The 72,089-nt window shown below is 37.3% G+C and overlaps 1 protein-coding gene across 1 annotated transcript; it reads right to left on the bottom strand.

Annotated features, from left to right (window-relative positions):
* Positions 1 to 29,352: 29,352 nt before the first annotated feature.
* LOC143631487 (uncharacterized) lies at positions 29,353 to 30,465 on the bottom strand. Its single transcript, XM_077100249.1, has one exon. It carries the CDS (start codon positions 30,463 to 30,465, stop codon positions 29,353 to 29,355), a length of 1,113 nt encoding a protein of 370 aa, XP_076956364.1.
* Between the last annotated feature and the right edge of the window lie 41,624 nt (positions 30,466 to 72,089).

The raw sequence follows: 72,089 nt of genomic DNA, 5'->3' as shown, positions 1-72,089 counted from the left end.
TCAACCACTACAAATCACACACTACCAAAACCAAACCGAAATCCAATCAAATCATCATCCAGTTAACATCTTAACATTCTAATCTAATAAAAAATGATAAAAAGAGACTCGATTCTATAATTAACAAATCAAACTATGAATAATTAATCAATTCATGATCAATACCTTAACATAAACACAATCTAACCCTGGTAAGCTCTGATACCACTTGAAAAACACCTTTAGGAGCTTCAATCGATTGGATCACTCATATTGATTAAACATGGGATCTAGTTATATGATATATGTATATGTATATTATGCTTGATAATGTTAACGAGGTGTTGAGTGGATAATCAAGTAGAGTAATGGCAAGAGAGAAAATACTTTATAAACACTTAAATTAATCTGAGGCTGAGCAGACTATATACAGAAGACGATACCATTCGTTACACATTCCGTAACGAATGGCCTTCATTCGTCTTCATTACATAAATAACCAAACTGGTATAGCGAATAACACATTCGTTATACCCCATTCGTCAACATTCCATGAAGAATGGATACATATTAATAACTATTAAGGTTCATTTGTTAAACATCCTTAACGAATGAACAATAATAAACACAATTGGTCTCATTCATTAAACATCCTTAAAGAATGCGCCATAACATAACGAATGGGACTTATAATTACTAAATTGCCTTACATTAAAATATTAATAAATTACATAGCGATTACAAAGACTCAAGACGACCAAAACCGTGCACTAACAACTTCTTCCAGAATCTTGAAGTAAAACGAGTATCTCTATCATACACGATCAACTGCGGTACTTCATGCTTAGCCACAACCTCTTTTATGAACACACTTGCTAACGTTTCTGACGAAATGACCTCTTATATAGGCAGAAAGTGAGCACTTTTCACTAGACGCTCCACTATCACCCAAATGATATCATGATGTTTAGCTATACGCGGTAGCTTAGTTATGAGATCCATGGTGATATGATCCTATTTCCATTCTGGTATTTATAAAGGCTGCATCTTCCCATAAGGTTTCGGGTGCTCTGCTATGACTTGTAAGCAAGTTAAGCACTTACTGACATACTCCACCACATCATTCTTCATACCCGGCAACCAGTAGTCTCTCTTCAGATCCTAATACATCTTGGTGGACCCGGATGAATCGAGTATCTCGACTTGTGTGTTTCATCTAAGATTCAACCCCTAAAATTTCCATGGCGTGGAATCCACATACGACCAAACCTAGTCTTCACACCATGAGTGTTATCTATCAGCTCATCTTGCTGCCTAAAAATTCTTTCCTTTTTCATTAACCCTTCATCTGTAAGCACCTCAGACTACACCTTGATGATTTCTTCGAAGATATCTGAGTTAATGATCAACTTATAAGACTTCACTGTTGCATTGACTTCTTCATTCTTACGGCTTAGCGCGCCAACAACCACATTAGCCTTACCAAGATAGTATTTGATATCACAGTCGTAGTCCTATATCAACTCTAACCATCTCTTCTGTCTCATGTTAAACTCTTTCTGCTCGAAGAAGTAAATTAAACTCTTATGATCTATATAAATAGTACACCTAGTACCATGCAGATAATGTATCAATATCTTGAGAGCATGCACTACTGTTGCTAGCTCTAAATCATGTATCAGGTAGGTACTCTCATGAACCTTCAACTGTCTGGACACATAAGATATAACATTTCCTCGTTGCATTAACACGCAACCTAACCCACGATGTGAGGCATCAGTACAAACAACGAAATCCTCGTCACCGTCGGGTAGAAAAAGGATTAGAGCTTTCGTGAGTCTTTTCTTCAATTCCCCAAAAGCCTCATCCTGAAACTTACCTCAAATGAATACTATAGACTTTCGGGTCATGCTGGTCAACGATGTGGCTATCTTGGAGAAGCCTTCTATGAATCTTCTATAATATCCAGCCAACCCTAAGAAACTTAGTATATCTATCAGGTTATGCGTAGTTTTCCAATTTATTATCACCTCTACCTTAGCTGGGTCCACGGTAATCCCTTCTGGATTGATTACATGACCTAGAAACTGCACTTCGCGCAACCAGAATGCGCACTTCGAAAACTAAACATACAATTTCTATTTCTTCAAGATCTCTAATACTTCTCTTAGATGTTCAGCATGGTCAGACTCGCTCTTTCAATAAATCAATATATCATCAATGAAAACGATGACTGACTTATCCAACATCGGCCGACATACCCTATTCATCATGTCCATAAATGTTGCTGGAGTATTCATTAGACCGAACGACACGAAGAGGAACTCGTAGTGTCCATAACATGTCCGAAACATTGTCTTAGGGATATCTACCTCTTTCAACTTCAGCTGATGATAGACTGATCTAAGATCTATTCGTGAGAACCAACTCGAACCTTGAAGTTAGTCAAACAAATCATCAATCTGTGGCAATGGATATCTGTTCTTCACCATAAGCCTATTCAACTCACGATAGTCTATACACATTCTCATACTTCTGTCCTTCTTAACAAACAACACCGGTGAGCCCCACGGGGTAACACTTGGCCTTATAAAGCGTTTATCGAGGAGTTCTTGTTGTTGGGACACCAGTTCTTTCATCTCAGATGATGCCATGTGGTAAGGTGCTTTCGCGATGGACTGTGCTCATGGTACTAAATCTATCTGGAATTCTACCTGGCAAACTCGGAAGGTCCTTAGGGAACACTTCTGGATAGTCGCGCACCACATGAGCATCATTCACTTATTTCGTCTCGGCCGTAGCTTTGACAACATACGCCAGGTAGGCACCTCACCCTCGCCATAACAAACCTTTGGCTTTTATCATCTAAATGAAATTAAGCTCTGAACTTTCTTTATCACCATAAACCGTCACCGTATCTCCATCCAAGGGCTTTAACCTTATTAACCTACTCTCACACACTATCTGAGACTCAAAATCAAATAGCCAGTCCATTCCCAGAATCACGCGAACCCTCCTAAGGTCATAACATACAGTGTAACAGGGAACTCACGTCCCTCTAACTCTATCCTATAATCCTTAACCATTCTCATTATCCTAACCGGGGTTTAACTAGCGGTTTCTTCTATGAAAGTTTCAGGCACACGACAACATTTTATTTTTGTTAACTTACTAAATGGTTTAGCTACAAAACTTCTATTGGCACCTAAATTAAACAATACGGAACCAGAAATACCATTTACTAGAAATGTACATGTCACAACATCATGATCTACTTGGCATGTTCCTGCTTCAGCATGTAGGCCCAGGTCCTTGGCCTTGGTGGTTCAGTATCCTTCTTTCCGATTTGTGACAAACATTTGTGACAAACATCAGTTCCAACACCCCACTTGAATTCGCCATCGTGCATCTTTCCACATGTCTTGCATGACTTTTTTCCCACACTTTCAGTCTCTTATCCTTAGAGTTCCACAACTGCGTACCGGGTCATTTAGCAGGAGCAACCCATTTCCTCTCTTTCTTCTCTTCCAACACCACATCTTCCACCGCCAGATCATCGTAAACCATCTCTGCGAGTTCAACCGCAGAGTCGAAAGTAGCAGGTTTACTTGCCCTACATAAATTTCGGACGTTATGTGGAAGTCCTCTGATGTAACACTTGATTCGTTTGCTTCAATCTTCACCATGTCGGGCACTAACCTATACATGCGGTTGAATTCGGTGGTGTACTTGCGGTGTGTCATCTTAACCGCCTTCAGATCCAAAAATTTCATATCAGCCTTCTCAACCTAAGCATCAGCACAAAACCGCTTCATCACCAATTCCTTCAGGTCATCCCACCTCATAGCCTTAATCTCTTATCGGGTCTTTCTCTGTTCCACAGTTTCCTACCAAAACATAGCGTAATCCCCAAACAACTGAGTAGCATAACCCACCGCTTGATCGGGTCATTTAGCAGGAGCAACCCATTTCCTCTCTTTCTTCTCTTCCAACACCCACATCTGCCTCTCTTTCTTTCATCAGCTTTCACAGATCGAACTTCACTCCAGTAACCTTCCTCATTCTCATCAAATTTCTTGCCATTCTCCCATGTCCTCTCAGCGGTCCTTTCATGGCTTTCCACAGACTTACCAGGATGTAGATTCTTCACTTCGGCAGCTACAGCTTGAGCAATGGTGGCTTGAACATCATGATCAAGTTGATACCCTTCATTGTTACTCCGGTCCTGCCTAGTTTCGCTTCCTTCTTCTATCGTGTTAGCAATTGGTTCTTCAGAAGGTTATCGGGTAATACGTGGCCTGCCATGATGCCCCGTACGACCTCCTTGAACGACAAACTTTCTTGCTCCAGCCATTCGTATTCTATTAGGAAACACAAACGTCATCACTCAATGAGCTATTTAGTACAAGTATTGTAAGGCTAACAGGTAATAACAGTGGCCAGCTGTGATTAGCTGATCACGTTACTTTCCGTGTCCTAAACAACCTTTGTGAGTCCACTTGTGCTAGTTCTACTTTTAACAATTAGAAAATCAAACAGTTCATATAATCATATACTTCTATCCCTAGAATTTAAGCTAACTTCCTTACATTACACATGTAATCGATCATGTACCTTACCCTTACTTAGTTTGCTTGAGAGATACATGGCTTTCTTGAACTGGCATCTTCATTCTTTTCTTACTTAAGTCACATTCTCTGTTCGAGTCTAAGCATGTAGGATGCTTATTTCTCTCAAACATATGCTATGATACCAACTTGTATGGCCCCGATCCGAGTGCCCTACTTTGGCATTGGATTTAGTCATAAACACGGTTCTAAATATCAGAGTTAATTAAAATTTTTCGCGGAATATTAAAAGTCAGCCATTTCTTACAAACCATAGAATACTTGTCTTAAAACATCATAAATTATCTCATCATAAAACATAAAATAAAATATCATGTCTTCCATCTTTAGATGCTAGCCATTCAATCCATCCCATGTGCCAGCCTCATGCTAGCTCTTTTAACCTATTTATCTGCATGCATACTAAAAGTCAGCTATGCTGTGTGAGTTCTACTTAATCAGGCAACATATCAGTTATACACTTACTTATATATACGCATCCGAAGATACATACTATATACTTTACATGCTTACCTTTCTTTCGTACATACATTCATTCATACATACATTCTTTCATACTTACATACATACTTATTTATGTTATAAAGAACATTTCACCCCATAACCTTCGCAAATATATTTAGGGTCTGCAACCATGTAACCTTCTTAGATATTATTAGGGTCTGCAACCCTTTAAGCATATAACCATACCACCATACGCTACCTTCTTTATATTTATATTTATATACTTTCATACATACTCTTAATCTTTGTTATATCATTCATATGTCATTCACACATCATTCATAAAACAAACACACATCATACACTTACCACTTAAGGTAAGTGCATTAACTATCACATCGAGTATGCACAGAGCCCCGAAAACATAACAAGGAAATAGGGCTAGAAACTCACATGGATTATGTTACGTTCGGAGCTAATCGTAATTCCATTTCTTAGTTATGCATGACTGACTGTAATAAGGCATATAAGTTAACTACTACTCTAGTGCTCGTTTGTGTCCTTGGCCCTTATTTCTAGGTCTTTCTCGTTGTAAACATTACCTTTCATTATTAATTAGTTCCTTGTTCTTAGCGTATACACCGTATAAGTCCAAACTCTTTGTTCGGATCCATATACATCATACATACATACACGTTATACATACATATGCATCGTACATACATACACGTTATATTTATATATTCGGTATACATACATACAAGGCATGCATACATACACAGCAAATGGACATATATGGCATACATACATACATACTCGTACTATATACATACACGGCGCACATACATACACGAAATACATACATACACGTTATATATGCATATACGGTGTACATACTTACACGGCATACATACATACACGAAATACGTATGCATACATACACACATATACATACACGACATGCATATATATACGTCCTTTACATATACGACGTCCTATACATATACGGCCATATACATTCATACTTATACACATACGGCGATATACATACATATACGCCTTTTATTTATACAGTATACACAAGTTCTATAATTTTTTTAATATTTTTTTTGATTTTTTATGGGGTTTTTTTTCTACTACAAAAATAATGTGATGTAGGTGATTGAGAGTGCATCATAAGGATGTGAGGAATTGATCAATGGTTGGGAAGGGAGTTCCGTTCCCCACTTTTTGGAGTTCTCTTTTGAACCTAACTATATATATATATATATATATATGGGTGGGATCTAGAGAGATCTCCTTTTAAAGAGAGAAGTAGAGAACTAATAAAGAACTATTTTTAACTTTTTTTAAAAATAATATTTCACGATTTTTTTTTCTTTTCTCCTTCTAATAAGATGATATTATTCCTAAAAAACCGTCGATGTAATGCATATGTGCATTAATGTGTATTACGTATATAAAATAGTGTTTTATTGCATATAACACAATACAAATACATTATCTAATACACACTATTGAATATATACAAATGCAATACTAATAATTGTATGCAAAACACACTATCTCATATACGTAATACAAACTAATGCACATAACTTTTTTTTTTATTTTTGTATATAATATAACACTATTGAAAATATACAACAGACAATACAAAAAACTGTATATATGGTATTCAACACTATTTTAAATATCAAAATGCACACTATTGCACATATGCATTGTAAAAAAGTTGATTTATTGCATATATGCATTACGAGCTTTTTTTAAATTTTTTTAATTTCTTTTAATTTTTATATTTTTTATGGTGAAGAATAACAACATATAAGGATGAAAGAAAAAAGAATTAAAATATTTTTTTATTAATTAAAAATACTTCATTACTAATTCTCTAGTTTTCTCTCTAAAGAGGTATATAATATAATATATTATTTAAGTCGGAAGAATTAACTGAGTTAGTTGAGTAATAATAATAATAATAATAATAATAATAATAATAATAATAATAATATAATAATAATAATAATAAGGATAAAAGATGGTAGGCTTTAAAGATGGAATTAATTATGAACTAAAAAAGAAAGATGGGCTTGAGGTCCATGGGCTTAAGGGAGTATAAATAACCCTTAAACCCTAATCCTTTTCATTTCCATCCATCTCTACACCATAGCCTACACCTTTAAAAACACAAACTCAAGCCAAACACTCTCTACACTAATCCTTTCAAGGATCTGAGACCAACCAAAGGTAGGAAATGATTTATCTCAACTGTAACAACATATTAGAACCCGACACCGTACCCCGTGATGCCGTATGAGCCGTTTGGATCTAGACCTAGCTTTATTCGGGCGTTTAATCAACCAAAAACGAGCTTAAGGACCACCTTAGCTCAAATCTGGACACCCCGAAGCTACCTAGGCATATATGATCAAACCTCGATCAACCATGGTGGTTAACGGCGGCTGACGGTACCGGAATCGAAGAAAAACCCTCAAAACGCGTAAAGAAAAAGCTGGTCTGCGCGTATGGGCGTATAAGTGTACGGTCGTGTAAGTATGGCCGTATAAGTGTATGCCAGTTCGTGTCCGTATAAGTGTATTTGCGTATATGTTGTCCGTATAAGTGTCTACGCGTGTATGTTTGCCCGTATAAGTTTATATGCGTATATGTACTGTGTACATGCGTATAAGTGTATATGTGTATATGTTTGTCCGCGTATATGTACATGCGTATAAGTGTATATGCATGTATGAATACCCGTGTAAGTGTGTATGTATGGAGAAAGGTCGTATATGTATTTATATGTATAGCGTGTACGTATGCAGTTTATACATGAGTAGCGTATACATGTGTGTATACCCTAGAACCCCGCTGCCAGGGGTGCTGCCTCCGGACCCCCGTTTGTTGAGGGTTGCAATAACTTACGAGTATGGAATAGCAAGAAGTAGTTAATTGATACTATGACTGATACACAGTTAGCCGTCCAGCTCAAGAATGGTATAACCGTATATTCAGAAAAGAATTGCTTACAGGTGAGTTTCTAGCCCCACTTCTATGATATGTTTTCGGGGTTGTGTGCATACTCGATGTGATTAGTTAATACACTTACCTTTAATGGTAAGTGTATGTCATATATGATTTATGTGATAGTTATTATGTTGAGGATATAAATGAATGCTTGTCGGTGCGTGAACGATCTCCGGATATTGCACATATCGCCAAGGAAGGTGATGGTTAGAATATTAATTTGAGGGATGCCTAGTGTGTCCTTATGTTATATTGTAATTTGCTATACGTGGGTACGTTATATATGTATATTTATTATACATGTGGTACGTGTAAGCATGTGTATGTACAGTATGCGGGCTCTACGTCTGACAAAGTAAGTTAGGAAGGCAAATCATTCTAACTTCTGTTGGACACAGACGTGATATGTGATGGCGTAGTTAAGGACTGTGGGTTTTATACGTGTTATAGATGATAGACGTCAACGTAGATAAGGATTGTGGACCTTATACGTATTGTAAATAGGAGTCGGCATAGGAAAGGACTACAGACCTAATACGTGTTGTAAATGTAATAGCATAGGGGTGGACTGCAGACCTCGTACGTGCTATGGAATAGGTGGCAACATAGGGAAGGACTGCGGACCTTGTACGTGTTGTTAATGTAGGATAGAATAGGGAAGGACTCCGGACCTTGTACGTATCATGACTGGTGAACATAGGTAAGGACTGCGGACCTTTTTCGTGTTCACGACCTCAAGTATAGGTATAAACGACGGAATATGAATATACTCTCGGTTGACTGAGGTTAAGTATGAATATGTATCTTCTTATACGTATATATGTATGGTATGTGAATGTATTGTATGTTGCCTGATTAACTAGAACTCACTCAGCGTAGCTAATATTTAGTATGCACGCTGGTAAATAGATTGAAGCATCTAGCTCGAGGGAGGCACATGGCAGAATCTGACGGGACTGACATCCAAAGAAGATTTGTCCTGATGTTTTAATACACTACTTTATGATATGTTTAAAAGACAAGTTTGAATGTTTTGTAATGAATGATTGAAGTTTAAATATTTCACGAAAGTTTTAATTAACTCTGACATTTAGGACTGTGTTTATGAGTAAATCTAACACCAATGTAGGGCACCGGGATCGGGGCCTTACAATATATATAAATATATATATATACACACACACACACATATACACACACACACACACATAAACATCCAAAACATAAAATTAATGTTTTCATGAAGAGCGGGTTGAAAATCTGGAGATGTTTTGCTTACCTAGGCTTGGGTTTTACCACATCCCGAGTTTTATAGACCTAATAAATGTATTTTGAAATATTTAATTTTTTTTATTTTAATTTGGTTAATTACTTTTTGTTTTTTTTGGGGGGGGGGGGGTTTACGCTTGAGTTTAACCAACGTCGTTTATACCATTACGAAAGAAATAGATATTGACCGAATTCGCGTCGTGACTCTTGGTATTTACCTGCTAGGCTATACTTACTCCCGTATTTCTATGCACAGGTTTCACCCACGCCCGGGTCTTACCAACCGAATAAATGATGTTATAAACATTTTAATTTTCTTATATGTTAAGTTTTTTATTTCGCCGAATGTATTTTTGGTTTAACTATGGTACCAACCGAACCCACGTTAATGCTCCGCCGCAACGCAACGTACCGGATAAAACACTAGTTGATTTTTAAACTTCAAAATTTTGGCATTAAAGTAAAACTACCTAAATAGTTTAAGTTAATACATAAAGACGTTTAAGAAAAAAAATTAATCATTGAGTTAAACGAGTCAATATGTGAACCTGGCTGGTTCAACACCATCAAGATTGTTTTGTTATAATATTTGCAAGTTCAACCCCAAATTGGACCTGAACCTCCTCTAGATTTTAGATTTGGACCCAAATGTGCAAGTTTTGTGTCGTGTTTGAAATTCACATTCTTTAAATCTACTTTCATCTTTCTAATAAATCTACACTCAAAATTAAAAGTACTTGAGGATATTTATTTCGTACAGCTTGTTGCAAACCGTAGAACTAGTTAGTCATGTTTTATGTTTCTTGATCCATTATACCGAATTAATGAGTATTTATATCTAGAGCTAATTTAATTAGTTTAATTTTAATTATAATGTAACCAATTACTTGTCCCGACACAAAAAACGTCTTTAAAATATTTAAAAAATAAATGGTTCAGCCCCCGAATATGTTGGATTGACACGTACACTATGCATTTAGCTAAAGAGATTCACGAGTTCACACCTCTAATACCTTTTGAGTAAGATGCGGTCCATTAACGAGCCAACCGTACCCATAGTTTATTGTGATTAATATCTTTTAGTCATTAATGCAACTAATGAGTATTAATTTCAAAATTAATTTGTTTGGTTTTATTTTAATTATGAGGTGAATATCTCGCTATAAATTGTCTACATTTTACCCCATTTTATTCTTACAAGAAGAATCTGGCCCAAATCTCATTTGCATATAACAAAGGTTTGTCAGAAGTATCAAGCAGGACACAATGACTGAAGAATGGTATGATATATCCCTTAATTTAATTCATGCATCGTTAAACTACCAGTTGCGTTTTCTTTTTTTAAAATCGATCATTTACCTTAAAACTGATTATGGAAAAAGATATTAGAAGTAAATCTAGTTTATGAGTTTTGTGCAAATTCAATGATAACGAATTAACGATATGTTTATGTTGTAAAATTGCTCGAGTTCTTTAGCCAAATTTGGGATATCCCCGTAAAAACTTTCTTTTTATTTATTTGAGAAAAAAATAGCTTTTCGAATAAATTATAATTTTTATTTGGGTTTTAAATTAGTTAGGATTTGTGTCACGTGATCATGGTCGTTTTAATCCTTTTTGCATTTTATTATTTTGATAAATTTAAATACATTTCTCATTGTTTTAGTGGATAGTAGTGTCATTCATTTGTTTTATTTAATATTTTATTTGTTAGTGAAATTTTGTTTTGCGGGATTCATAAGTTATTTATTTATTTTATTTATATTTTTTTGCAAAAGAAATCAAGGACGATAAGAGTAGAAAAGTTTTCAAATTTGTGTGCTTTCATTACGCTTTGCTATTTTTTATGTTTGATTCATTTAATCTGGTTTCTAATTATATACATTGATCTTTGGTAGTTTATCATGATAAGATCATAACATGTTGATGGTTCATAGCACTTCGGCCTCTGTTGAGAAGGTAATCGTTCTTCTTATTCCAGTTAAGAGAAAAAGAAGCACTCAACTATAGACCTCTGCACCAACCTAGAGAAAATGCGTTGACATTGAGACTTGGGACTATTAAGAGCCTTAGTCATTATCTCTATCCTCTCCTTAGTCTTGTCCTTCTTATAGTGACCCTCATGTGACCAGCATAACTTTGTGACGTTTCAAAGACCCTTCCGCATCTATCGTATGGGCCATTTTTAGGATTTTCCTTACTCAATCCAACAAAACATTGGTTCTAATTTGATTGGATTTACGTTTGATCAAGTTGATGGATGTTCTAGTTCAACCTTGAGGAAGGTTGTGATCGAAGAATTTGGCCTAATCTGAATGTTGGATGTAACCAGTTGGGGTATATGTGGGATAAAGATTTATGGAGTGAGACCATTCAATCGTCAATAAGCTAAAGTACTATGTGTAGCATATTTAGTGCTAATCATAACCCTGCAATGACTACGTTTGTTAGGGAATGTAAACATGGCAAAAGAATATTAGCAACTTTTTACAAGAAACAAGAGATTATGTAGGTGAATTGTGTAGTATCCAAGGATTTTCGTCTACATTTTTGTATCTATTACACTAATGTATATCGTTTACAATTTTCCATTTGCTTATGTAACAACTATTATCCTCTAATGCGAGTTGAAAACTGAATTTTCTTCCACGAATTTATTTATACAAATTTCTAAAAGTTTATATATACCATTTTGTATTTATTTGGTTTGAAGTAGTTTATATTAAATTTTGTTTAAATTTTATATACATATCAAACTATAGGGACCAAACCTGCCATTAATCCAAACCCCACCGTCCTTTCCTATTTCCTTGTTCTTTCATTAACCCCTTTCCTATCCGGCATTAACAAATTATACCTAAAATCGATTACATTTAACTTAATTACTCATTTAATTGTTAATCTAAAACGTTTCTACAAGATTCCCCATCATTAATACATATCAATTTGAATTAAAATGGGTCAATTAACATCAAATTAGAGCTTAAGACCGGCGTCAACATTTAATCAAAGTGATATAATAATTAAACAAATTTATATATACACACACACACATATATATCTATAGGATTGATTTCTTTTGATAACCGTTTTGAGTTTTAAGAACTTGAAAGAACTCAAGGTAACAGCTTTTTTTTTGAATTTTTTTTATACATGTGTAATACGTAAGTGTAAGTAATGTACAAAAAGTTACAGTTATTTTTTTACACACCGAATCGACTTATTACACATGTGTAACTAACGTTTAAACTTGTGTAATAATCAAAAATACTTATTCTCTCTCCTGATTTATTTTTTAATCAGATTTAATCTCAGCCACATATTTCATACCATTTAATTAAATGTGTGGTGAGTTCTTAAAGTTCTTACAACTCATCAAGGTTCTCAAAATATCTCTCCCCTATATATATATATATATATATACATATACATACATATAGGGAAAGGATCAAGAGAGAACTCATTGTTATGGAGAGAACTAGATAACTCTTAAGTATAAGGATATAATTGTAAAAATGCTTCCCAATACGTCTCAAACGTACCCACGCTTTCCCTTTCTGCAATTGAATCACCATAAACCATATATAGTGTTGGTTTATGAACCCTAATTATCAAAACAACACTTACAAATCGAGACGCATCAATGATTTAGAACCCTAATTGTTGAGTATATTGAAGATCGATTCATGTTTGCTGCCATAGATACGCCTGCAGGAAAAAAGACGATGAATCTGAAGATCGATTCCCTTCAATTAGAATGAAAATCGAAGATCGATCTTTCCTAACAATGCGCAATTAGCATTAGAGTTCCTCTTTGGGTTCGGGTCGGGTATTGAACCGGGTCTTCAATAACGAGGTATTTGAATACCCTATTTTCGGGTATTAAAAAACCCGTTGCATGGGTTTTGAATACCCTATTTTTGGGTATTAAAAAACTATTTTTCTACAACTTTCTTCTGTCAACTGGCCTGCTTCATTTTGTTATCGTAACTCCATTTTTTTTTGCATACAAACTTTAAAGTTCATTCAAACATAAATAAATAACTAAACAATGATATAAAAAGCATATATTTTATATGCTTTCGGTTGTTGTTTGGTATATCAAAAGGTGTTGCTCTAAACAAGTATTTATATCATACATGTGCTCCAAAAAAGATTCGTTGGAGAACGACTATAGATATGTGGGCAACCACACAACAACATGTGCACAAACACTAATAACCGGGTATGCAAAAAACCCGGTTTAGGTATGCAAAAAACCAGGGTTTCGGGTATAACTAAAACCGGGTTTCGGGTATAACTTAAAGCGAGTTTCGGGTATACCTAGAACTAGAGGTGCACAAAAAACCGAACCCGGAATCGGACCCGAAATAAAAACCCGGAACCGGTTTTTTTTAATACCCGGGTTATTAATACCTGAACTAGTACCCGACCCTACTCGTAGGGTACGGATAGGGTATGCATTTCGGTACTAAAACCCGAACCTGAACTGAACCGGACTTTTACCCGAAAACCCGAACCGGTTCCATACCCGGAACCGGGTTTTTCCAATACTCGAAACCGGGGTACTTCAAATTCCCGATGTACACCCGAAAAATACCTTAAAATACCCGAAAAATACCCCTAAAAAGTGCAACATTTTAAAAAAATTAATCTATACCCGAAAACACAGAAAAAGCCCCAAAAATCCCACAAATAGGGTTTTTTCAATACATAAAAATAGGGTATTCAAATAGCCGGTTTTAGAATACCCGGTTAAATACCCGACCCGAATCCGATGCATAGGGTATGGTTTTTAGAGGCAATACACAGACCTGGACCCGAACCCGACCCGGTTATTACCAATACCGATTTTCCAATACCCGATCATACCTGAACCCGGTTCTATACCCGAACCCGTGTATTTGAAAAACCCGATTTGTGCACCTCTACCTAGAATCGGGTTTCGGGTATTATCGGGTTTAGATCGGGTACGAGTTTAGATTGGGTACGGGTTCGGGTTCGGGTACACTACCGGTAGGGTCGGGTTCGGGTATTAAAAACCCGGGTTTAAAAAAAACATTTCCGGTTTTTTTACGGGTTCGGGTTTTTTATGCAGCTCTAGAAGAGATACCAAGCTTGAGATTTTTTTTATGCTTTACAAGGTGAGTACTTTGGGGATTTTTTAATGAAATGAACATCAAAATGGGAAATCATGATTCTCGTTTTAAAATTTGTTTTAAAACATTTACCGGACGCGGGATGGATTTGGTGTTGGATGACACGAGACCCAATTATCCGCAACATTCATACTCGTTTATCGAAACATACTCGTAAACACTTTTTTCTATTAATTGTTATTCGGAAATAGAGCAATCTACTAATTCACTGATTTGTATAGTTTTTGTATTTATAATGCTAGATTAATGTCGATCATGTTGCTTGCCTAATGTCTGAGTTGTGATTCGTGAGCTCTCGTGACTTGACCCTGTTCCAGTGGTCTGAGTCTTCTTCGAATGACCAGCTTTTGTTCAGTTTCAATTTCACATCTTAGTACCCAAACAAAAACTATTCTTCTTTGGTTGTCGGATCATGGTTGGTAGTGTGAACTTATTATTAGTTTTTTTTAAGCATTTGGGTTTAGACTTTTTTGTTTTAAAAAAAAATTTGGCTTACGAGGCTTTCTTACATTTATTAGGTAAACGGTTTCTTGTTCTTGAGCTTTAAGTAGATTTATTTAAAAAAAAATTCAAGTGTAGGTCGGACACAAATATATATGGATGGGTTGTACTCAATACGCATAATTCTTTTTTATTTTTTGGAAAAAAAAATTACCTACTAAGTGAAAAAGCGACCAAGGCCTGCCTTAGTCCCTAATAAGGTCCGCTCGTGGGTACAACACAACACAACACAACACAACACATGTGCATGACTAGGGCAACTCATAGCTAAAAAAAGAATAAACCCTAAAAGGGTGCTTGTATCTGATTCTAAGAACACGTTTACCTTGCTTGTCGATCATATTGCATTTCTTGAGTTCATATATAGGGTATGTTTGGCAAAACTAGCTGGTAGCTGTAGCTGTTGGCTGTTAGCTGGAAGCTGGTGGCTGGAAGCTGTAGCTGGTAGCTGTAGCTCTTTAGATATATTTAGATGTTTGGCAGAGTAGCTGGAGCTTTTAATAAAACGTATAAAATTACTAAAATGGGCATAACTAAAATCAATAATAGTAAATGTATTTATTTTGGAAGGTTATTTAAGTAAATTATCATACTAAAAGATTGTAGCTCTTTCTAAACGCTACTAGTAGAAGCTTTAAGCTTTAAGTTTTTTCTTCTGACCTAAAAGCTTCAAGTTCCTTAAACCAAACAGAGCTTTTAATTGAGTATGAACTTTTTCTTAAAAGCTTGAAGCTTTTAGCTCCTAAAAGCTTCACGCCAAACATACCCATAGTCCAAAGTCCTAATAAAAAAGTTTTTCTTTAGGGTGAGAAGGGCACCATTGATAACCCACGATTGGGTATGTACCTGAAATCAGGATTGTTGCCGCCGACACTTTTTATCAATTTCGTGTAGCGATTTAAATTTTGGCTTATACTAGCCAATGAAAGAATATTACGTTGTGGCTTATACTATGAGTTCGGGTTAATCGATATCGTCTAACTAATACCCAACCCTAGCCAAAAAATTGGTTTAGGGATTGCTTCTTGAAATTGCTTATGGCTTTTTGGAGAGGTAAAATGTCCAAAATGCCCCTCCAAAAGCACCTAAAAGCTCCAATAGCTTTTAGGTGCTTTTGGAGGGGCATTTTGGACATTTTACCTCTCCAAAAAGCCATAAGCAATTTCAAGAAGCAACCCAAACATGCTCTTAATATGTTTTGGGGTTTTTGCATAACCAGTTTGTTCGAGTTAAGTGAAATTGGGTATGGGTGATACTAGGTTGAGCGAGTTAATCGAGTACGAGAAACATTGACGACACATCCAATTGCCTTGTGTTTGTAAGACCAACTGTAGCGGTGTCATGTTTTGGGAGCAAAACTAGCTCCAAAACTAGGTGAACACCAATGTTCCTTTTAGTTTTGGATGAGTTCGTTGTATATATAATGGTGGTGGGGGAATGCCTTGTCCAATAATATTTTTTATTCTTTTTAATTTATATTTATATTTTCATAAAAAAAAAACAAATAATAATTATGTAATGATTGTAAGGGGGTTTTGAGGTTTTTTACCACTACACTTCTGCAAAACTAGTCATTGCTTAATGGAACGTCACGTGACGCACAACACACTATGTGCTTAGTTACCACAACGTGTGATCTAATGGTTATTAACTCGTTAACTTCCCAAAGTTCTAACACCAACAAAAAGATACACATACCAAGTTTATTCAGCGCTTACTAAGTTTAATGGTGGAAGAATGCCACTATATATGGGGTTTATTCAACCTTTACTAAGCTTCAAATTAACCATAAAAATATATAGCTATCGATCGCTCTAACTTCTTATTCACACATTTGATTCTTGAACCCAATATTATTTACAAATTTAGCCTCATTTTTATATGATAAAAACGAATAAATAGGGACACGTCACAAAAGGTTGTTTACTATTGTTTTAAAAAATTCAATTTATTTGATCGAAAAATCAAGATGTTACACCTACATGAAACAATTAGTTTTGAATTATTTTACTTACGAAAATTGTTATACTATTTCTTTATTGCATTCTCACGTATTTGCTTAGCCTGGCAACTCAAATGGTATAAATTTTAATTAAGAAACATAAGCTCTAGATAAGAGAAGTCATTTGAGGATCATGTTAATTTTGGTATATTTCTTGACATAAGCTACTTAAATCCCGTCTCCATTACAGGCTGCATACCGGCCAGTGTAATATATCTGTATGGTACGCATGATGTAAGAACAAGGTCTTGTATAGTTGTATGACATGATGTAAGAATAAGATGATAAACAACGTTTTTACGTTAAACACAGTCAAATAGTGTGAATAATTTATTTTCCTCTTGACTCTTGAGTCTTGATGATCGTTCCAATCCCCCAAATAAATGCTAATGCATCTACTTCATAAACGTTTAAAATACAACAATAAAAAGGAGAAATAGAAGATAAAAAGTACAAGTAGATGTATATAATAACGAGTTAATTATTACACACATGAAAAAGTATAAATAGGGCATTCAATAAAAAGTAAAAGTAGACTCAAATGATGTTGGTCTACTGGTACGATATCCTTTTACATTGTAAGATTACGACTTTAGATTACTTCAAATGCAAGGTGAAAAGTTAGAACTTTGTTAAGAAGAAAGAAAATAATCAAATTATATTGATCAGTTTGTCTCTTATTCTAATCTATGGTATTGCACGTCGTCTCAATTCCGCAAATAAGTGTAAAGGTCTCGTTGGAACCGATTAACAACAAAAAGCTTTGTATGTAGATCTCTATAAAGAAACAACAAAAACTTTGTATGGAAGTCTCGTTAAGAACCGAAAGAAACCATGAATGTTAAGAAAAAAATGTAAGGTCAACTTTGAAGAATTACTATGGGTTAAGCTCAATGAAGCTTCATTAAGTTTGTTAACTGAAATTACGGGTTTACAACCGAAAAGTGAATGCAATGTCGACCCGTGCTTAAATCTCTGATTATATTTGAAAATTTTGAAATGTATGGATCTAAGATTATTTATGGGTGAGTGCAGGTTGGCAAGTCAACCTAGGGGTGTTGATCGAGTTTGGTGTTTTAGGTTAGGCAATTCAGGTTATTTGGGTTATTGAGGTTTAAACGTCTAACAGAAACCTAAACCAAATAAAAATCGGTTTAATCACCATTAGTGTATTCAGGTAAAAGATTTGTTCGGGTCAGTTAAATCGGGCACAAGTGGTATCGGGTCGAGCAACTGGTTAACCGGGTACGGGTAAAATCCACAGACATATCACAATATTAACATGTGTATGTAAAGGTTATTAACTTGTTAACCTCCCAAACAAGTGTATTTCTAAGACTACAAATCAGTGTAATTGGGATAAATTTACTTCACTTGGCTCTCTACACCACCATCAATATAATCGATACAGTGACACACACACACATAAGAACACACGAGAATTGCTACTGATTTAGACGGAAAAAATGTGACTATGATGGAGTTTAGAGTCAGCCATTATTACTAAGTATCAAACTAACCATATTAATAATATCAGCTACCAATTATTTTATGAAACTAAGGGGCTTAATATATATCCAGTGGCGGATCCAGGATTTTTTTCTGGTGGGTTCACTATTTGGGTCAGTTTTGGTTGGTCTGAAGGTTCAGGTTACTTTAACGATTCGGTTCGGTTAAGGTTTATCACATAATAAAAATACGATACAATAACAAAAAAATATATAATAATAATCCTATCAAAAGTCAAAACACCAAATTAACAAAAAAACACTTCAACAAATTTCAATTAACAAATCAAAACATAATTATTCATCAATTCTTTCATCCTAAGGCTAAACGTAATGGCGAGAAAAGGGGCAATTTTGGGGCGATTTTTTGGAGAAACACCCCCCCCCCCCCCGGGCGATAATTGGGCGAAAAGAGGCGAGGGCGGGATATATTTGTCGCCTGCGAAGATGGAAAGAAAATAATATAATAATAATAATGCCGTTGGGTAACGGCTATATATAAAAAAAATTAATTTAAAAACTTAATATATATATCAAACTTTATCTAACCATTTTCACCTTATCATACACAAACACAAACATAAAAATACCAATCATTTTTATTATTTTCATACTTCTTCAAACTCAATGAGTTCCCCGGATTCCACGAACTCTGCCGAGATTTTGGATCAATTAATAAACGAGAGTCGAAAAATTCATCAGATTCACCGACAAGTGGGGAAGAACATTTAGAGGTCACGAACGCGGTTTGGGTCGTCGTCAATAACATGGTGTCCGGCTCTGCTCCATCTACGGCACAACGTAGACGGTCATATATCCTTCGGGATCGTACGCAAGCGAACGCTCGTTTGATGAAGGATTACTTCGACGACACACCTACATTTAACGACGCTATGTTTCGACGTCGTTTTCGGATGTCAAGCGTTTATTTTTGCGCATCGTTGGAGATATGGAGCGGGAGTATGAGTATTTTCAACAGAAACCCGATGCAAGAGGATATTTAGGATTCTCCGCCATCCAAAAGTGTACTTCGGCTATACGCATCCTCGCATACGGCAACACGACCGATATCAATGACGAGTATCTAAAGATGGCTGAGAAAACAACGAGAGATGCGTTGGAGAATTTTTGCATCGGTAATATTTAAATTGTTTGTATTAACTATTGTTTTTAATATAAATATTGTTTAATAATTTATTTGTATAGGGATAATACAATTATACTCTCATCGTTATCTGAGGATTCCTACTTCAAACGACCTGACTCGCATATATGATGTACACGAAAGCAAACATTCTTTTCCAGGCATGATCGGGAGTATAGATTGCATGCATTGGGAGTGGGCCAACTGTCCAACCGCATGGCAAGGTCAATACACTCGTGGTGACCATGGAGTGCCAACGGTTAGTCTTTAAGCCATTTGTTCACACAACCTTTAGATTTGGTCAGCCTTCTTCGGCTCAGTCGGGTCCAACAACGACATAAATGTTCTCAACGCGTCACCCGTGTTAGAGTATTACATCAGCCGTAGCATACCGGTCTTACCGTTTTATGCCAACGATACTTTCTATCGTCATGGATACTATTTGGGAGATGGGATATATCCAGAGTACTCGATCATCGTCAAGACGTTTAAAGACCCTATCGAAGAAAAAAGAGATTATTTTAAGAAGAAGCAAGAGCCCGCGAGAAAGGATATCGAGAGGTGTTTCGGGGTTTTAAAAAAACGTTGGCATTATGTGAAAAACCCTTGTCGTGTATGAACGTTGGCAAAAATGAGCGATGACATGTATACGTGTATCATATTGCATAATATGATTTTAGAAGACGAGGGAAAAGCAATATGTCAACACTATATACCAGGAAGCGTTCCAGAACAGTTCTCTGAACCAACCCAAGACCAACGAACGTATAACATTCACCAGCTCACATCAAGTGATATACATAACCAACTGAAAGCGGATTTGGTTCAACACGTGTGGGATAATCGCCCCGTTGAGGAGGACGAAGACGAGTACGAGGACGAAGACGAAGACGAGGAGGAGGAGAATGACGACGACGGGGACGAAGACGAAGATGAAGACGAATAGATTAGTTTTTTTATGTATATTTTTATTTCGGTGTGTTTTTTTATTATAATTTATTTTTATTATTCGTGTATTTTTTTTAGTTTATATATATTTTTTTTATTTTTTTTTTAATTTTAATATATTTTTATTTAATTATTTAAATAAATTGGTTTTTATTTAATTAGTTTAGTTATAAAAATAAAATAATAAAAAAACAACTGTGGGCCCACCTTGTAGCCCCTACACCATTACACCCCAAAAACAAATTTCCACTACATGCTGACTGGGCGCCACGTGTTACAATTCGCCCCAATTGTAGTCCCTCCACTACACATAGCCTAATTGTAATTTCAACAAACAAACAAAATATTTGAATCAAAATTCATAACACCAAATAAACAAAAAAATAAAATCACCTGAAGATGTGGGGGCTGTGCCGCTGTGGTATTGGTATGCCTTTGTGAACATGGGTTTTATTTTCTCCTATTTCAAGTATTCTTTTCCTCTATTTCACACACATTTACTAAGACACACATCATGCTTCCACCCCCAAAATCGAATTTTGACACAAATAAAACTTATTTTTTTATATATTAATTTTATTTCACAACATACCCATGAAATTGTCACACCCCGACTTAAGGCCTAGGCGTGTGGCCAATAGTTGGTACATGTTTTGTAAATACATCAGAGTTGCGGGTATTATTTTAGCGGAAGACTTGAATAAAATATTATTATATTGAAAACTCGGGTTTAATTACCCGTTTGGTAATACAAATACTATTCTTTGGAAAAGATAATTCTTTATAATACTTTCAAATAAAATATCTGAGCCACCAGATAGCATCTAATGACTATAACTCTAATCTTATATTCCTTCTTGTTTGTCTGTTCTAGCTTTTCTTGTTTTTCTGTAAAATGGTTAGAAAATACGTCAGCACACAGCTGGTGAATGACGCTGACTCTTAAAAATCTTTTCAATACCTTTGTGAAACCAACAATAATATCTTTGCGACTACTCATTAGGCACCCACCTCAATTGGGATCAAATTACCCTAAGTACCTTGTACAATTAATTATATACACAATATCATTTCTCAGAACAGTCCCGTAGAACTTCAAAGGCATGTTGATGATATGCATGGCTTCGGGGAAATGCCGAGTCACCATGTATGATTGGATCCAGACACATGTATACTCTTAATCAGAGTGTCCATTTCTTATTATTGTAACACAAAGTTTTAAGAATTTGTAAATCCTATGCAAACATTCTGACTCAAAGAGTTTGTAAAAAGTTTAGGGCGTATTCACCTTTTCTGTTTATAATAAGTTTCTGTTACTGGTTCCTGTTTTCTGATTTCTACTTTCTTGTTTTGTTACCTCGGACCTATAGTACGAGAATAATCTTTGTATAAATAACTAGATCAACGATCTAGCATCTAACCTTTCCGTTTTGTTTGATTAGTGATTGTCTTGATCTTTTTGCAACATTAAAAAATTCACATTGGTTGGTGCGAATTATATAAAACTTATCCAGCTTTGATCATTAACTATTTTAGGTCTTCTAATCTTAGACTATAAATAAAAACATCAAAATCTTAAACCGTCAATGTAACAATTAAGCTTTCAAAAATTTCATTTTTGTAGCTTTGATGATTTTTATGCCAGTCATCTTTTTTATATTCAATGAAAACAATACGCCCTTTTGGTATATATTTAATGTGCGAGTCTTATTTCTCGCGTATATTTAATTTGAAGCTAGTTGATTTTCTTACGCCGACATTAAAACTGATCTTATAAAAAAATTATGACTTAAGATCTTATATGAAACAAGTTTGATTGCAATTATAACTTGAGCCTTTCCGTTGAAACAATAAACTTGGTATTAGTAAGAAGAAAAAAAAACCTATAACAAAATGCGTTTGCTTTGGATAGCTTTGAATGTGATTGCGTAATATTATGTATCTTAAAATTTGTTCACATTCATTTTTATTGATTCAGTTATTGAATGGATTTGTCATCTACTCTAACAATGGCCCCAACTAAGAAGAGCATATTGCGTGTGTATATATCATTACTATATTGGGGTTATTTAAATAAATTTAAAAAATAAATCCCTATGAAGGATTATGAGTATGGATTTATGGTAATTACATTCAACTCACACGTATCTTCGTAATGAGTTGGTGAAACATCCTAATCGTACAATCACATTTGTATATAACTAAAACAAGTTTTACTTTTACCTAAAATTAAATTTTGACATAAATAAATTTATACTTTTTTATATTGTGAATTTTTTTCACAACTTGTCCATGAAGCCGACTACATTATTATTCTCGTGGAAAAGTGAATCGGTCGTATTTGACATGTAAAATTTTAAATAATTATAAAGGAAGAATAAGAGATTAAAAAATGCATTTAATAAAGTTATTTTACAAGCAATTCACGTATTACAAATGTGGCATATAAGAGGGAAAGTTTAATAAAAATTTTATGAGCATATCAAATCCACTATTTCATGTCTTGATACTTGTAGAATTTATATGTTACAATATGTTTGAAGAATCAAATAATGTGTTGATCACTTTGACTCTTGTTATCATATGTTGTATTGTATACGTGGTTTTTAGTTTGATTTTTCTCTTGATTGTGGTTTCATTTCTCCAATTAAGTGTAATAAAATATTAATAAAAATGCATCCACTTCATTCACAATTTATAAAATAAACTAAAGAAGGTCTACATTAATTAAATTGCACATATGACAGAAAATATAGAAAGTTGTTAAAGGGTTTTCATTAATAATTTAAAATATAGTAAGTTTGTTTCTATGAATAGTCTTCAGTACTTAAGAAATAAAGATGAGTGAGTCGGTAATTCAAATTAGTTGTTTAAAGAAAAGAGATAAAAAGTAGAAAAGATACCTTTTATGTCTCATCAATTCAAGTATATATTTATTTGAATATTGATTTTAACTTATATTTGTTTTTAATGTGGAATAAAAAGTAGGATTAAAGTTTGTAGATATTGATCAAGAATAAGAGGGGTAAGAGGTTGAGCGCTTAAACATGAAGGGTGCAGTTTGTAGAGTTGAGGAAGTTAAAGGTCTGAAGTTGTTATCTTATTATATTATATATACACCCCTAGAGTCTCATAATTCGTAAACCCAATTACGATTGTACATTTATCTCTGAAGTTTAGATCTGTTGATTTGTGAGTCATTTCATACAACTTCAAGTTGTTACTTGTTAGACCATGTGTAGTCATAACTATTCACATCCAGGCATTATAGACGCCCAGTCAGAGTTATGGTTTTTTACAAAAACAGGGTGTAGTCATAACTCTCCACCCCCAGGCGTTATACGCCACGTGGCGCCCAGTCACTTTTTCCGGCCACCATGAAACCCACCGGATCCAATTATTCCGGCCACCATAAAACACATAGTTTAATTAAAAAAAATAGAAATTAAAACAGCATAAAACCCTTCACATCAAGCTAGTGTCCCACACCCACACACCTCAATCTTCACACACACAAACACACACAATCTCTTATTCCGGCTGAGGAGATTCTCCGACGGAGATTCACATACACAAACACACACGGCCGACGAAGAAGAATTCCGGCTGAGGAGATTGAACATGGTGTCGGATCCATGTTCATTATTCCGGCCACCATGGCCGACGGAGACCTTGAAATCCACCGTCGGAGTTCCGGCCACCATGAAATCCACCGGTGATAGAACAATCTTTGATTTTTGGGGAACAATCTTTGATTTTTGTGCCATTTCACCGCGTTTTGTATACAACGCGGCCAAAATCAAAATTCCCATAACGCAGGGGGGGGCGGTGTACCCCCGCGTTTTCGTCTACAACGTTGGTGGCAACGTTGCCACTACGGGTGGTCTTAGAGTTTGCATTTCCAGATTTTGTTGTTTGTAAATCATTTACTTTTGTTCTTTGACATTTATTCTCATTTGGGTTTAAGAAGTTAATTTCTCTTGATTTGTTAGTTTTCTAATTAGCTAATTAAGATCAGTTAATTCAGTTTCACGAGTGAATGCAATTTACTGTTTTTTGTGTTCTATGACACTAATTCTTATCTGGGCGGTTTATGCTAGTTTTCTTGATTTATTGGTTTTCTTAGCAATTCAAGAAAAATAAAATTCAATTTCATGACTTTTTGTTCATAAATCTGAAATTGGAAGTTGTTTGATTTCCATGTATGAACGAAACTAACTGTTTTTTCGTGTTCTTTATCATTCATTTTCATTTGGGTTTATGCTAGTTTCTTAATTTATATGTCTGTTTTCCTTGAATTTAAAATTAATTAATTCAATCTCATTAGTTTCTTCTTTATAAAAGTTTGATTTCTAGCTCCTTTTTGAATCTTGGTGCAAAAAGAAATAATAATAATAATAATAATAATAATAATAATAATAATAATAATTTCTATATATACTTTTAAAATATCTCATTTAATTTCATGATGCAGGCAGAATTCACCATGAAGACGGACGAAAACGAAGAACCAAGGTTTAGTAAACGCTCACTAACGATGTCTCATCTTAATTATCATTTATCCTTGTATATTAATTTCATTGTTTTTTTTTATTTACCTACATGCAGGATCTATGATCCTCTTGACATAGTACTAATAAATGTATTCGTGTTGGCACTCATTTTTCTTGACAAGACGAGGGAGGAAGTACAACATGACCTTACGATTATGCTGGCATTCGTCTGCATCCTCATCAGCCTTCTCAGCCGCAGTGTCTTTTACCTAGGTTGCCGCCGTGCAGCAACGGTTGTGTATTTTATCTCATCCCTTGTGGGACTCATCTTGATCGCCGGGTCGTTTTTCAAAGTTTTACTAGATAAAAAAGGAGTCTTAAGAGTTTGTTTGAATAATAATTCTATGACATGATGGTTAGTAAGTAAATGATCTAATGGATTAGTATATATAATGGGGTGTGATGTTATGTTGATCATATGGAATTGGACTGATAATTAATGCAATAAAGAGTACACGGATTATAATAATTATTATTATTAATATTATTGTGCCAGCCTATAATAACCTATAATAAGCTTATGGCATGGTTTATTAATTTGACGTAAAGTTTCTCATGGATTTAAGTTGGGTGTGGTAACTGGTTTATGTAACACAGAGTACATATTCTTAATTTTGTTTTTCAATGTTGCACTCAACCTTACATATTTTGAGTTGAGTAATATACTAAATCCAAATACAAACATTTGTTTGATTAGTGATTGCCATCTTCCTCCAATTTTTCTTTAAATAACATCAAAAATATCAAACCTTTTATACAATGTAACAAGCTTGCTTTGATGCTTTTTTCTATGCCAACCATTTCTTTTATATTCAATGAAAACAATATGACTGCCTTTTTGATTTCATCATTTCTGATGCTTTATTAATATTAACTTTTATTACTGAGCCATCCTCATGTTATTGTGAATACAGAATAGTGCTTGTAAGTTATCAACAATGTGTATGTGTATCTTCATACCGTGAAGTCGGAAAACACAGAGGTTGTTTCTTGTGCATATTTAATCCCTAAGTTAATCGATTTTCTTAAGTCATGATGGTGACGCTTAACTCTATAAATAAAGACCAACGTGGTCAAACAGATCTTATAAAAATTTATGGACCAAGTTTTATTTAAATTACAAAATTGGGCCTTTCCGTTGGGACAATAAACTTGGTAATAGTAAGAAAACGCTATAACAAAATAGTTCTGCAAAAAAATACTATATATCTTAAAATTTGTAAGGTTAACTTACCCATGCTAAATTCGTTAATTATATTTCAAAATTAGTTTGAAATGAATGTATCTAAGATTTTATACGGGTGAGTGCAGGTTGACAAGTCAACCTATGTGTGTTGATCAAGTTTGGTGCTTTTAGGTTAATCAATCCAGGTTATTGAGGTTTAAACGTCTAACCAAAAAATTTGGTTTAATCGCTATTAGTGTATTCGGGTAACAATTTTGTTCGGGTCAGTTAAACCGTGTGTAAGTTATATTCGGTCGATCAATGGGTTAATTCGCGGGTAACAATTTTGTTCGAGTCAGTTAAATAATTTTTTCACTCTATAAATAAACAAGTACTATTTTACACAATTTCTCCAAACATTCTATCATCTTTTTTTTTTTTGAAAGGCCAAATTTTATAAAAAAACCAAAAAAAGGAACACTTACAAGACGCAAGTAAACCTAGGCCAAACAAAAACTTCTAGAAAACTAACTAAATTGAAAACGACACCACTTCTCCCAGTCAATACCCAATCTCTTGTTCCGATTACACACCCAAAGGAATGACATAACCTTAATGTCATTTATAGCCTTCACCATCGAAAACGTCTTTTTATTGAATAACGTATCATTCCTTGTTAACCAAATTTCCCAACACGTAACCAAAACAATTGCTTGAATCAACTCACACTCCATCTTATTCATCTTGAACTTTGCTGGATAATCTATTATCTCTCGCACAGACTTAGAAAATTTAAACCCCGGTAACTTAACCCATTCAAGAATTATAGCCCATATCCATCTCGCCACCTTGCACCGCACCATCAAGTGCAAGGCCGATTCTGGCGCCGATTCACAGATAACACATTTATTATCTCCCACATTAATACCCCTTACCAAAAGTGCTTCTTTTGTAGCCACCCGATCCAAAAGAAGTCTCCACATAAAACAATTAACTTTGATTGAAATGCATTTCAACCAAAAGTTATCTTCTACCTTTTGATATTTCATATTATCCATTTCCCATCTTAGGTTCTTCACCCTATACTCCACCTCTGATCCCTCCACATCCTTCCACAACCATAAATCTGGCTTGTCTTTCATTTCCAAACCTGCCAACAAACTTTTGCAAGTGGCCAATTCATTTTTTGTTGCAGGAGCTCTAACAGGCCTAGCCCACCGCCAAATCCATCTAATTTCAACTCCTTCCTTCTCATAGCACTCATTTACAGTCACAAATTTTTTCCGCTCCCTCCCGAACAGTAAGGGGGACATATCTTTTAATGACTTTTCACCAGCCCATGTATCAATCCAAAATTGTGTCTTATCTCCCCTGCCCACTTGAACTTTAAGCCTAGCTGAGAGATTTAAATTTTCACCATTTGCCCCCGACTCTAAGTTATTAATATTCTTCCAAGTTCCTCCAATAGATTTTTTAACCGGTATGCATGCCCAACTTTGCGTACCTGTGTGAATAGCGGTAATTACTTTGACCCACAAAGAGGAATTGTCATTTTTGTACCTTGACCACCATTTTGCCAATAATGCCAGGTTAATAGCCTTTAGACTCCCCACTCCCAGCCCACCTCTATCCTTATCTCTAATTATTTTTTGCCAAGCAACCCAACTTATCTTTTCGTTATCCTCGTTACCACCCCAAACAAACCTCCTTCGCTTTGATTTTAACTTTTTGAGGATGCCCGTGGGGGCTTTAAATAGCGAGAAGTAATAAACTCCCAAACTTCCCAGAACCGATTTAACAAGCGTGAGTCTCCCACCAAAAGATAAAACCTTAGCTTTCCACTTGGACAGAACAGAGTCAAACTTTTCAAGAATTGGTTTCCAGTTTTTTTTATGATTAATATTTGCGCCGATCGGAAGCCCGAGATAGACAAAAGGCAGTTTACTCGCTTTACAATTTAACACCGAAGCCATGGAACTGACCGTTTCAAAATTTACTTTAACCCCATACAAAGAGCTTTTTTGTAAGTTTACTTTCAATCCGGACGCCAAATGAAAGCATCTCAATATACGTTTCAGATTAATAATATTATTCTCACACCATTCACCAATGAACACCACATCATCAGCATAAAGAAGGTGTGACACGAGAGGACCATTGTGCGGTGTTTGTATACCTTTATAGAGACCGGCCTCACATGCCGAGTGCATCGCCACATTCAATGCTTCCATCGCTATTATGAAAAGAAATGGAGACAACACATCCCCTTGTCTAACCCCCCTCTTTATGTTGAATTCCGAAGACGGGGACCCATTTATTAAAATAGAATACCTCGCCGTATTAAACGTGCCTTTCACCCACCGCCTCCACCTTTCCGGAAATCTCATTTGTGACATGAAAAAATCAATGAACCTCCAGTTAACCGAATCAAATGCCTTATCAATGTCTACTTTAAACAACATTGTACTTTTATTATTTTTTTTACACCAAGAAACAATTTCATTCAAAATAAGTGCCCCTTCAGTTATGTTTCTCCCCGATGCATATGCCGATTGTTCTTCACCAATGATCGACCCAATTACCCCTTTCATTCGATTCGCCAGAACTTTTGATATCATCTTCGGGATACACCCGATTAAGTTTATTGGTCTATAGTCTTCAATTTTTTGTGGATCATTTACCTTAGGCACAAGTGAGACAAAACTCAAATTGCATCCATTGCTTATCATCGCATGTGTGTAATAATGATCTAGAATTCCCACCACATCGCCTTCAAACAGTTGCCAAAATTTTCTTATGAATTTAAAAGTAAATCCATCCGGCCCCGGTGCCTTTTCCCCAGCGCAGTCCCAAATAGCTCGTTTGATTTCATCTTTGGTGAAAGGTTTAATAATATTTTCTGCTTCCATTGTCGATAACCGAGGTAGCCCCAGATTAAAGAAAATGGGCCTGTCTTCTAAAGGCTCAGAGAATTTGTTGACAAAAAAATCTTTGACCCCCTCTTCAATCAGAACCGGATCTGTTACCCACACACCCCCAAAATCAAGCCATTAATATTGTTTGTGTTCTTGTGGCAATTAATAATCCCATGAAAATAAGCAGAGTTTTCATCCCCATCAATAGCCCAGTTAATTCTCGCTCTTTGTTTTAGATCCAACAAACGACACCTTTCGAACTCTGCTAATTTTAATTTGCACTCCAGTCTTTCATTTACCTCACTTTCCGTAAAGTCTTTTACCTCAGACAACGAATCCAACTCATTAATCTTTGCCGACCATTTACCTTTCTGATCAGTCTCCTCCTTATTCACCAAAAATCTCCATTTCTTTATAGCATTCTTGCAAGCTTTTAACTTCCTTGTGAAACACAAGTCCGGTGGACCCGACACTCTACACCCCCTAAACGCCTCTAAAATCACTCCCTCCAAGTCCTTATTCCTCAACCAAGAGTTAAAAAACTTAAAAGGTTTCGGACCACTTTTAATATCAACACACGAAAGAATCACCGGTCTATGATCCGAGTATTTTTTAGGCAATGCTAATAATGTTGCATTAGGCCATGCAGTAACAAAGTCATGACCGACCAGAATACGATCGATTTTACTACACTTCCCTCCAACCTCCGACAAAAAAGTGAACAAACCCCCACCCATCTTGTACTCAGTTAAATCTGCTTGAACAATAAAACTATTGAAATCTGACGCACTTACCGCACAAAAAGCCGAATTCTTCCGTTCAAATGTATCCCTAACACAGTTAAAGTCGCCTAGGAAGATCCAAACCCCGGCCTTCTCATTTTTTAGGCTGTTCAATTCCTCCCACAAATCTTTCTTTAGTGATGTCTCCTGAGGTGCATATACGTTTACCACAAAAACCACCCCATCTACACCTTTCATAGTACCTTCAATCAGAATGTAGTTACGAGTACACAACGTTTGTCTTTTCTTGAAAACTTTCTCATCCCATATATAAATTAGACCACCAGATCTGCCCGTGGAACCTTGAATCACAAAATTAAAGTGAGAATTATCCCAAAACCCTCCAATATTAATTTTTGAAATATCCACCATTTGTGTTTCTTGAATGGCAATAAAATTAATCTGATGTTTTGTTTTGATGCCCCTCACCTGCTCCATCTTATTAACATCCCCTGCTCCGCGTATGTTATAAGTTAAGAAATTCATAGTAAACCAATAAACCCCTCTTCACCTTCGATCAGATCACCCACCCTATTCTCATGACCCGATACCCTAAAACCCACATCCTCCCCAACCACAATCGTTCGACATACCTCAACCTCTTTCTCTGATGATCGAATTCGTTCGGATTGCACTTCAAATCCGTCTTCAGAAAGATTTTCATCTTCACTAAAATTTAGCCTAGTCTTCAACTTCGAAGCCAATGAAGCCTTCGAATACCACAGGGTATCTCTCAGTTTTAGAGAGTGCTTAGGTCTTCTTTGTGACGAAGTAGCGTTTATGACTCTCCTTAGAATAATCGAGTTATTTCCCCAAGATTTTACCTATGTCCCCCGATTGAGATCAGGTTTCCCAGCTTCTCTTCCTACTTTCTTAATTAACTCCTCGAGGCTAAAAGGGTCACTGCCCAATTGAGAACCCCATGTATCCTTCTCCACAGGTATCTGAGTTTCTGGAACCAGCCCCTCGGACCCAACAGAATTAAACAGCCCAAGGTCAGTGTCCCCGAAAATGGGCCTACCTATAGGAGGAGGTGGAGTCAAACATGGATCTGCATCAGAGCCAACCTGACCACCCCATCATTATTTAAACTGCCCCTTTCAATCCTTGAAGACCCCCCTTCAATCTTTGAGGTCGCCTCGTCAATCCTTGAAACCACCTTGTTGGGACTATCCAACGCATCTTCCGCCGCCGATTCTGTCTCCTCATAAATGGCTGATCCTCTCTGTGACCCCACATTTTCACCTTCCATCCTCTTCGCCGGAGACCCGAACGGAGACTTGTCGGTTGTAGAACCACCACCCCCCTTTGTGAAACTATGACTAAGGATGTCATTCCACCAATTGTCCTTTATTTCTAACACCGATAAACAGTGTACCTGATCTTTCCATTTCACCCTCACTGTTTCATCAATTCGATTCACCCTATTAGTAACAATGCAAACATTCTCTCGGGATAAGTCAGTGTCGCACCAATTGGCTACCGAATCAGATACAACTTTGCTAAGACTTTCCCCAACCATGTTAAAGAATTTTCCATCCCATAAGTGGATCGACATCCCTCTAATCTGTACCCACGCTAACCGTTCATACTCAACAACCTGCCCCTTCCAAATTTCTAACGAGCTAAACCATTGTTTCCACCAAACATGTCTATCCTTGATAAAATCATTTGCAGTTTTTGAGCAACCGAATGTTAGAAGGACATTCAACCCTCCGACATACCTTAATTGGGCTTGATTTCCTTGTAATTCGTTGAGGCCTTTATTCAATGAATACATTTTTCCAAGATCTAAAACTTTGCCGATCAACGATACATTCTTCCAAATCTGACAAGCAGTACCCTCCGACTCTGGTAACTGAATACATGAAGTCTTCTCTTCACCCACTTTAATTCCAAAATTTCCCATCACAACATCCTTGTACAGCACCCCACTACTAGGTTTTCGCCCATAGTAGGCGAGGCCACAACTTTATACCTGTTGTCTTCCGCCGTAGAGTTCTCCACCTTCAATAATTCCTCAATGTCTTTTAAATTTCTTGCCTGAATGAACCCAAATCTTTTTCTAGGTATAAAAGCGTCTACCAGACTTACCTTTGTTTTGTCTCGTTGCTTGAACACCCCTCTGGAATACCAGAGATAAAGAAGGTAGTCACCGGAATCGAACAATAATTCCTTTTACAAGTATTTCAAATTTTATATGAAGGAGAAATAAGATAATAGAGTAAAAAAAATTATGTAAAGAGTTATTTCACGCGTTTTCTTTTCAACTACTTTTACAAGTATTTAATAAAGCAATTGTGTTGTCATGCTTCCTTTGGTGACGATAGAAAAAAATGTTGTCAAAATGAACTTTTTCTGAACTTATGCATGAAGCCAAATTGCTACATCATTGTCATCATGAAAAAGTGAACCGGGTCGTAGCTAACACTAGAAAATTTAATTAAAAGTACACTTTGTAGGTTAATTAAACGAAGCATTGTTATTAAGTTGTACCACATATAAGAATATATACCAAGCTTGATATTCTTGTTATGATTTATGTGATAGTGTGGTATATGTTTATCACAAGGAAAGTTTGATTAATTAAATTGTTATGATTATATCAAATCCGTTGTTATATTATAAATTTTGTTATAGATTGATACATATGTATCAAATGTTAATTAAATCTTGATTTTTGTTTAAACTCCCCAAATAATAAATGTAATTGAAATACATCCACTTCATCAAACATCTAAAGTATTAAAAGGGAGAAATACGAGATGGCAACGTAAGAACTAAGGAAGATACAAAAGCATATATATATGAACTAAGCTACCTTTTGTTTCATGCCTAAAGACACTAGAAATTTTAATGGAACTGATTTAAAGTACAGTTTGAGGGTAATGAAACAAAGTATTATGATTAAGTTGTACCCTGCATAAGAACTAGACACTAAGCTTGAGATTCGTGTGTATACTTTTATTCACATATTACAAATGTTGCATATGAAAAGGAAAGTTTAATTAAATTGTTATGAACATAGCAACTCCGTTGCATGTATCAAAACTTCTCGATCTTATAGGTTTTATATGCTAAAATATGTTGAAGAATCAAATATGCTGACCATTATGTCACTTGTTCTAATCAATTGTATTGTAGATGTAGTTTTTAATTTATTTTTCTGTTGTTATAATTCCGTAAATAAATGTAACTAGTATATTAATAGATGCATGCATTCACTTCATACATAAACTAAAGTAATTAAAGGAGAGAGAAAAATTACAAAAGTTGCAATAGGTAATTCATCAAGATGCGGATTTTGAACAAGTACACATATACTCTAAAAAAACAATAAGTTACTAAACTTAGTTGTAACATAATAGTTAATTCAAGTCTAAACATTTTATCTAGGGACCAAAACCATAATTCTAATTAGATAATACAAGTAACAATCAGGTGGATTTTCTTAAGTACATAAAGATTGGTATTTTGGTGCCAATTATACCTATTCTTGAAACCATTTTTAATTATCTTGTGGCATGACCATTTTATTATTCTTAAACATGCCTTTCTTTATATTTACCACTAGGTTTTTGACCCGTGTATGACATGGGTGAAAATATAGAAATTGTCTAACAAACACATGTAATCAGAAAGGACAACATAATTTATAATATGTTTTCTGGGACGTCAACATGATATTTAGTTGTAAATAATACTTGTATGAAAGTACATGATTGTCATATATAAAGTTAAACTAAAATAACATTCAAAGTACAATGTTTAGAAACATAATCAAAAGTTGAAAACGTAAATTTCATAAACTACTAATATTTCCTTATAAACGATATTTGCTGTTTTATTTGTAATTTTACATTCCTTGTCTAATATAAGCATTTTAATACCGTGTATACTTTTCACTCTTGATAAAGTTACATAAAGTTGACCATATATAATTGTAAAAACGGGGTCTCTCAGGTATATGTCTGCTCTTGTTAGAGACTGACCTTGACTTTTATTAATGGTTATCACAAAACAAATTATAACTGGAAACTGTATTCTTTTCGATTTAAATGGAAGTTTCTTTTAATCATAATGAAGTCTTCCTAACAATCAACGCCCTTTTCTCACCAAGATAAACATCAAACTTTGGAATACAAGCCTTCTCGACGTAAGTCAGATTTCGGTTACCCCGTTATATAATTAATGTAACAAAAAAGCTTGTAAATAAAATATAAAAAATAATAGTTATTATGTGTAAGTAGTAACGAATATAAAATTAGATTATATATGTTTGTAAATATGAAATTAGCATCTCTGTCTTACAAAATCATCTCTATGAACCAGTCTTTGTTATTGTCCTTTAGACACCATAACTTCAATATACGAACCTTGAGAATGCAATCATTCTTAAGAACATCCAACTCATTAAAGATGGTTATGTTTGTTGGCTTCATTGTGTTATTTGTAAAACAATAAAAATACAAAGTATTAAATTGATAATTAAAATGTATGAATAATATCAATAACATGAATGAATAAAATAACTGGAGTAAAAAAATATGAAAGTTCATACCTATAATTGATTTAATAAATGTTATTATTAATAGTCAAACGATTTTTAACGTAAAATTGGTTTCATATTGATTTGATTAGAAATAAATATCTACTTATTTAAAATTCAAACTATAGAATGAAATTAGAATATACCGTATAGTATACTTAAAATAGTTATATAAATCTATTTTAACATTTTAATAGTTAAATTAACATTTCAATTTGATCAAAAAATATATATTTTGAGGTTATATGAAATATCATAAAAGTTAAAATACAAAGCTTTTTAATGCATAAAAGTATTAAATGCTTCTCCAAAATAAAAGTTTATAAATTTTTATTATGTTCAAAAAAATCATAGATGTAAACCCGGATATCTCATTGCATTCATTTTAAAAAGGATCAACTAATTTAACTACTAATAATTAGTTGTTTTCAAATATACAAAGTTAATTGATTGTGCAAGTTTAAAAATTTATATTCTGCATTTTTAATAGTTAAAAGTATAACACAATATAGTTTTTTTTAATTATTTTAAATTTTCTGGACAGCCAAAAATAGTAAAATATATAGTGTATTGGTTTTTATTAATCTCAATTATCATCTTTTGGTCGTTGTCGGTATATAAATTTTTATTACATATAAATGTTCAAAAAATTAGAAATATAAACATGTAAATGTTATTGCATTTATTTAAAAAAAAAAACCCAACTAATTTAACAACTAATAATCAACTTTTCAAATATACAAAGTTAATTGATTATGTAAGTTTTAAAATGTTTGCAACGTTAATTTATTGGTTGTTTATGTAAATACTGGATTTAATGTCTAATGTATTTCAATTAATATGATAGCATAATCTTGACATAGTACAAATAAGCCATGTAAGATAACGAATCAGCTGACGAATTAGGCTTAATTCGTTATAGAGAATGAGTTAGCGAATTAGAAAACAAATCAAAATCCTAGTGAAAAATGTGTTAAGACAGTTAATGAAAATATAATTTTTTCAAGCTGACCTGGCAGCTTAACCCCAGCCAGCGGCTCTGCCCCTTGGACCCCGCTAGGGGCTGCCACCCCTAGAACCCCGCTGCCAGGGGCGCTGCCCCCGGACCCTCGTTCGTTGTGGGTTATATAAAGATAGAAATACGATGCGAGCAGTAATAGTTAATTGATACGTGTAATTGTTATACAGTTAGTCGTGCACAGCTCAAGAAGGGAATAACTATTAATGGTGAACGTAACCGCATTCAGGTGAGTCTCTAGCCCCATTCCTTGTTATGTTTTCGGGGTTGTGTGCATACTCGATGTGATTAGTTAATACACTTATCCTAAGTGATAAGTGTATGCCATATATGTTTTATGTGAAAGGTATGATTGACTGCTTGTCGGTACATGAACGATCTTTGAATATTGCATGTACTGTCAGGTAAAGTTTTGATGATAAGATTATTGTATGTGAAGAATGAATGATGTATGTATGTATGAACTTACAATTATGTATATAGAGAGGTATGGTATGAAGGTTTGGAAGAAAGGGTGACCGGACCCTAATAATATCCGAGGATGGAGGGTACCGGACCCTAATAATATCCGAGGATGAAGGGAGACCAGACCCTAATAATATCCGAGGATGGAGGGTACCGGACCCTAATAATATCCGAGGTATGTAGGGCAAATGCTCTTTATAATGTAAGGTTAGTTATGATGTATATAAAGGACAGGTTAAATATGTAATGCGTACCTACATGCACGTATATATGTATATAAATTAAGTTATGCGATTAATTAGAACTTAAATATGTTAGACCATTATGTCACTTGTTCTAACCCATTGTATTGTAGATGTAGTTTTTAATTTATTTTTCTGTTGTTATAATTCCGTAAATAAATGTAACTAGTATATTAATAGATGCATGCACTCACTTCTTACACAAACTAAAGTAATTAAAGGAGAGAGAAAAATTACAAAAGTTGCAATAGGTAATTCATCAAGATGCTGATTTTGAACAAGTACACATATACTCTAAAAAATACAAGAAGTTACTAAAATTAGTTATAACATAATAGTTAATTCAAGTCTAAACATTTTATCTCGGGACCAAAACCATAATTCTAATTAGATAATACAAGTAACAATCAGGTGGATTTTCTTAAGTACAGAAAGATTGTTATTTTGGTGCCAATTATACCTATTCTTGAAACCATTTTTGATTATCTAGTGACATGAGCATTTTATTATTCTGAAACATGCCTTTCTTTATATTTAGGGGTGTTTAGGATTGCTTATATTCACCATCTTATAATTTATAAACTTTTTGAAAAGTAATAAGGTGTTTGGGATTACTTATATTGTGAGAGGAAAAGTTCCATAAGTTACACTTTTGTAACTTATTAACTTAATGAAAAATTATAAGAAGGTAAAATAAGGAATCCCAAACACCCCCTTACCATTTAGCACTTTCCCTTTTGACATCACCCACTCTAATACTTCGTCAATGTGAATGACAGCAAACCACTTCTCACAAATCTTTATGTATTCTGCTGTACCATGTTTCTTTAGCTTCTGTCTCAGTTCTCTTTTGTCATAATAAAGCTCCACCAATTAGAAAATTAAATTTAATATCTTTTATATTAAAACACAAATAAAAACATGCTATTATAATCGTTTAACTTTATCATAATATATAACTTGTGTTTTATAACAAAATGTAAGCTTTTATACACGTTGAGAGTAAGTGTGTATTTGTTCTCTGAAAAAGACATACCGTCAAATCTCACTCTTGGGCAGTCTCTCTAGTACTAACCACACAAAGTGTCATATATGTCGTAATGTACAAGTTTCTTATTCGTTCTCCAAAAAATTATTTAATTTGCATTCTATTATTTATCGTAGAAAAATAAATACAGCTACCATGATTATCTTTTTCTAATGATAAAACGTATGTCTATAAACAAACCGAACGAACGAACATGAACAAAAATTTATGCTCGTTTAATTAAACGATCGAACATGAACACATGTTGTATTCATTCATTTATGTCTGTGAACGTTCATTTAGTTGTGTTCATTTATATCTATTTATGTATGTTTGTTTACATATTAATAGAAAATAATGAAATATTATCTTGAAGAGTACGTCATCTACTTAATGTTTATATTTGTTCATTTGTGTTTATTTCTATTTATGTTCGTTTATGCTTGTTTGTGTTCGTTTACATTTGTTCATATATGTTCGTATATATTCATTTATGTTTGTTAATTTTTGTTCAGTTATGTGCATTTATGCTTGTTTATGTTGGTAAACTGTTCATTTAGAATTGAAACAAACGAAGTTAAACGAACATGAACATGTTCATTTTTTAAATAATAAACACGAACACAAAATATGTGTTCGATTAAGTGTTTACGTTCGTTTAAAGTTAAACGAACAAACACGAACATGCCTCTATTCTTGTCCGTTCGGTTCGCTTATAGGTCTAATAAAATGTTATCCAAATTATAAAATCTATTATATATATAAACGAAAACATAAAAATCATAGTGTCGCGATGTGGTCGCTCCCCCTTTTTTTGGAGTCACCGGATTTGCTTGATTTTTAAATGCAGGCTTCTCATTCATTTTACCCGAATTCATGGGTATGAGTCTTACCAAACCCAGATATTCCTTAAACGGGCTATAACATCTCATTAAATAAAAAATTATTCTCATCAAATTATTGATGTAAAAATCTTATAAAATAGGATATACTAAAAATTAATATCTTATTTATTTTAAAAAAGATATATATATTATTTAAATTAAAAAATCAATTTTATAGTAAAAAAAAATAAACGGGTCTTGGGTCTCATCAAACCATAAGTATATTATTAACTTTCATAAATATTATTTATAATTAAAAAAACAAATTTTTTAGTAAAAAAATAAACGGGTCTTAAGTCTCATTAAAACCATATAGCTTTTAAACTGGATTATAACATCTCATTTATTTGTAAAACAATTTATCATCAAACCATAAGCATATTATTAACTTTCATACAATAAAAAAATATAAATTCAAAAAATAGATAAATATTAGAACAAACAATATAAAAACAACCCCGTAATACGAGGATAAAAACTAGTAAATGTAATATAATAAAAATTATATTTACAGTTTATAAATACTTTATAAAAGGATTGAAGATGCTCCAAGAAAACATAGATACTTTAGAAAAACGTAAAATATGGCATTTTGTCATATTCGTTACCCTTTTGTATATACATAATTTTAAAGAAGAAAATTAGAACAAAACCATAGACATTAAGATACCATGTCATTTAAAAAATACAAAAACCTATCATTGGTAGAGTAAACAAGATTTCATAGAGAACTAATGGCTGGATAATATTACGGAGTAACTTTTAGTCTTTTACGTAATTGAATTAAAAAAAAATAACTAATTAGGTTTTTAATGTGAAGATAGAAAACTAATAATGGTTTGATAATAACTACAACGTGCATCCCAACTATATGTTTTCTATAACTTTGGTATTAATATGTATGGCACGATGTAACAAAAAACAGGTTTAAAAATCATTGTTTATAGACATAACCCAGTTTGTTTTGTTGTTGTTTGTAGGTTTCCAGCTTCTTACTAGTATGCTTTTTGTTTTTCAATAATACAACACGTCCCAAAAAAAAGGTAAAACAAACTCAAATAAGGTTAATTCATTTTCTTCTTGATTAGTGTAGGGGTATGGTACTAAACCCGGTTTTACGACCCTAAATTTATTATGTTTGGCTTATTTTATTATATGGACTAATACAATGTTATTGGGCTGAGGGGGTTTTGTGGAGGTAACTCTAACTGGGCTAGGCCCATTAGGGTACCATGATGGTGGCCATGAGGCTCTCTATATAAGGAGGTCTCCACCTCCTTGTTGTGAGGTGATGCTCAATAAGAGCCACCACCCTGTTTTTGTGTCTGTAAACAAGAGATCCTCAGGATTTCTTAGCAGTCACCTCCACACCCCCGAAAAGCCATTGCAGGTCTCAAGCAATCGAAGAAGAAGATCAAGTCGTGGTTCGTTCATCTCGAAAATCTGTGGGAACATCGTCATGGATCAGGTCAGATTCATTTCATGCTTCGACATTGGCGCCATCCGTGGGACGGCAACGAACTACCCTTCGATTTTCGTCTCGGCTGTCAGATCTCTCCCAGGAAAAACCCAGATCTGGAAGTTTACAGAAAAAGGCTTCAAAGCTTGTTCTGTTAAAGCTCAAAAAGATCCATAGATCTAAAAGAGGTTTCCAGATCTGTGCAAAAAAGAAACTACCTGATTCGGATGATCAAGCCTCCGGATCTGTGATGGTTTTAAATTCTCTCCGCTACGAGCTTCAAATCTATCTAGATCTGATTTACAGATCTAGATCTAGATTACAGACCTGGATTTTAGGTTTAAAATTACAGATCTAACTCTCAAATTGTAGATCCAAAAATTACCAGACTTCCGCCGCCATGCACGCGCGCTCGCGGATTCTCACTCCGCAGCCATGCATGTGCCATCGCGGAAACCACCATGTGGGTTTCGCGCAAAAGACCTCCACCATGTGGGTTTTGCGCAGAAGACTGCCACCACGCATGCTCGCCAGCGGGTCACCATTCCGCCGACATGCGTGAGCGCCCGTGCATGCGCACATAAGGCCACGCGCCAAACTTAAAGGTTGGGAATCCTCATAAACCCATAAGGCCAAGCGCCAAACTTAAAGGTTGGGAATCCTCATAAACCCATAAGGCCACGCGCCAAACTTAAAGGTTGGGAATCCTCATAAACCCATAAGGCCACGCGCCAAACTTAAAGGTTGGGAATCCTCATAAACCCATAAGGCCAAGCGCCAAACTTAAAGGTTGGGAATCCTCATAAACCCATAAGGCCAAGCGCCAAACTTAAAGGTTGGGAATCCTCATAAACCCATAAGGCCACACGCCAAACTTAAAGGTTGGGAATCCTCATAAACCCATAAGGCCAAGCGCCAAACTTAAAGGTTGGGAATCCTCATAAACCCATAAGGCCAAACGCCAAACTTAAAGGTTGGGAATCCTCATAAACCCATAAGGCCACGCGCCAAACTTAAAGGTTGGGAATTCTCATAAACCCATAAGGCCACGCGCCAAACTTAAAGGTTGGGAATCCTCATAAACCCATAAGGCCACGCGCCAAACTTAAAGGTTGGGAATCCTCATAAACCCATAAGGCCAAGCGCCAAACTTAAAGGTTGGGAATCCTCATAAACCCATAAGGCCACGCGCCAAACTTAAAGGTTGGGAATCCTCATAAACTCATAAGGCCACGCGCCAAACTTAAAGGTTGGGATTCCTCATAAACCCATAAGGCCAAGCGCCAAACTTAAAGGTTGGGAATCCTCATAAACCCATAAGGCCACGCGCCAAACTTAAAGGTTGGGAATCCTCATAAACCCATAAGGCCACGCGCCAAACTTAAAGGTTGGGAATCCTCATAAACCCATAAGGCCAAGCGCCAAACTTAAAGGTTGGGAATCCTCATAAACCCATAAGGCCACTCGCCAAACTTAAAGGTTGGGAATCCTCATAAACCCATAAGGCCAAGCGCCAAACTTAAAGGTTGGGAATCCTCATAAACCCATACGGCCATTGGTCGCGCGCCAAACTTAGAGGTTGCGAATCCTCATAAACCAATACGGCTTCGCGCAGAATACAAGACCGAACGCGGCTCCGCTCCGCTCAACACGCCGTCATAATTAAACCTATTAACACAAGCCGTCACATGCGCGCCACCGCGGGTCAACCATTCCGCCATTCTACATGCGCACCGCCATGATACTTGAGCGCAGTCGCATATCACATGCTCATGCACCACATATGCTCACGCATCACATATGCTCACGCATATTACATATGCTTACGCATCACATGCTCACGCATATCACATCAGCGCACACAACATCTGCGCGTGGCGCATGACACAAAGTCTACGCGCACGCGCATGCAACATCTGCGCGTGGCGCATGACACAAAGTCTACGCGCACGCGCATGCAACATCTGCGCGTGGCGCATGACACAAAGCCAAAGCCTATGCGCAAGCGCATGAAACATCTGCGCATGACACAAAGCCAAAGCCTATCCGCAAGCGCATGAAGCATCTGCGCATGACGCAAAGCCAAAACCTATGCGTAAGCGACACAACAAATGAGAATAGTCTAATCCCAAATCAGGATAAGGACAACCTTATTTAGCAGCAATGAACTAGGGGACTATCGTGGTATAACACCACTACATTATCGCGATGGAAGACGTCCGATTCTTAGGGCGGGAGCCTAACAACATCCCAAACGGCCACGCGCTAATTTGATATGTTTTTGCAGGTTCGGCTACGAGTCGCACAAGCACATATGACATTATTATCTGGCCGATTGCGCCTCCATTATTATTTTGAAAACATGCTGGGATAGTCATCCTGCGTAGAAGAGGTCCTTGTGGGCCAGTTATTATCGAGTTGCGCGCTCTATCTTTTATCAGGCCTCGCGCCACTATCGTAGGTCGATATGGCGCGCAAGCTTCATTATTTTATAGCTCGTAAGTCGCCTCGCGCGCAAGCTTCATTATTTTATAGCTCGTAAGTAGCCTCGCGCGCAAGCTTCATTATTTTATAGCTCGTAAGTCGCCTCGCGCGCAAGCTTCATTATTCTTATAGCTCGTAAGCTACCTCGCGCGCAAACTATTAAGCATCATTATCGAGAGGCGCGCTCTATCTTTTATCAGGCCTCGCGCCACTATTGTTATGATGCGTGCTATATCTTATTCATGTCAGTGCACTATCATTATCATAAAGATCACAACATGTCACCATCATGGAGAAAACCTCCCAAAACTCAATGACAATAAAGACAAGGCCGAAGAAAAGGGAAAAAACCGCCTCATGTCCTAACACACCTTATAAAGTCCAGCGCTCCACCTAAACGCTTGCACGCCTAGGAGCAACACTGGACTTGGGGGGCTTGTAGGGTATGGTACTAAACCCGGTTTTACGACCCTAAATTTATTATGTTTGGCTTATTTTATTATATGGACTAATACAATGTTATTGGGCTGAGAGGGTTTTGTGGAGGTAACCCTAACTGGGCTAGGCCCATTAGGGTACCATGATGGTGGCCATGAGGCTCTCTATATAAGGAGGTCTCCACCTCCTTGTTGTGAGGTGATGCTCAATAAGAGCCACCACCCTATTTTTGTGTCTGTAAACAAGAGATCCTCTGGATTTCTTAGCAGTCACCTCCACACCCCCGAAAAGCCATTGCAGGTCTCAAGCAATCGAAGAAGAAGATCAAGTCGTGGTTCGTTCATCTCGAAAATCTGTGGGAACATCGTCATGGATCAGGTCAGATTCATTTCATGCTTCGACAATTAGTATTTCAATTCCCCAAGTAAATTCAATTAAGATATTAATTTCCGAAGGGCTAGTCACAAGTAAGGTGTATCCCCTTATTTACATTTCCAAAGGGCTAGTCACAAGTCGAGCCAGGGTGGGTTTGAGCTCGAGCTCGAAATTAAGCGAGGACGCTCGGCGAGGCTTGAGCTCGAGCTTGAAGCCAAATGAGTCTAAAATTGAGCCAACGAGCCGAGCTTAGGTTGGGTTGAGCTTGGCTCGGTTACAAAAAGAAGTCAACTCGGCTCATGTAGTTTCAACTCAAGTTTTGTTAACTAATTTTATTCGAGCTTTTACCGAGCGAGCTACAAGCTGCATGTTTTTTAAACATCTCAATTATGACGTATGTGAACACGAATTTACTTTTGAAATGTTAATTAGTTGGACACTCTCTAAGAGAGTAATCTATAATCCAAATATGGCAAGGAGAATGCTTGTGTATGTTTTGCTATAAATAGTCCTCTTTACATAAATTATAATATACGCAAACAAAATTGGACGGAAAAGACATGAAAAGAGAATATTACTTTTTCTTGATAACTTTTTATTTATTTATTTTTTTAACGGCCAACTAAGTAACGCCGGGTACCACGTACGCGGCCCTCATTGGCTAAAGGTAGCCCGAGCCGGCCACTAGTCTGGACGGACGGAGCCCCTAGCGGTCCACCTGTTGAGGGATTCACCAGATAAAACCCGACCTCCACGCCCGCCAAACGGCACGACAGCGAGGAGCCGGTAAAACCGGTGAGATCGGGACTCGAACCCTGGCAAGCCAGGGTCATCCATCATATCTCCCATATAAGTTGGTGGTAGTGAGGTTTGATCCCCTACCTCTCACTTGTAAAGTGAGTGCTCTACCATTGAGCCACAGCCAACTTATTTGATAACTTTTTATTAAAGGTTTTATTGAAAATAACTTTTAAATTAACATTTAATATTAAAATAGTATTAACATTTTAACCCAAATAATATACCAATGCACACATTTTAGAATACAACATTGTATTTATGTGGTACAAATGACATGTTCATGTCATGCATATGCTGATATGCTAAACGGTCAAGAACAAATATTTAGAAGACTTCAAAAATGAGAGAAATTAAAAAGAGCGAATTTTGGCTTTTCTTTTTAACCTAGTCAACATTCCAAAATAAAAAGAAAGCCAACCTTGTAAAGGTAACAAACTAGCATGGCATGGTTCGCTGGTAGAGGTAACGGGTGTGTAACATCCGGCGTCTTACACCAACCGGTATTTTCTGCTTTGTTCAGATCGCGGATTTGTTCTTGATTGTCTGAGTGAAGACTTCTCAGGAGGTGCCACTCTTTGATTATCTCAATCCGAGCATCTACGTTTAATTGTGGAATCATCCTCTTATTCATAAACATTCTGATATTTGAGGTTAGGCATCCCTTATGTTAGTGAACATATATAACAAAAATAATGCTATACAATTTGCCTACGGTGTCGCATGGTGAAACAAATTTAGGTCGAGACACATATATTTTTACTACAGTTCGACATGAAAAGCTTCTTAGTTATGCATTATCAAATACTTTGGCGTACATGTTTCCTTTATAATTAGGTAATTAGGGGGTGTTTGGGATTTCTTACTGAAACTAGAGGTGCGTAAAAAACCCAAACCCGGAACCGGACCCGATAAAAATACTCAGAACAAGTTTTTTTTATACCCGGGTTTTTAATACCCGAACCCGAACCTGACGCTACCCGTAGGGTACGGATAGGGTATGCATTTCAGTACCAAAACCCGTACCCGGAACCGGACCCGATTTGTACCCGTTAATACCCGAAAACCCCGATTCAGTTCCATACCCGAACCGTGTTTTACAAATACCCGGAACCGGGTTTTTCAAATACCCGATATTACCCGAAAAAATAATCCTAAAAGGTGCAACCCTTAAAAAAATCCAATATATATCCCAAAAATACCAGGAAAAAGCCAGAAAAAACCCGAAAATTAGGTTTTTTTCAATACCGAGAAATAGGGTGTTCAAATACCCGTTTTTATAATACCCGGTTCTATACCCGACCCGAACCCATTACATAGGGTATGGATTTTAGAAACAATACCCGGAACCGAAACCGACCCGTGTTCCCGATTTTTCAATAGCCGGTCATACCCGAACCCGTTTTCATATCCGAACCCAGGTATTTGAAAAACCCGATTTGTACACCTCTAACTGAAACTCCTTATAACTTTTCAATAAATTAAAAAATTATAACTTATTAACTTATCACTCTCACAGCAAAATCAAACCAAAACACCTTATTACTTTTTAATAAATTATAAGTAGGCTAAAATAAGCAATCCCAATCACCCCTTTATTTTAAGAAATCTTTATGGTTTATCTCATCAATTTACATTTTCAGAGTACATAACTCATAAGAAAAACCTCCCTCTTAAATTTTGTACAAGAGCAAGCTACATTATTATGTGTATATGAAAAGACATCATACCTTACAACACTTCGGCATTATTATTTGCTAGAGTTAATTCCCGAACTCAAGTTATGGGTTGGAATGTAGCGTCAATTCAAGTTAATGGATTGATCTCATTAATTAATTAATTATTGCAATTATATATTGATGACGGGGTAGCCCAAAGCCCAATAAAATGACTTTCACACATTAACACCAAAAAGGTTAAAAGGTTCGTTTGCCAACAATTCAGGAGAACAAGTACATGAACAGTAAAAAGCATGTAACAGTAACGCATCACATCACTGTTTACTTGTCCCTCAGCCGTAAAAAGGACACATGCTCAGAAAGCATATTATTAACCACAGGTCAATAACCTCCCGCGCCTAAAAGGGTCAGCCCTCTACTACAAACAGAGATTCACTAGTATAACCACTGGACAAAGCCTTACATTCCTTCTCTATAAAAGGAATGTAACTCAGTCATAACAAACACACCAGATCTGGGAGTTAACTTACACTCTCTGATCTTCTCTTCTTCCTTGAAAACTTACACTTTGCATGTTTCTTTCTTACTTCAAAAATAACATAGCTTCACTAAGAACCTACATCCAAGAACCGGCTCCTGCATCTTGGCCTTGGATCCTTAGTGAATCATAACAAATAACAACTAAACTAGTGAACCTCTCTCTACGTTTTGCAAATGTAGATGGACCCGACGACCTGCGTTAGGTTAACTGGAACCCTTGAAACCTGTTAGACTAACCAGTCTGTTCACTATCATTGGTCTTATAATTGTTGTAGCAACAAGTTGGCGCCCACCGTAGGGCTACGCCGCTTACTTTATCTTAAAGACCAGTAGTGCAGCTCCATTTTCACTAAAATCATCATGTCGGAAGGTGAATTTCCCGAAGAAGTCGACCAAGTTTCAAGAACACCGACGCCAAATGCTAGCCAGCAAACTCCGGCTGCGACCACACCTTTTTCCACTCCGGGAGGTACTTCGACGGGACCTTTGTTCCTCGAGTTTTCACCTTTCCAAACTCCAACCCCTTCACGATCCGGAGTTCCTTCTCCTCACGTAGGAGTCACAAACACCCTGGAGCGCGTCGACTTGAAACTGGAAGGGGTATCACGGCATTTCTAAAAACTAAGATCTCTTCATAACCGACACGTGAGCCAAGAAAGAGAAAAAGGGATAAGAATAAGGCTGGAATATCACGATCTGGAACCCTCACTGTCACTCGGACATCCACATCCCCCTTTTATCAGCTCACGACCAACTACTTCTCATTTGGAAGCTGGTCCAAGTGTGACCTGCCAATTTTTTAACCCAACTCCTTAGGCCTACTGGAGGCCAAGCCCAATGGCCTTCCCCTTGTTCACTTCACAACCCCTCGGGCGTGAAACCACTCTTGAACAAATATGGCAGTCACCAGCTTCAAGTCCCCCCCCCTATAGCCACTACATGGTAGCATGCCATGTCGGTCTTGCCCTTGGCTCAGAGTGCAGCAATGAGCACCCTCATGGGAACAAACCAAACAGCAGCAACTATTGAAAGCCTTCAGGGTTTTAACCTCATGCCTCAGATGATAGCTCAAATGATGGCACACTTCCCTTGGACCCAGCTCATCAACCAGGCGCTGAGTACTCACCAAGGAGCAACAAGTCATAATCTCGCTACAAGGTAGAAGAAAACCTCGCAAAGCCCTACAAACCCGGTAACCTATCTTGCTTCTCTCAACAAATCGCCGATTATGACTCTCAAACGAAAATCAAGATGCCACCCCATATAAAAACATATGATGAGACCGAGGATCCCGAAGACCACCTCCAGGTCTTTACCGTGCTGCCAGAATTGAAAAGTGGTCCCACACTGAATGTTGTTTAATGTTCATGCAACCGCTTGTCAGATCAGCCAGGATATGGTTCAACGACCTACCTGCCCAAAGCGTTCGAAGCTTTGATGATCTGAGCAAAGGATTCTTGGCCAACTTTTCACAACAAATGAGGTACGTCAAGGATGCCACGGTAATTTTTTAGATAAAGAAAAAAGATGATGAAAACCTTCGAGAATTCATCGAAAGATATAAGAAGGAAGGGTTGACATATGTGGGGGCCGACGCAAAAATGAGGGTGGCAGGCTTCATGAACGACATCACCTCCAAATACCTCACAAGGGACTTTAACAAGTGCCTACCTAAAACCCTTGAAGAAGATCTCGAGCGAGCTGAGGCTCATATACAAGGCGAAGAGGCTGTTGATTTCAAAGAACAAAGAAAAAGAGCTCCGAGTTGGTGAGGCAACAGCCCCAAATGAAAGAGACGGAACTTCAGTCCCTATGATAGATATCCAAGGAGCTCAGATCAACGAAGGCCTGAAGGTCGGAACCTTCCAAGCAGGGAAAAGACTGTGAACTTCACAGCTCTAACCAAAACCCCTCAGGAGATCCTTGCCACCGAAGAAGTAAAACACAGCTTTCGACCTCCTCGACCCTTGCCCAAAAGCAAGAAAAACGAAATCTCCACCCAGTTCTGTGAGTTCCACGAAGAAAAAGGTCACCACACCAACGATTGCTTTCAACTCAAGAGAAGAATTGAGGAAGCTGTTAAATCCGGAGAATTGGCCCAAGTGGTAAAGGGGGTCAAGGACAAGATGGCCGAAAGAAAAAGCAAAGAAGTGAATATGGTGAATATAGACCAAGGTGTTCCCCACAAACGACAACGCTTGGATGCTTGGGAGCTTCAATGCGTCTGCTTCCCGCCACCTCAAGGTGACTTACTCTCAAACCCTTTGATGGTAGAAGCGAACGTGGGAACAATCAAAACTAACAAAGCCTACATTGACACAGGGGCAACCACAGAAATCATGTATGAAAAGTTATTCAACCAACTAAGCAAGGAAGAAAGTTCAAGGCTTCAACCCTCTGGGTCGTCAGACCTCAAGGTTGAATCTTTAACCGGCCATCCCTTTAAGTGTTTTCTCGACGCTTTGAAGGGTTATCATCAAATTCTCACGAAAGTAGAAGATGATGAAAAAACTGCATTCCACACGGACAATGGTATTTTTTGTTATCAAAAGATACCTTTTGGTCTAAGAAATGCCGGAGCAACCTATCAACGTTTGATCGACAAAGCATTTGCCACCCAAATTGGCAAAAACATGGAAGCTTATGTCGATGATCTGGTAATCAAGAGCAAGACCGAGCATCAAATGCTCGATGATGTACAATAAACCTTCCAAAACCTGAGGAAGATCAACATGAAACTCAATCCCGGAAAATGTTCATTCGGATTCGAATAAGGCAAGTTTTTGGGACACATCGTAGGGAAACAAAGCATAAAAGCCACTCCTGACAAAGTCAGGGCTATTCTTGAAACTAAATGTCCACAAAGCAAAAAAGAAGTGGAGAGTCTGAACGGAAGGCTTGCAGCCTTGAAGCGTTTTACCTCCAAGCTCGCTGAGAAATCCTTACCCTTCTTCAAAACACTAATGGGTTGCACCAATAAAAAAGACTTCAGGTGGACGAAAGAAGCGGAAGAAGCCTTCAATCAAATGCAACAACACTTGGCTTCACTTCCAGCTATTGCAGCCCCCGAAACGGGAGAACTGATCTCTGTCTATCTCTCGGTCGCTGAAGAAGCATTAAGCGCGGTCCTAACCATCGAACGAAACAAAGTTCAGGTACCCGTTTATTTCTTTAGTAAAACGTTAAAACTATCAGAGATCAAATATCCTCCTCTGGAAAAACTTGCTCTTGCCTTAATTTAAACTGCCAGAAGGCTTCGAAGGTACTTTTAAGCACACTCTATACAAGTGGTCACCGACCAACCCGTCAAGAGTTTGCTTGAAAAGCAAGAAAATTCAGGCCGATTAGCCAAATGGGTTGTGGAACTAGGTGAACACAAAATCACCTATGTCCCAAGAAAATCTGTCAAAGCCCAAGTCTTGGCGGATTTCATTGTAGAAATCCCGAAGCAAGTCATTCCGGAAATACATACAACTGCCACTAAATCTACTGACCCTGAAGCCTGGAAGCTTTTTACCGATGGAGCTTCCAGCATTGAAGGGTCAGGAGCTGGGCTCATTTTAATCAACCCCAAAGGGTTAGAATTCACATATGCTCTCCGACTTGAATTTTCAGACCATCAATAACGAAGCTGAATATGAAGCATCGATCATTGGTCTGAAAATTGCCAAAGAGATGAAGATCCAAAAACTACAAGTCTTCACAGACTCGTTGCTTGTTTCAAGTCAAGTCAATGATAGCTATGTAGCAAAATAGCCCAACATTAAGAAGTATCGTGAAAAGGCAAAAGGAATTGATGAACACGTTTCAAGAATGAACTATCAAACAAGTCCCAAGATCACAAAACAAAAGAGCCGATGCCCTGAGCAAACTTGCATCCCTCACATTTGCACACCTCACCAAGAAAGTATTGGTAGAAGTGTTAAAAACTCCCTCAATTCAAGAATTGAAGGTTCAAGATGTAATCACAAAAGAAGGTCCCAATTGGATGACTCCCATAGAAAAGTTCCTCAAAAATGGTGAGTTACCTCTAGACCAGACAGAGGCTGAAAGGGTTCGAATCAAGTCCCGACAGTATGTGCTACAAGGAGAAACTCTTTATAAAAAAGGTTACCTTGCACCACTACTAAGATGTGTGGGCCCTGAACAAAGTCAATATCTGATCAAAGAGGTTCACGAGGGGATATGTGGAGCTCATTTTTGGGCCAAGAACGGTGGTTGAAAAATTGATGAACCTCGGATACTTCTGGCCCACAATGCACCGAGATGCAACAGAACAACTTAAAAAATGTGAAGCTTGTCAAATTCATACACCGGTTCCCAAAAGCCATAAACACGATTTAGTTCCCATCTCCTCGGCTTGGCCATTCTACAAGTGGGGAATGGATATCGTTGGTCCATTCCCACCAGCCAAGGGTGGGGTAAAATTTCTGTTAGTAGTCGTGGACTACTTCACCAAGTGGCCTGAAGTCAAACCACTTGCAAAAATAACGGGCAAACAAGTCATCGACTTTGTATGGGAAAGCATCATTTGTCTCTATGGGTTGCCAGGAGTGTTGGTCACGGATAATGGGAAACGATTTGCTAAGAAGCCTTTTAGCACATGGTGCAAGGAATTCAGAATCACCCAAGTGTTCAGCTCAGTTGCATACCCATAATCCAACGGCCAAGTTGAAAGAACAAACAAAACTATTGTTGAAGGAATCAAAGCAAGGTTAGGAAGACATGACAACAATTGGCTTGAAGAACTCCCAAATGTTCTATGGGCAATAAGAACAACCGAAAAAACAAGCCACAAACGAACACCTTACAGGTTAGTGTTTAGATCGGAAGTTGTAATCCCAGCAGAAGTCGGAGTTGTGACTCAAAGAACACTCAACATGGACCTCGAATCAAAAAACAATGAGACCATGTTGAACTTGCAACTCCTTGAAGAAATCCGTGACCAAGCTGCATTACAAAAAGCTAAGTACAAACAAAAAATGGAAGCTTATTACAATGCAAGAGTGAAACATGAACGTTTCAGGCCAGGGGATCTTGTACTCCGAAACAACGAGGCCAGCAAGAAAGAAAACCAAGGAAAACTCGGCCCAAAGTGGGAAGGACCATACACAATCCTTGAAGCTCACAAAGGTGGATCCTACAAACTGGCTGACGCAGAAGGCAAAAAGCTTCCCAGACACTGGAATGGCAAAACCCCTAAAAGGTTCCATGCCTAGTTAAGTACTTAAAATGTATTTCAAGAGATGTACAACTCTCCTTTTTGTAAACAAAAACCTCTTGAATAAATTATGAAGTCTTTATCATAACTTGTCTTTACTATCCTATAATTAGGTTGAGAACCTAGCAAGAAACTCCATGGCAAGGTCCATATAAGGGGATGAGCTCCCAGTCCACATCGCTCAATAGGTTTAAGGGTTAAATGAACCTATATAAGGGGCGAGTTCCTATATCTATCTAACTCCATGAGACTTAGAAAATTTTTTCAACACAAAACTTGTCTCATAGACGGGTCTGAACAGCCTACATCAATTCGTTCCTTAAGCTTTGGAAAAAGTTTACGAAACAAATATACACTAAGTAATGATATAAAGGATAGATAACATGTGCTTTTTACCTAATGAAGCCTTGAAGCTAAAGTGACTGCAACACTAAAACTTTTTAAGGAAAATTAGCTAAATAAACACATCAAACAAATAAGACAAGCAACAAAAATACAAAACATCAAATGCTACGATTCATAAAAAGGCACCTAAAGGCCATAACCAACATTGTTCATAACAGCCATCCAGGCTAAGCAAGGAGATCACAAAGATCCCCATAAAATTGTTCAAATGGCCAACAAGGCCAAGCACAACCACAAAGCAGAAACCTTAAGGGTTCCATGCAAATCCTAAATTGTTTAAAGTACATCACATTGTTTTAAGTGCTAAGATAGCTACGAATTAATTGTTCAAACATCAGAAGAAGGCTCTGAAACACTTGCACCAACACTCTTGCCTTTCTTAAACTTCCTCACTTTCAAGTCACCACCAACAGTTGAATCTTCGAAACTGGCCGCATGAGACCCATCAGTATCTCCGGACAAAGTCTCTTCACTGTCACTAGAGCGAGAACGTTTCTTGGATAAAGACTCAAGCACCTCAGAACTCATGAAGTTTGAAACCAGCAACTAAACCCAAGTGCTTTCCATAGGTCAGCAATTTTGTGTAAACGCCACCCAAAACTGAATTAAATTCGGTCGAGTGAAGAAGGTAAGTCACAACTCGATGAAACCCATGCTCAATAAGCCATCGGTTGTCATTGGTAGCTTGAACAACTAAAGCCTTCAGACCTTCCTTCTCCAAAGCGAAGGTTTTCTTCTGAGCCTCCAAGGTTTCCCTATCAGCTTCCAACTGAACTCTATCAGCTTCCATCTTCTTTTTCAACTCTTCAATCTCAACCTCATGATTACGGGAAAGTTCATCAATTTTCTTCACCCAATCTTCCTCCTTCTTCGAAAACCCATCAACATCCTTCTTCATCGCTGCCATCGAGGCCTTCATCCTATCCTTTTTCTTGGAAAATTCTTCATACTCTTGCATCCCTTTTCGAAAGCGATTAACGCCCTCAGCCAAAAGGGCAGAAAGGTTGCAAGAGGTAAGGATCAGTCTCGAGAGCATGGTATCACCCTCCATCTCAGATATAGAACTACGAACTCCAGGGGGAGCAAAGTTAGCCAAAACTTCAGCGCAAACCTCCGAGGTCCTTAAAGCTATCACCGACTTTAACACTCCAATCAGGAACATAAACCTCGTCTCCACCCAACCCCTGAACAGAGGGAACCACAACCTTCTTAGCAACCGACTTCTTCTTCTTCTTAGCCACAACCAACCCTTGCTCTTTCTCTGCCTCAACACTCGGACCCTGATCCACAGCGATCTCAACATCATCACTAACATCTACAGGCTCATGTGAAGACGATGGACCAGAAGACTTTAACAAACGTCGATTGGAACGGCGGGTAGAAAAGTTGGGAACAGTGGACTTGGTGAAACCTTTAACATTTGGAACACCCACGTAACCGGAACCTTCGAACTTATGCTCCCCCCCTCGAACAAGCTCATTTTCACCAATAGTAGCTGCAACATCTCCAAATACAACATCAGAAGTATCATCGCTCTTCACAAAGTCCAAGGCAGACATGGCTACAAAAACATAGGAAATTTGTCAATAAGCATATTGTGGAAACAAAACAATGCAAGATAAGAAAATGCATACCCTTATCATTTCTTATAAGCACGGGATCACGATTAGGCTTATCCCACAACTTGCTAAGTCCTAACAAAACGAGAAGATGTTCGAGAAAGGGACGAAGCCGTGACGGACACTTCCTAATGGATTTCAAAAACAGATCGCCTAACTCCGGATCAGATGGCCCCGGCTCATTCAAAACAACGTCGGGCTGCCTCCAAACAAGCTTAAAGGGAACAATAGAATCGGAAACAAAGAAAACCCGATATTTCCAGGTACCAAGGGTCGTAACCGTGGAAGAAATCAAGCAAGTATCAACCTGAGAAGTCTCAAAAGGTATACCAATCACTGTTCTTCGCTAGACGGAAGAAACGACAAAAAAACAACAACGACGGATCAAACCCTAAAGCCCTACGTAAAACTTCAAAATGCAAAACTTTAGCAAGCCCCAATGGGTGAATCTGACCAAAGGATATACGATAATATTCTAACACATTCAACACAAATATCGAAAAAGGGTGACGAAGGTTAGAGAACTCGAAATGGCGACAATAAAGAGCAATCGACCCGGCCGACAACGATCGATCGAAGCGTCAACCGCCGGAGCCACCGGTTTAAACTCTAAACCTATACCCCAATCGAGGCAAAACGATTCAACTTCCTCTTGGGTTAAACGAGAATAGCTCATCGATAAATCCTTACGGGCACCCATAATTTCGAAAGAAAAGTCGAAGATTTGAACTAACCTGGGCAAAGGATTGAAGGAAACTTGATAAATATGTTTGGAGAATAACGTGGATATTTAAAAGAAAAACTAAAGGGAATAGCAGGTGTAGATATTAATAAGCAGTTATTGGGAACTGCTACTTGCAGAAACCACCCAATCAATCACATCAACTGTCTTGTCAAAAATTCAAAAAATAAGCAAACCGTTCAAAGCCTCGAAGCCTTTAAGCAATAAAAAAATGTGTGCAAAAGTCAAACGCCTTTGAGCCTACTTCCCAAAAACCTCTGACTTGGGAGGCTGATGACGGGGGTAGCCCAAAGCTCAATAAAATGACTTTCACACATTAACGCCAAAAAGGTTAAAATGTTCGTTTATCGCCAATTCAGGAGAACAGATACATGAACAGTAAAAAGCATACAACAGTAACGCATCACATCACTATTTATTTGTCCCTCAGCCGTAAAAAGGACACATGCTCAAAAAACATATTATTAACCACAGATCAATAACCTCCCGCGCCTAAAAGGGTCAGCCCTCTACCACAAACAGAGATTCACTAGTATAACCACTTGACAAAAGCCTTACATTCCTTCTCTATAAAAGGAATGTAACTCAGTCATAACAAACACACCAGATCTGGGAGTTAACTTACACTCTCTGATCTTCTCTTCTTCCTTGAGAACTTGCACTTTGCATTTTTCTTTCTTACTTCAAGAATAACATAGCTTCACTAAGAACCGGCTCCTACATCTCGGCCTTGGATCCTTAGTGAATCATAACAAATAACAACTAAACTAGTGAACCTCTCTCTACGTTTTGCAAGCGTAGAGGGACCGGTTAACCGGAATCCTTGAAGCCTATTAGCCTAACCAGTCTATTCACTATCATTGGTCTTATAATTGCTGTAGCAACAGATATAATTATATATTTTATTTAATAGATAGAGATGTCATCATGTAATTTTATTTAATAGATAACAACTAGAAGTTTGTGTTTGTTTCCAATTGTAATCTAGTCCCCATATAACCCTAAATAATTTATTTTAGGGTTAATGGAGAATTGATAAGTTTTGAGTTATTTTTTAATTAATAAAATTGGTAAGTTTTGATAAAATATTCTCCGAGTTAGTTCGTGTTTGATTAACCAATTACGAATTCACTTTCCGTGATTATTAACTATATATGACCCTATATATGTAATACCACAGACATGATAAAAGACCTCAATAGAAGATACATGGTACACATGTATAGCTGGAATGTTGTTAAACTTTCTTCCACTGTATTCTACATGTATAATGCTGGGACGGTTAGAGGGGGGGGGGGGGGGGGTGTTCATGTGATGTGTGGGATTCATGAAACAAATATCTAAAATACGAAATTAACATAATTACACGGTTACGGTATTAAATCTATACGATAGATGGTCTAGAATTAAAGTAAGTTATTTTTTAAGGTATTCTAGATTAAATTCAAATAAACATAAAAAAAATGTAAAACCAAAATTTTATTTTGTCAGAATACAATTATAAAAAGTAATTTGATAAAAAAGAAGGTGGAGGAATAAAAAAAAAAAGAAGGTGATGGATGCATGCAGGAGAGGTCGGGTGTTATTTTACTATTTTGGTGTATAAGTCTGTGTTGTTGCGTGACCATTTTCTCTATTGCATAAATGATATTCGTTTTAAATTAATGTATTTTTTAAGTTTTTACTATAATATGAACTACTAGTAGTAAATTCTTACAACGTGATGATGGTGACAATTTACCACGCGGTGCTCGATTTATGTTAACTTATCATTTAATCTTGTTTATTTCAAAGCTTTATTGCGTTATATGTTACGTAGTCTTTACATTGACGCTAAATATTAATATCATGTTCTCAAAATTTTACAAGACGTGTGCGTGTACTTGTTTGTTTGTATTTTTAATATGGCAATATTAAATTTTAATATCATAAAATTTTGATCTTACTGAATAGACAATAGTTTGAAAGTATATAAAACTTATTAATGATTAATAAAATCAGTGTGGGCTATGCTCCTTGAGTAAGATTGCTCGTTAGTTCACATCAGTTCAATCACTGAAATCAATAAAATTTAGAAATCAGTTAAAATTTAAATGAAAAATTCATCTTGACTTTATTTAACTTCCTCTTAATTACAATAGTGATGCAACCTTAGTTTTAACTATATAGTTGACCTGACCAATTATCATTAGTAAAACCATTTTTTTTTTAATTTTGATATTTTGATATGATCCATGTGTGTATAAATAAAAAATAAGTAGATAACTGATTACGTTAAATATTAATTATAGATTAGCTATTTTAAGCCTTATCATAATTAACTCAACAAACGCGAAGCACACACCTCATGACTTGTTTAATGAATATTATAATTGTATTAGACGTCAAGTAAATCCAATTACTCTAAAATATTAAACATTTTCTTGTATAGGTTTTATATGTTATAATATGTTAAAGAATCAAATTAATTTGACAAAATTTGCCTCGTGTTCTGCTTTATTGTGGAGATAATTTTTTTATTTCTATTTTCTGATTGACATTACAATTTCGCTAATAAATGTATTAAAAATATAAATAAATGCATCCAATAAGTACACAGTTGAAAATAGGGTGCAAATGAGGTTGAATTCAAGTTTAAAAGTAATCTCATTTAATAAATGAGTCCAAGCCTGAGTTTCACGTATAGAGCTCGAGATGCTTTGCAAGTCTAAACGAGCATGTTATTTGTATAATTTTTATAATATTTATTATATATATTTGATTAATAATAATTATTATTATTATTAATCAGTATATATAATGCTATAAAAATAACTAAATGATATATTATGTACTATATAAAATTAAAATTGAAAAAATAGTTATAGATATATAAAACTTAATTAATAAATAGTAAACGGGTCGAGTTGAGCCGAGCTTGAACTTGAAAAAACTACTTACGAGCCAAGCTCGTGCTTTGGAAATAAAACTCGAAACAAGCTGAGCTATAGCTCAAGCTCAACCTCTATGTAAGTTAAGCGAGCTGAGCTCGGGCTCAATCGGCTCAACTCGTTTACACCTTAGTCGAAAGTAACTAAATGAGAGAAGAGAGGTAAAAGTAGGGGTGTTCATCGGATCGGATAACGGATTATTCGGGTTATTCGGATTTGAAAATTTTTGGACCCTATCCGAAATCCGATCCGATCCGAATTAGGATATTCCTATCCGATCCGAATCTATTCGAATTCAATTCGGATTGGATTCGGATAATATCCGAATAATCCGACATAAACCTAAAAAATTTTCCTATTTTTTTGTTCCAAACATTTAATAGTTTAGAATCACAATAAACATACAAACCGAATTATACGAATTACTCTTAACAAAATGTTAAAGTTTAAACTTCAAATAGTAGTCTAATAAATATACTAAACCGGAAAATACGACTAAAAACATGTTTTTTATTCGGATTAAACGGATATCCGAATAATCCGATTTTTTTAAATTTCATATCTGAATCCGATCCGAATCTGAATTAGTTATTGGATATTCGGATTGATTCGATCGGTTTATTTGGATTTCAAGATTTCGGTTTTTTTTGGATTTCAGATTTCTTGAAAACCCCTAGGTAAAAGGCTAAAAACACATTAAAAAACGAATGATATAATTGTATGGTATTGTTTGCGGGAAAAAATGTTCGTTGAATGAGATTCAATATCTGCCTTTATATCTCTCCTCTTTATATATATATCTATCTAACTAATTATATAATTGCTTATCATAAAATCTTAGGTGTCACTCTCAGGTTGTTCCCCTCATTCTCTAGAGCCACCAGATTGCTTGATTTATAAATGGAGGTTTCTCATGCATTTGACCCGAATTCGCATGTATGGGTCTTACCAAACCCGGATAGTCTTTAAATGGGTTATAACATCTCATTTATTTGTAAAACTATTTCATAATCAAACAATAATTTTCACGGGTCATGGGTCTTACCAAACTCTAATAGCCCTCAAATGGGTTATAATATCTCATTTATTGATAAACACTATCATCATCAAACCCTAATTTAATTTATTTGCTTTACATGTTCTTCGTTGATGGTCTATCATCTCCATCGTCGGTTAACTTCCGATACTACCCACCATTGTCAACTACATCAACGGCCCTTTTTTTCATTAAACAAATATTTCATGTTTGTACATTTATAAAATCAACATACTCGTGCTCATTTATGTTTGTTCGTTAAAAATCTAAAAAACCTAAACATCTCAACTAATAAAACCTACACGTTAAAAAATGTAATAACAAAATAATATATGTATTAAATTAAAACATAGCTACGTTAAAAAATAAAATAATTCATCATAAAATAGCAAAACGATTAAAAACAAAACTTTAAATAAACTCATGTAACACAGGAGGATCAAACTAGTAATATATATAAACGAAGATATAAAAATTCAACGTGTCGCGATGTGGTCGCTCCCTTTTTTTTTGGAGTCACCAGATTTGCTTAATTTTTAAATGGAAGCTTCTCATGCATTTGACCCGAATTCACGGGTATGGGTCTTACCAAACCCATATATTCCTTAAACGGGTTATAACATCTCATTAAATTAAAAATTATTTTCACCAAATTATTGATGTGAAAATCCTAAAAAATAGGATATACTAAAAATTATTATACGATTCTTTTAAAAAAGAAATTATTTATACTTTAGAAACAATTTTATAGTAAAAAAAATAAGCAGGTCTTGGGTCTCACCAAACCCAGTTAACTTTTAAACCGGGTTATAACATCTTAGTTATCGTGAAACTCTTTTATCATCAAACTCTAAATATATTATAAATTTCCTTACAATAAATAAAAATTAAACTCAAAATAAATATTAAAAACGAGTAATGTAAAGCAGCCCCCGTAATACGGGGGAGTAACTAGTGTATATATATATATATTATTTACTTTTTTTTATTTAAGAATAATTGGATACTTTGAGAAGTATTTAATATGAAAGTAATAAATAAGTAGGAAGAAAATTGGTTTCATCCAAAAATATAGAAAGAAATTATGCATTTCCTTAATTTTCTTTATCTACATACATAAAGAAATAAAATATATGCTAAATGAAAATTTATTGAAGAAAAAAGAAGAATATTTGGGTTTGATTTGAGTGTTCGTGTTTGATCCTGTTACACATAATCAAGTCATGTTTGTTACGTTGGTTATTTTAGTTTAAGGTAGATTGAAGGGCTGAGGTTTTATGTTCGAGGGGCTAAAGTGAAACAGAGTTAAAACTTCAGGGTTCAACTTGTAAATGTCTTTCAATATAATAAGACGTTTTTTCATCTTGTGTTGATTGTATCTGTACTTGATACTTTTATGGTTTTGTATTTGGTTTGGGGAAATCATTTTTACAGATCTGATTCGGTATGTACCATGTAGCTAAGCTAGTGTTTGATTCTCCTTGGTGCAAAATAATTCCAATTGCGTGAGCGCGGTTTCTTTTTGTTGTATAATTTATTGAAAATTGAATTCTTGTTTTGATCCTTTTAAATTTCTAATTATTTATATGATTCATGCAGGCTTGATACACCATGACCTTACGAATCATGTTCGTTGTTATTTATTTTGTATCCTTTGGACTCATTTCCCATGAGCAGCAGAGAAGCGGGATACCATATCAACTAGCCATCTTCATATGCATCTTCACATCTCTCGTTCTTTTCTTGGGCGCGATGTTAGGCAGCCTGGTCATGGACGTTGTGCGAGATGAGTTTCCACGCCACACCACCTCTCGCGTGTTCAAGATTGTAGAAAAAGCTTGGTGTCTCTCATGTTGTGCTGCGGTCTTTTTGATTTCCAGTGTCTATGTTAAACAACTGGTGGAGCATTTGATTAGCTACTGATTTTACGATATATCGAGTTTTATTAGTTACGTAGTTAAGTTTGTTTTTGATGTATGCATGTGTATAGATTTGAAAGCAAGAAGTGTAATCTTGTTTTTTTATTGGAGTGATTAAAATAATTAATAAAATAGTTTATTTGGTCGAGTGAGCATAATATCATGTGAATGATTATAAGTCTCAAAAGGAGAGACCAATATCATGTAAAAATTTATGATACAATGAGCGGGCATTTGAATCAGACCATGTATTTCATATCCATCAGATAACATGTATTTTTTAATCATTAATAACTATATACTTCGGTATTTTAAACTATATACAATAGATTCGAGATCTTATACTATTAAAGTTGGCTACTGTTGTATTCTTTTAAAAAATAAAAGGCCTAAAAATCATTGTTTCAACATATATCAGTTGCTTTAATTGTTATTCACTTTTTTGTGAGTTTCTACCTTCTTGTTAATACCCTTTCATTTTTCGTTCCAATACAAAAGAAAACTAGACGAACATCATTATCCATTTTAATTCTGAATTCTTAATCCATGAGTGGGAATTCTTAAATCAAATAACGTTAATTCATTTTCCTCTCGATTATCATTTCATTTCCCCAACATATTAATAAATGCATCAAACTAAATAAACATATATGAAGTATTTAAAAATTTAAATTAAAGAGAAACAAGAGACAAAAGTTATATACGCAAAGAGTTAATTCACATATTTTATTTTCCCTTATAATTTCACATGCATTTAATAAAGTAATTGTGTTGTCATGTTTCCACTGGTGACTAATAATAATAAAAAAAACTTATTTCACAAGCGTTTATAATTTAATAAAGCAATTGTGTTGTCATGCATCCATTGATTACCGATAATAACAATAAAAATAACTTAATAAAAAAGAACTTCACAACTTACCCATGAAGCCAAGTTGCTACATCAACATTCTCATGGAAAAATGGATCGATGGTAATTGACATGTAAAGACGCTAAAACAGTTAATAGAATTGATTAAAAGTATACTTCGTAGGGAAAGTATTGTGATTAAGTTGTACCCCACGTAAGAATAACTACCAAGTTTGAGATTCTTTCTTATTATATCTTTTTTGTGACCGTACCCTTGTTCGCATATTTTTCTTTTTTGAAATACAAGTTTGTAATAAAAATCACACCCGGATAGAAAATCTTAATCGGGGACAAAAAAAAAGTTACATGTCAGGTAACGAGTTTTGAACTACGCTACTCAGTCCAAATAAAACTTACAATTACGAGATGACAAACACAAATACGAAACCACACAATAAAATCAAACATAGTTTCTTTGTTGTTATTTGGTTGATAAAAAATAGTCTCATTCCGAACTCTCCAAACAATCCACCACATAATATAAATAATCACTTCAATAACATCTTTTTTCTTTAATTTTCATCCATATGACAAATCTAACAAGCCTAAAATACTTTTAGGCCCTATATCAACCAGAAGAGCCACCTCCAACCAATGACCGATAGCATTTTAAATCTTTGAAGCATGGTGACATCCTCCAAAAATGTGATCCAAAATCTCCACCAAATTCAAACATATCAAACATAGGATATAGGGAATATCAAAACCATACGACTTAAATTCAATCTAGTCGAGAGAAGATCTAAAAGCATGAGCCAAATCATGATACTAACTTTCATTGGAAAAATGTATTCCATCTCATAGGGATGGGATCCTCTTGCAACTCTTGATGATTAGACCATGTAGCACTTGACTCCTTTAACCGAGTATGTGTCACTGAAATCCAAGTCCCAAATTCATTTATCATCCGAACCACTCAAAAACACTTAATCAAGAAGATATATCAACTCATTTCGGATATAAAGTATTTTCATATTACAAGGAAAGTTTGATTAAATTATTTCAAAACCATTGTTCATGTATTGCAAAGTAAATTTACTTATTGAACAATCAAATCTTTTTTTGGATTATACACTTAACAATTATTAGAACTTCACCTCTTAACTAAAAATGATTAGTGTGAATTTTAGGATGGAATTTATTTACCAACACACTTAGGGTCTATTTAGTATGAGGTAATGGAATAGACGATGGAATGGAATGAGCGAGGAAATGGAATGGACGAAGTAATGAAATTGACCATTACCATTCCATTGACATGTTTGGTTACCATGTGAGAATAACATGAATTATTAAATTTTTATTTTTTGGTAAGCTGAAAAAGTCGCAATTAAATAAAAAATGATAGTGAGTGGCAGTGTGATGGTGGTGGTGGCGGCGAGTAGTAATGGTGGGCGGCGGTGGTGATGGGCGGGAGCGATTGGTGGTGATAGTGGGTGGTGGTGGTGGCAATAGTAAGCGATAGGTGGCGGATGGCTGGGAGCAATGGTTGGCGGTGGCGGTGGTGGGCGACAATTGTAGGGGGGTGGTGGGTGATTGATAGAGGCGGTGGTGGACGACGATGGTAGGCAGTGGTGGGTGGTGGCCGCGAAGGCGGGTGGTGACTGTGGCGGGTAGTGGTGGTGGTTGGTGGCGGAGGTGGTGGTGGGTGGTGGCGAGCAGTGGTGGTGGTTTGTGGTGAGAGGTCAATGGGTAGTAGTGGTGGGAGGGTGTTAGAGGTGATATGGTGTGAATGAGAGATGGAATGGAAAAAAAACAAGGGTGATGGATGGAATTTAGAGGGAATGGAATAGACATAGTAATGTGTGATTCCATTCCATTAACCAACTAAATACATTTTTTTTATTCTATCATAATTGACCATTTCATTCCGTATCTCATTCATGCATACCAAATGCTACCTTATGTCAGTATGTTTAATGAAATGCTACCTCATGCATAACTGAAGCATTATCAATCAGCATATTCCGTGTTATGAAATGTAATGCTCACCTAAATTTTACACTTTAATTAAGTGAATTGGCACCATATGTTTATCATATGTGAAAATTCCCAAAATAGACTTACTTTGGAAAATGATTCACTTTGTGTCCCTTAAACTTTAGGATTACAAAATTGTCTTCTTCAAAGCGTGTTAAATTTCCAAACACATAGTCAAATATGTGTTAGACCTCCAAACATGTGGTCAGCGACGTGTTTAGCAACCAAACACGTACTCAAAGACGTTTTTAGCCTCTTATTTATTTTTTTAATATTATATTATTATAACTAATCTTACTTATCTTTTATTTTTCTTTTATAACTTTTAATATATAAAGTTTTATATAGTTTTGAATACCTTGTTGAAACGTGTTTTTTTATCTACATGTTGACATAAACTTTATTTAAAACCGCTTGGTGTCAAATTTTATTGAACATTTTGATATTAATTTGACACGGCTCGGGTTTGAGTAAAGTTTATACCGGTCCATCGATAAAAGTAAGCACTTGTCAATGGTATATTCAAAATAATATAAAACTTTAAATTAAAAGTTATAAAAGAAAAACCAAATATAAGTAAAATTAGTTATAATAATATAATATTGAAAAAACAAGATTCTAAACATGCATGTGTTTGTATGTCAAAACGTTGTTGACCACTTGTTTGGAGGTCTAAGAGCATTCACATTCAATCTCTTATCTCTAAATTTAAATTACATTAAAAATCACTATATTTTTTCTCTTGTTACAATTAAATAATATTTTCTTATACCTTAATCATTATCATTTATCTTTCTCCACTCATAACCACTTTCAAAATATATTTAAAAATTATAGGGTGTGAATAATAACTTTTCAAATATACGAAAAAATAACGGAATTTCTCTCTCATTCACTCACAACACTCTAAACCACTCCCTAAATTTATAAAAACTTCACTTACATTTTCTGATTGATTGAATGTGAATGCTCTAACACATCTTTGACTATGTGTTAGAATAGAAAGCTAACAAATGGTCAAAGATGAGTTTGAATGAAACATTTTTTTAATTTTAAAGTTTGAGAAAAAAAAATATATATTCCAAAGTTGTTCATTTTGGAAAAATTCCTTTACTATTTTTGTTCTAGTTTTTTTTTACTCAATCGTGAAAACCTAATCATGAAAAGTATTAATTTTGATCTTTGATTGGCTTACATAATAAGTTCATTGGAGACGGGTAACATGTTGTGGCTGGTGAGGACAAGGATTAGGATAAAGAGATCGGATAATTTGTTGTCCATTTCAAATCATCATTGCTTTTAACCAAGTTTTGACTAGTTAGATATTGCAGTTGTAGAGGTAGGTCCCAGCAGAGCCCAGTTGGACCCGCAAGACTCACCTTGAACAGGGACGTCTGCGCAACGACCAACTGCTCCCGCAGGACCCACCATGCTCAGAGAAAACCTTACGCGCAGTACGCCAGCTGTACCCGCAGGGAAAGCCTCCCAATGGTGAAGTACCCCGCCTGTTCCCGCAGTTGCGGATACAAGCCATCAGGGAAGGCTACCCGCACTAACAGCAAGGCTACACGCACAAGGCACTAGCTACTTCAGTAGTCACATGAAGGAATGAGCAAGGCGGGAATACTCCCGCCTAAATGAGCCAGTCCGTATGCTTCTGGAAGATCTTTTGTACTATACCTACTAAGGTATGGGCAGAACAGACGATCTGACCAGAACAGTCCATGAACCAATCACAGGGTGACAGCTCACCGACAACAGTACGAGGAGGAGCACCCTCTAGTACTGTTTGTCATTATTAGCCGCTGCCTACTCACCAACCCTTACTATGGGACGTGCGCAGCCTACAGTTGGTGGAACAGTGCATAGCCGGCAGTAAAGGAACAGTGTACAGCCGACCTTGTTACTGTCGGCCGTAGTCTATCCACCAACCAGCATGGCCTGTGCGTAGTCCACTGTTGGTGAAACAGGAATACTATTCAGCCGGCTGTACCTTCTAGGAAACCTACCTTCGGCTATAAATACTCCAACATCTTGGAATGGTAAGGACATCATCTGATATCTCATTCTTATCTAGCAATCTCTTAATATACACTTATATTCAGAGCAATCTAGTCTGATTCTCACGCCGGAGGGTGGTCACAAGGAGGAACCCCCCCTCCTTCTCAGTGACGAGCTTACGGTGTCTGTTTTGCAGGTCACCTGAAGAACAACCTTCTCTGCTGGACCTCATCCTCGTGGGAAACATTACTTAACCCCCAGATTATCCATAATCTGCCCCGGGTCACTTAGTGTTTCTTCATTGGCGCCATCCGTGCATAAAAGCTAGAACTAATTCTTAGTTTTTTCAAAATTTCTGAAGAAATGGTTAACGTTACTCCGGTCCCAAGGCCAGTAAGTGACCAAGAAACCCCGGTGACCACAACCCCAGTAACTGGGAACACCGGCGGTTATACAAATCTTACGAACACTACCCCGGTTACCCAAGCCGGGGCAAGTGCAGTAAATATTCCACTGGGGTTCACTGATGCCCAGTTAGAGAAACGAACGAGGGTCCCTCGCCAAACACTAGATCAAGTTAAGGCGTGGGCCGAAGCACGTCAGAAAGAGTTCCAAGCTGAGTTGGATGAACGCTTGCGTTCAGTTCAACAGGCTGACGAATTCGGCAGTACTCGCCATCTCAATATGAACAGTGAGTGCGAGTACTCAGACGATGAGCGGGAAGAATCCGATACCGACGCAAACCCTCGCCATAAGGCAAAAGGGAAGCGTAAGGAAACGGACTTCCAGCCGACAAGGAATTTTGGGGAAGCCTTTAAACCAACAAATGCGGAGAGAAACCCGCGTGACTTCTCCAAAACCTTTAGACCAACTGCTGCAAATGCAGGAAAGTCTAAGTTCGCAAGGGACATTGCGGAAGCAATCGCCCCGAGAAGTGCCAACCAAATGTCCAACATCGGCACTTATGATGGTCTATCCGACCCAGACGACCACTTGAACAGATTCATTGCGGGGGCAACCGTCAGTAACTGGACGGAACCCACGTGGTGTTATATGTTCCAGATGACTCTGGTTGGAGCGGCCAGGGCATGGTTCGATCGTTTACCGGTCCACCACATTTATGATTGGGCGGACTTTCAGAACAAGTTCAGCCAGCACTTCAGCCAGCAAAGGAAATATACTGAAGAACAGTGGACGATCCTCAACTGCGTTAGAGAAGAGGATGAATCTTTACTAGACTTCATCACTCGCTTCAACTCCAAAAAGCTAAGTCTCGGCAACATAAGTGAAGATCTTGTTCGCGCTGCTTTCATCCAGGGCGCCGAATACCCAGAGCTTATCCGCACATTGACGGGTAAGGACGGCATGCCATCAACATGGGATGCCATCATGACGGCGGCCAAGCGCTTTGCCGAGACGGAGAAGCAACTGGGAAGGGATCTTCCCCAGAGTACACACCTCTACACGTAGAGGACTAGAGAAAACAATGTTCGGATCGCCCGGCAGAACAAAAAGAGGAAGCTAGGTATCTGGCAGTCAAGGGTAAACTTTGACACCTCATCCAGCTCTCACCCTCTTGTTGGCGGAAGAAATAACACACACCCTTCAAGCCAAAAACACCGGTGGACGCCACTCACCAAAACCGTCACGGAGATATTTGCCACTGAAAAGCTACCATGGCCAAAAGCTCCAATGATCCGGCAGCGACCTAATGCGGATCAGAGTAAATCCTGTGACTTCCACAGGACAAAAGGTCATAGTACGGAAGAGTGTACATCCTTGAAGGATATTGTTGAAGCATTCGTCAAGGATGGAAGACTGGCACACCTGGTGGCATCAATCAAGAAGGGAGGAAGGAACGACAACCGGTACCGAGGCAACGGACGAAAGCCCGTTGACATCAGCATCAACATGGTTCATGGTAAGATCAGAGGAAGAAAAAGGCGAACGACAAAACCATGCGCGTGGAAGGAAGCTGAGGTGCGCTTCCCGCGAGTGCCAGGAGGACCCAGCAAAGAAGGCCCTATCGTCATCAAAAGCCAGCTGGGGCACTACATTACTTCTCGCACTCTTGCTGACAACGGCGCCTCGTCAACGGTGATGTACAGGCAGTTCTTCGACAAGCTAGATGACGAAGACAAAGAGCGCCTGGAAACGATCTGCGCCTCGATGGAAGGTTCGATGGCAGCACAAACACCCCCTGGGCATCCTATCTTTCCCCGTCACTCTTACGGACGGGAATCACTCACGCACAGAAGACGTGGATTTTGTCGTAATGAGGAAGCCACACCACACATACGACATTCTCTTCGGAAGAGACGGGATGGCAAGATTCAACGCCGTGGTATCCTCAGTCCACGGCATGATGGGATGGCCAACAGCTGAGGGTGTAGCGATGATCACCGGCATTCCCCAGGTATGCATCGCATCTGTCTCATCTAAACCCAAACTAAAGATGGCTAAACCAACCATCACCGAGCCAGAAAGATGGGCCTTCAACGGCAAGTACCCTGACCAAGCCGTTTCCATTGGCCCAACAGTTGTTGATCCCACACGCACCTTACTCAAGCGCTTATTACAGAAAAACACTGACATCTTCTCGTGGACACCAGCTGACATGACTGGTGTACCCTGAAGTAAGGCAGTGCATAAGCTCAAATGCGATCCGGCTGTTACGCCAATCGTACAAAAGCGCAGAGTAATGGGGCCAGAACAAACTAACGCGTGTAGAACCCAAGTCAAGGAACTCCTTGACGCAGGCATCGTACGCGTTAGTAGATATCAAACATGGGTTGCAAATCCCGTTATGGTACCGAAGAATAACAAACAATGGCGCATGTGCATAGATTTCAAGGACTTGAACAAAGCATGCCCCAAAGATTGTTATCCGTTACCCGAAATTGATCTTAAGGTGGATTCGTTGGCACCGTTCCGCCTTAAATGCTTCCTGGACGCGTATAAGGGGTACCATCAAATCCACATGGCCGTTGATGATCAGGACAAAACCGCTTTTCGGACGCCCGATGGCACATTTTGTTACCAAATGATGCCATTCGGACTTAAGAATGCCGGGTCCACATACCAACGCCTGATGGACAACCAGTTTCATGCCCAAATCGGGAGAAACTTGGAAGTCTACATGGATGACTTGGTCATCAAAAGCCCTGACCCAGAAGCGATGTTGAAAGACATCGAAGAAACTTTCAACACGCTCAGGAAGATAAACATGAAGCTCAACCCGAGCAAATGTGCCTTTGGAATGGAAGAAGGGAAGTTCTTGGGGGTCATCGTCACTAAAGATGGCTTCAGAGCGAACCCTGAAAAGGTCGAAGCCATTATCAAAATGGAATCACCTACTACCATCAAACAGGCTCAGACACTGAATGGACGACTAGTAGCACTTAATCGCTTTTTGGCAAACCACGCGGATAAGTCGTTTCCCTTCGTGTCAACGTTGAGAAACTGTTTAAAGAAAACGCACTTCCGCTGGACACCAGAAGCGGAAGCAGCTTTTCAGGAGATTCGGTCACGCTTGATCGAACTCCCAACGCTCACAGCACCAAAAGCGGGAGAGGAGTTAATCCTATACCTTTCCGCAACAGATAGAGCAACCGGGGCAATCCTGCTAGTAGAGCGAAAAGGCATCCAGATGCCAATCTATTATGTCAGCCGTATCCTAACAGACGTAGAAACCCGGTACTCTACCCTCGAAAAATTAGTCTTAGCACTTATACACGCTTCACGCAGGTTAAGACGATACTTCCAGGGTCACCCAATCACCATTCTCTCCAACTTCAAACTTGCAAACGTTCTAGGCAAACCCGAGTTATCGGGACGCCTAGCCAAATGGGCAATTGAGTTGGGGGAGTACGCGATAAAGTATAAGCCAAGACCAGCCATAGAAGGCCAGGTTTTGGCCGACTTTATTGCGGAAGTGCCTGCATCGCGGGAAAAAGAGTGCCAGGAAGAGGCTCAACCCTCTCCAGCACAAGACATCAATGATGTCTGGCGACTCTACACTGATGGAGCAGCCAGTAACGAGGGTTCAGGCGCAGGGCTGAAACTAACCAACCCAGCAGGCCAAGAATACACTTACGCTATTCGACTGGACTTTCCAAGTACGAATACGAAGCCGAGTATGAGGCATTCTTGGCTGGGCTGAGAATTGCACGTAAGATGGGAGTGAAAAACTTGGAAGCCCACGTGGATTCCATGTTAGTAGCCAATCAAATCAACGGGACGTACACGGCCGTGAACGACACAATGGCCCTGTACCTCGCACAAGCAAAATCCCTTATGCACGATTTCAACGACTGCAAAGTCATACACGTCAAGCGAAGTGAAAACAAATCTGCGGATGCGTTAAGCAAGCTTGCATCATTAGCCTTCACCCACTTAGGAAATGATATCCGCATTGAACTCCTCGAGACACCTTCGGTCCCGCACAAGGAAATTTGTGTCATCCAAACCAGCACGGAAACGTGGATGACACCAATAATAAAATACCTTGCGGCAGGTACACTACCAGAGTCAAAAGCACAGGCAAGAAAACTACGCTGTAAAGCACTGAATTATCAACTCATCGATGACATCCTTTACAGACGTAACTTTCTTGGCCCACTCTTAAGATGCGTGGACAACCAAGATGCTGACTACCTCCTAAGGGAAGTACACGAAGGCATCTGTGGAGTACACGCGGGTCCCCGCGCTGTTGTAGCTAAGCTAAACAACGCGGGATACTTTTGGCCGGGGATGCATACGGATGCGCTGGCATACATCAGAAAATGCAGGTCTTGCCAGCTCTACGCACCCAACACGCACCGCCCGAAGAATGAACTTGTTCCAGTCACCTCTTCATGGCCATTTCAGAAGTGTGCCATCGATGTGATAGGCCCATTTCCTACAGCAGCAAGAAATGTTCAGTTCCTAGTGGTAGCCATCGACTACTTCACCAAGTGGATAACCCTTAGCCCAAACAACCGCGAAACATATCAAAAAATTTATTTGGGAATTTATTATTTGTCGTTTGGACTTCCACAGAATTTGGTGAGCGATAACGGCACCAACTTTGCTGACAAGAAGCTACAACAGTGGCTAAAAGAACTTCAAATCACCCACACCTTTACCTCAGTGGCATACCCGCAAGGTAATGGTGAGGTGGAAAGAGCAAATAAGAGCATCGTCGAAGGCATAAAGAAAAGACTCTTGGAACACAGATCCGGCTGGGTGGACGAGCTTCCGCACGTCCTTTGGGCAAACAGAACGCTGAAGAAGGCCAGTACGAGAGAAACCCCGTTCAGTCTCACTTATGGCACTGAAGCCATGGTCCCGGTCGAAATTGGCTTACCCTCACCAAGGGTCTTGATTCAGCCAGAAAACAATGATGCGGAAAGACGGTTGGACCTTATGCTAACCGAGGAACGCAGAGACTTAGCCGCAGTGCGTGAAGAGAACTACAAGCGACAAATGCAAAAGTACTACAACACGCGGGTAAAACTCTGCAACTTCAATGTAGGAGACTACATACTGCGTAACAACGAGGCTTCGAACCAAGAACGCCCAGGAAAGCTGGCCCCGGTCTGGGAAGGGCCATACATTATCAAAGAAGTCCTGGGAAAGGGCGCATACCGGCTCGAAAGGCTCGATGGCACTCCCATCCCAAGAACATGGAATGGAGCTCAATTACGCAAATGTTATATGTAGATCAATTCCAAACTTGTAAAGAAAAGGCCTAGAGCCACTTCTAATGGAAATGATTCTCCTTTCACAATGTGTTGATAGCCTTACCTATATACTTATGAACTTCCCACACTGATGTGCCGGTATTCACCGCATAAATGGGGGAAGAAGTAAGTCGTTACGTGTGGAAGGCGGCAAAACCCGCATAAACACAACGCTAAAAATCTCAAGTTTTAAGGAAAACCTACACGCAGGTCAGATGTAAGTAAAGTTTAGCCATCCTTGTAAGTGCAAGTGACGGTCTTACCCGCACAATCACGAACAAGGAAGCAAAACTTCAACCTATCATCTACCACGTCCAAAGGTTAACTTATTCTGAACACTTAGAAAATTTCAAAGGAAAAGATGAGGAAAACTTCCACGCAGGTCAGATATAAGTAAAGTTAAGCCATCCTACTAAGTGTAAGTGACGGTCATACCCGCACAATCATGAAAGAGGAAGCGAAACAAACTTATAATTTACCACGTTAAAAAGTTAACTTATCTAAGTACTAAAGAAATTGCTAAGTTAGATCAAAACAGGCGTAAAATAAACAAGGCAAAGAACTAACACAATCTTTATTCCATCAAATTCAAATATTACAAAGATTGCTGGGTGCATACCGCATACAAAAGAAGCTATACAAAAACAAAAATCTACGCTAATGGTGGAGAGGGATCTTCAGGATCATGCTTCAGGACCACTTCCACTTGGACCCGCACCATCAGTAGAGCGTGGCGGTTCAAGGAAAGCTTTAAGAATAGCTAGCCCATCATCAGCAGCAGCGACTTCGTTTACCTTCTCCACCACCGGATGCGGGAAGGCGGCATACTGATTCACTGCTTGGTCATAAACAGCTTCAGTATCCACATTATACAAAGGGAAGTTGGAAGGCGGGATGCCTTTCTCAACAAACCCTAGACCAAGCAGGAAGCCGGCCTTTTCCCCATCCTCATGAGAAGCGTTGAGGGCTGTGCTCATAGCATCGTCATAAGATGTCTCCGTGAAGACCTGATGCACAACCTACAAAAGAAAAAAAAAATACAAGTATCAAAACCTTTTCTATTTACAAAGAAAATCGTAAAAACATGAAAAGCTTACCTGAGACAACGCTTCTCGAAGAAGCCATTCCTTGGCAACCAGAGCTTTTTGGAGGGCGGCTTGAGCTTGGGTACAGGCGCGTTCGGCTTCACTTTTATTCAGGTTGGCAAGCAACACTTCCTTTGCAGCAGCCTCTTCGACGCCCTTTAGCTTCTGCTCAGTGTGGTCAAGCACGCCCCTCTGGTCCAGGATCTCTTGGAGCTTCTTCGCGTCCTCCATCGCCAAGGCATCATGAGCCTGTTGGAGCGCCTCTAATTTAGCTTTAAGTTCCTCATTCTCGAGGCGTAGAGGCTTAGCAACAGCTTCAGCCTTGGTGGCCCTTTCAGTTGCGTTCCTAGCAGTTTCCTTAGCCAGCCGAAGCTGTTCGTTAACAGCTTGGGCAGCCTTGGAACGGGCCTCGAGACGGGCCTGAACCTCAACTTCAAGGGCCTTGAACGCCTTCTCCTTCTCTGCAGCCGCGGCGGAGAGCCTCCTATTCTCCTCCCGGACAGCCCGCGCCTGAGCCACTTCTTGAATGCGAG

This window comes from Bidens hawaiensis, unplaced genomic scaffold (assembly GCF_021521415.1).
Source record: "Bidens hawaiensis isolate Kalapana, Puna unplaced genomic scaffold, B.hawaiensis_p1.1 tig00006085_1, whole genome shotgun sequence".
Taxonomy (NCBI): domain Eukaryota; kingdom Viridiplantae; phylum Streptophyta; class Magnoliopsida; order Asterales; family Asteraceae; genus Bidens; species Bidens hawaiensis.
This window is presented reverse-complemented; position numbering and strand designations above follow the sequence as displayed.

Excerpts from the sequence above, each read along its gene's own strand:
- LOC143631487 (XM_077100249.1), bottom strand. The coding sequence starts at position 30,465 with ATGGAGCAGGTGAGGGGCATCAAAACAAAACATCAGATTAATTTTATT.